We start from the raw sequence: 70,988 nt of genomic DNA, 5'->3' as shown, positions 1-70,988 counted from the left end.
AGAATTTTATTAAATATTTTGAGCAGAGTTTCCCTAGAAATTCACTGTAAGAGTGTCCCTTCCACTCACTCTCCCTACTCCCCTGGCCACTCCTCCACCTGCCAGTATCTCTCCCCTCCATCTCTAGGCTCAACCCCTTCCACTCTATCGTCACTCCCAGAGTTTGACCCCGTTCTCAGTACTGCCCCTCACACAGGCTCCCTCTGTCCCTCCCTCTCTCATACACATGCTCCCTCTCTCTAGTACACATACATACACCCTCATACAGGCTCCCTCACTCTCGCAAACACACACACACACATCCCCTCATACAGGGTCCCTCTCTCTTGCATACACACCCACACAAGCTCCCTTTCTCTCTCACACATACATCCTCACACAGGCTCCCTATGTCTCTCTCTTATGCACCCGTTCACACAGGCTCTGTCTCACACATACACAATCCCTTCACACAGGCTAGTACCCTCACATACACACGATCCCTTTTTCATACACACCAGCTCCCAATCTCTCACACACATACACACTGCTTCACAATCTCCTCATATAGGCTCCCTCTCTCTGAAACCCACACTCAAGCATCCCCCCACTCTCTCTCACACACCCCTGCTCTCTCTCACACCCTCCTGCTCACCCCCTGTTCTCTCTCTCACTTCCTCCCCTGCTCTATCTCTCACCCCCTCCCCCTCCTCTCACCCTTCCTTCCCCTCACACACCCCTATTCTTACACCCCTCCCCTCTCTTACACCCCCACCCCTTCCCCCTCCCCTCTCTCACACACACCCACCTCTCTATACACATTCACTCTCACCGGGGCCTTCTTCGCTGCGAGTGGAGTGAGTCCTGAGGCTCATGGGGGCCTTCATCTTTGCCGCAAACAGTATGCACTCCAGGGCCTACATTTTCAGTGTGAACGGCATGCCAGGGGCCTTAATCTTCTCCGCGAATGGCGCACTCCCATTTGTGGCATGCTGGGGTCTCCTCTGCCATTTTCTGTGCAGATTTTGCCACTTCTGCACGGGGGGGGGGGGGGGGGGGAATTCTGAGCAAATTCTACGCTCCGCAGTAGCGCAGCATTCCCCCAGGACTATAAACTGTATAGAAACCTGATTGTATGTATTGGATTTTAGAAACATCCACTGAGAGTTTGCTTGTTGTGAGATCTTTCTCATGTAATATTACATTAATAAATGTGATTATCTTGTACTGCAAAAGATTAGTCTATTTTTATTGAGGGGCAAATCAGAGGGAAAGATAAAAATCTCCACAAGCTCTTGCACTTATCCCATCCCAGCCTCCTCCAGGATGAAAGGAAAGAGAGCCTTAGTGGTTGCATCTCGGGGTGATTCCGATGCAGGAATAAAAGCTATGAAGCTTGGTAGTAAAGGCAAGAGACTCCGTTTCCCCTTCCAGCTGTTTCTTGAACAGAAATGCATCTTTCTTATAATCTATCTCAGCTTCTCAGTGAAGAAGGTGCCTGAGCTGGCAATGGGTCTCCGAGCAGCAGGACCCTCCTGTCAGTGGATCTCAAGTACACGTGAAGCTTCCCCAGTCTTCAGAGTCCCAGTTTCAGGTTTACTTTTATTAGTCTCCTCTCCCAACACTTCAGGGCAGTTCTGTCTTGCCCACAGGGGCAGCAATACACCTTTTTGGTTGGAGAGATGGTGGTCAAATAAACCAACCACTGCCCCTGGCCCCCCTCCCCAAGAGTGATCAGTCAAGGAGTGGTGATCACCCCCCGGATAACATCGTTGCTGGTTTTCTTTCTCGTCAGAGAACAACCTGCTAGAGTTCTGGTGTTATTCGTGGATTATGGTGGATTTGCCATTATGTAGGGAAAACAAAGAGAAAGTTGAAGATTTGCATGATTGAACGTAAAAGTTCGATAATGCGCCAAAGGCGAGACGCTCCACTGTTGGATCATTCTATAGAGAAACAGCATACTTTTTCTGATTTTAGATTTTCTGTCCTTGGGGAAACCTAAGATGAAGCTTCGCAGCGGTGATTTGGATCTGTTGTTACGCCATCATAATTAACAACACTGGATTAATTAGCTCGACACAGTAGGGCCTTATGGATTAAATAAGGAGATTGAGTGGATGGTTCTTTGAGTGTCCATTCCTGGTGAGGGGATTTAAAAGAGGTCTGGTGGTAAATTGGCTGTTTTTTATGTGGTTCATTTTTCCATGCTTTGATTGGTCAGTTTTACGAAACTTGGTTTGCGTGGGTGGGATTAGAGAGAAGATGCTTTATGATTGGATAGCTGTCTTCATGTTTGATTGTCAATGGTTCCTTTATGAACCCTAGTCTGCATTGTTAAAAGTTATGTGGAATGAATCCATGGAAGCGGGAGTTGCAAGTTAGATATATTAAAGGGGTGTGTGTGTGTGAATTTGTATATTTTGTTTTTATTCACAGAAAAGGTGTCTTTGACTCCTGATGAAGAGTGTTTCATTGTGAAACATTGGCACCGGTTGCATGCTAAGTAAAACGTATGGTAGTTTTTCACCTAGAGCAGTCATTATTTAGGGTGATAAGATTTTATAATTTGGGTTCGGCACATGACGTGTCAACTGAGTGCTGGTGTCTGATAACTGTTTGGGGGCCCAATGCAGACCAGAGGCAGTGATACCATTCCTTAAAACATGAATCAGTATTAGGAAAGTGGCATTTTTCTGTATACACCTCTCTCTTTGCATTTTTGTGCTCATTTTGATACCGCACAAAAGGGAACTGTTCTCTTATACAGGAACTCCCCTTGTCCCTCCTGCCCCGGGCTACTGTTAGAGAAACAAGTTCCCCATTTTATCCTCCCTTTCTACGGAGACCGCAGACTGCATTTCTGAGGATTACGGGGGAAAGGTCTGCAGCAGCTGGGAACTTCCTGAGTTTCAGCAGACTTTTAATTCAAACCTTACTCGGTAGCTGAAATTTACAAAGCAGTGCCGGCAAAAAAAAAAAAAAGTGCAGGGTTGTGAGGTCTCTGCCAGAACGAACAGAAGCCTCTCCCCTTAGTAGGAGGAACCGTAACTTTTATTTCCTCTGCTCCCTGGTGGAAGACCGCGGCGTCCTTTCACCGTGTGCACGGGGGCTTAGCTCAGGCCTCTCTCTGCTGTGGCCGCCCGGGTACTGCGGAGTGGAAATGGAATGATAAGATCCGGATGTGTTCTTTCTGCAGCCGGCGCCACGGTAAATCTAACGATACCGGTTAATTCTCTGAAGCTGCGCATCCTGGCCCTTGCATTCTTCAGTTCCCCGGCCATTGAGCGTGTGGCAGTAAAGAAAAGCAGGGGGAGCTGTAACTGCAGGCAGTGGATGGAGCGGTGGGAACTGAACGTGAAACCACGGAGGGACCACACCACAAGCAGCCCTGCCTGGTGCTGATGTAATAAGGGGCGCTAACCTTAGCGCAGGATTTTCATGGGCCTTCTTGCGACGGCTGAGGAAACTTTTAAAAGCAGTACTATGAACGGTTTCTTTCCTTTTAACTCACCATTTTTCACAAGGTTGGGAATCCAGAAGGATGGGCAATATTTTGATACACCTGAACAGATATCCAAGGTACACCTCAAGCTATTGCCTAAGACATAAAAGAGGAAGTTAAAAACCTTAGCAGCAGGCGACCAGAACAACAGTAGTAGCCTTGAATGAAAAATTGCAGGTCTTCAAAGAGCAAATTAAATCTCAAGTATGAACGTGAAAGCCAAGAACTCAAGACCTTTGACCTTGCCTCCCTTTCATCGCAGCCACCACTGCCGCTGCCCCATCCTGAAATAGCAGTGAGCAGCGCTGAGACAGGTATTCCCTAGGCTGGAAGTGCAGGTGTAAGGGAAAGCAGGTCAGAACCGAGAGCAGAAAGTGATTTTGCTGGTGACTGAAGAGGATTTGTAAGTTTTGCTTTGCTGGCTTAAAGCTTGAGGGAAAAGAGATTGTGGGGTACATTGATATTCTGTGCTCTTTGATTTAAAAACATAAACTAGGTTAATTTTCAGTGTGTATTTGATTTTAAAAAGAAAGCTAGTTTAATTTTCATTGCCTTTTTGAAGAAGAGATGGCTAAGAGGAGATCTGATAAAGGTCTATAAAATCATGAGTGGGTGAATACAAATTGGTTGTTTACGCTTTAAAAAAAAATAGAAAGCTTAAAGGTCACTCCATGAAGGTACTAAGTAGCACATTTAAAACAAATCTTAGAAAATATTTTTTCACTCCAATGCACAATTACATTCTGGAATTAATTGCCAGAGGATGTGATGAAAGCAGTTAGCTTATCCGGGTTTAAAAAAGGTTTGACAAGTTGCTGAAGGAAAAGTCCATGAACAGTTATTAACCAGGTAGACTAGAGGAAAGCCACCGTTTTATCCCTGAATGTAAGCAGCATGGGATCTATCTACCATTTGGGATCCTGCCAGATATTTGTGACCTGAATTGGCCGCTGTTGGAAACAGGATACTGGGCCTGATGAATCCTTGATAAGACCCAGTATAGTGGTTCTTATATTCTTATGAGAATTGGTGGCCTGCTAGAATGCATTGTAGATTATTTAAAAGGATAACCCAAAGGAAGAAAAAAAAGAGAAATTACATCTCAGACCCTAGAAATTCAATTTGATCATCATAAAAACAACATTTCTTAAAATTGGCCACCAAAGGCTTTTTTTTTTTTTTGTGGTTACCACATGATGAAGAAATCAGTTAACAGTATTTTAGGAAAAAAATTGTCAATGCAGCCACCACTCTGAGATTCCCTGGTGTAGAAACAGAGAAGGGCCTGTAGGGAGGGTGCGGATGTTCACAGCCACCGGGAGGTATTGGGAGTGTCTCCGGCGCCACTCAACAGCGACACCTACTGGCTGAATCCAGGGCCTGTGATTACAGGGTTCCAGAAGAAGCCACAGAGCGTGGCCAGCAGCCAAGGCCCGTGGCTGCAGTGACTGAGCTAACGTAAGCGGGGGCAGGGACACAAAATAAGAATCAGAACCCCCCCAGGTAGATGTGCGGGAAAGGCTCACGGAGCTGGGGCTCAGCAGAGAGTCCAGTTCTGAAATGAGCTGGAGATCCAGCGGAGCAAGAGGAAACCGCCAAAAGTGGACACAAATATAAGGAACAAAAGCGCCGCGATATGAATGAATTAGCAAACAAGAAAATGCTGAACCCCAGCTTCAACGGCTGAAGAAAAAAAAAGAAAAGGAGAGAACGTCTTTCTACTCGGAAGGGGATAAGGATTGTGCATTGTGTTTTTAATAACAGATGTAAAAATTCAGCTGCCTGCAGGCCATAGAATATCTGTTAATCTAGATATTTCTCATTTAGCTCAGATCAGATGGAGGAGGGTTCATTTTCCTGAGGGAAGCGGGGACTGAATTTTCATTATTCCAGGCCAACTGAGAATCATCTGGGGAAGGGGGCGGGGAGTGAAATGTTATCGGTGGCTAGGATGATGGAGATGATAGATCTCTACAATATAAATGGGCTCTGACCGACGGCCCGCAAATGCGCAGTAGAGCGCGGCTCTGCCCGACGTGCCAAGTACGCGCGGGCGAGAGAGAGCACGTTGGTCAGAGCGCAGCGGCGCCGGGAGGAAATGGAGCCGTGTGAGGGCTGCGGTGAGGTGCATGCATGCGCACACGAGAGAGAGAGAGACCCGCAGAGCACGTCGGGCAGAGCACGTTGGTCAGAGCAGAGCGGCGCCGGGAGGAAATGGAGCCGTGGGAGGGCTGCGGTGCACGCACGAGAGAGAGAGAGACCCGCAGAGCTCAATGTGCAGTACAGAGCAGCTCTGATGGACGTGTCGCGCACTCGCGGGCAATAGAGCACGTCGGCCTCACAGTGAACAGAAACAAACACAAACATGAACTCACCAGCAGCAGGAGGGCTATATGCCAGGCCCTACCAGCTGCACAAAGATGATGTCAGAGACCAAGGTAGGAAGGGACTAGAAGAAGGAGGAAAGGGGAGGGCCACAGTAGGTGGAGGAGGAGGAGGAGTGGCAGAATAGTGGAATGGAAGAATGAGGGGAGAGGGGGGCTGCAGGAGAGGACCTGTGGAAGAAAGGAGGAACATTGGGAGAATGAGAGATGAGGAGAAGCAGTGGGAACGTGGGAGGGGGTTGGGGAGATGGGGTAGCAGGACAGTAAGAGGGCAGGGGAGCTGGAGGAGGGAGCACTGCATGCAAGGGGAGTGCAAAGGGAGAGAGGGTGGAGGGGGAAGAGGATAGTAAGAGGGGAGGGGTGGAGGAGGAGGAGTGGGAGAATAAGGAAGAGAAGGGTGCTGGGCAGGTGAGGAGCAGTGAGGGAAAGGGGAGTGTAATGGAAGAATGAGGGGAGAGGGGGGCTGCAGGAGCAGACCAGCGGGTGATAGAATGGGAAGGGGCTGCAGGAGAGGACCCGTGGAAGAAAGGAGGAACACTGGGAGAATGAGAGATGAGGAGGAGCAGTGGGAAGGGGGGGAGATGGGGCAGCAGGACAGTAAGAGGGCAGGGGAGCTGGAGGAGGGAGCATTGGGTGCAAGGGGAGTGCAAAGGGAGAGAGGGTGGAGGGGAAAGAGCACACGTCCTGACATCGCCACACACAACACTTAGCTGGCATTTGGAACAAACATCTCGCCCGTTGTAACGGGCTTAACGGCTTGTAGATAAATAAATAACATAAGAACATGCCATACTGGGTCAGACCGAGGAACCATCAAGCCCAGCATCCTGTTTCCAACAGTGGCCAATCCAGGTCACAAGAACCTGGCAGGATCCCAAAAGATCAATAGATTTCATGCTGCTTATCCCAGGGACAAGCAGTGGATTTCTCTAAATCCACTTTAATGATGGTTTATGGACTTTTTCTCCAAGAACTGTCCAAACTTTTTTTAAACCGGCATCAAAGGCACCGCCCTAAGCTGGTTCAAGTCTTTCCTTCAAAACAGGACCTACAAGGTCAAAATCAACAATGAAGAGTCCCTACCTGTCTGCTCAACGTTGGGAGTTCCCCAAGGCTCTTCACTATCCCCAACCCTCTTCAATATCTACCTCCTCCCTCTCTGCCACCTCCTCACCAGTCTTAATCTAATTTTCTATCTGTACGCAGACGACGTACAAATTCTCTTACCAATCACCGACTCATTAAACAAAACCCTCGAGTTTTGGGACACCTGCCTCAATTCCATAAACAACCTTCTATCAAGCCTCAACTTGATCCTGAACACAAAAAAGACGGAATATCTTCTTATCTCACACGACGGCAATCTCACACAGCTTAACCCCCTTCCAGCAACCCTTCCCACATTCTCCTCCCAAGTCAGAAATTTGGGAGTCCTCATGGATAAACAACTTAACTTCAAATGCTTCATCAACAATACTACCAAGGACTGCTTTTTCAAACTCCAAGTTTTAAAACGACTTAGACCTCTCCTCCACTTCCACAACTTCTGTACAGTACTTCAGGCAATCATTTTCTCAAAAATAGACTATTGCAACTCTCTGCTGATCGGCCTCCCCGCAAATACTATCAGGCCATTACAGATGGTGCAAAATGCCGCGGCCAGGATTCTAACCAGATCCAAAAAATGGGACCACATCACCCCCATCCTGAAGATGCTCCACTGGCTCCCTATCAATTACAGAATCCTGTTCAAAGCTCTAACCATCACCCACAAAGCGATATTCAACATCACACCTTTGGAACTCAAGTTCCCTCTTAGACTGCACTTACCATCCAGGCCGGTAAGAGCAGCATATAAAGACACCCTCCAGGTTCCCTTTCTAAAAACAACTTCAGGAATGAGAGCCCTCTCAGCTTCTGGTCCAAAACACTGGAACTCTCTCCCTCCTGACCTACGGCTAGAACATTGCCCCATTACTTTTAAGAAAAGACTCAAAACCTGGTTGTTCAATCAGGCCTTTTCCTTTTCAGATAATTCGTCTCAATCAAATCCTACCCGCTCATGAGTAGTATTTTGACTCTTCCTTTCATCTTATCGACTTATTCAAAAAATCATGTCCAGCTTTAGCTCCTCTACTTAGTTCCTATTGCCTTCACAACGGTTCACATACCTAATCACTACCCTTTTAACTACATGGTACAGGGACACCCTTATATGCCCCTTATATGCCCCCTGTACCATGATATTATTTTGGTGCACTCCATAGTGGAGTCAACCACTAGTTCTTCTGTTTTGTAGTTCAAGATCTTAACCTCTGCCATCACCTGCGTATTATATTTATTCCCCCCGAGACACTGTTTGCTGTTTAAATGTTAAATGTTATCTGCTTGTTTTATTGGTTAATAATTTTATTATTCTTACTGGAATCCTTAACTCTTTGTAATTGTTCTCTTTTGAAGCTCTGTTACTTGTTCAATGTAATTGCTTTAATTTAATGAAGCACTGTTGCTGTTCTATGTAAACCGAACTGATTTGTAATCCCCTTACAAGAATTTTCGGTATATAAAACTGTTAAATAAATAAATAAATATACTTTCACCACATCCTCCAGGCTAAATGTCAGATGGGCTTGTGTAAATGCCAGTTTCTTTTCTTTTTCTTTGCAAAGTGGGAGCAAGCAAGTGTCATATGATGATAGTAATCACACAGTACTAGAGATACTGTAGCTTGTTGGACATTAGTTAGCATTTTGTGTTTGAAATTTTTGGTCGTAAAGAGAGTTATAAATGTTTTGATGTCACTCGGATTCTTCCTCTCCGCCCTCCCCAAACACCAAGAAAAACAAACAAATTCTAAATTGGTCCAAATGAAGTTACACGTAATATTTTATTTAAATTGATTTGCCAGAGTTTGCCTGTAGCAATCTCTCTCTTTCAGACCTTGGAATAGAATTAACTAAGATTAATGATAAAGAGGGAAAAAAAACACCATCAGATTTTGGCACCGCGTGGCATTCTCAGCAGAGGTGCAGCTGCCAATGACTGCAGAGACCCGAAGGTGACATTAAGTTACCCTAAGAGGGGATCCATCCAGAACAAGACTGAACCTTGCTGGCAGGAGAGTGAGGTGAAAGTGTGAGCTGTCCATGCTGGGTCCGGTCTGTGGATACACGGCGAACTTCATTCCAGAGCTTTGCAGGGGTGCTGAAGCTGAGTAGAAAGAGAAGAAAAAAAAACGTTAAAAAAAAAAAAGGATCCACCACCATAATGGAAGAGTCTAGTCCTCGGCCATTACCCAATGTCTTTTTGTAAAGATGATCCCTGCTCCAACTCGAATCAGGTCACCCTGCCGCCTGAAGGTCTGTGGCTAATTTGGGATTAAGGAGGATCAAAAAAAGCGAATGTTAGCATGGGCCAATCAACATGTAACACAGTAACATCATAAACGACGTCAGAAAAAGACCTAATGGTGCATCCAGTCTGCCCAGCAAGGCTTTCAGGCTTGTACCTGCCGCTCCGTGCAGGTTATCCCCCCCTCTGCTAAAGCCCCCCCGGTGCTTCATTTCCAGGCTCTTTCAGCGACCCCCCCAGGGATCCTCCGCGTTTATCCCGTGCCCTTTTGCATGCCGTCACCGTTCTTGTCTTCACCGCCTCCTCCGGGGGATCGTCCCGGGCGCCCATCGCCCTTCCCGCGCAAGCCCACCGAATCTTGTTGTTTGATGCGCTAGCGTGTGAGAAAAATGTTACAATTAAAAAAAATAATAATAATTCCAAGGACGTGTAAAGAAGCCTTTTCTAGGTACTGTGCTCCTCCCAGAGGACAGACTGACAGCGATGAAAGTGTAGTGCGAAATGTTGGAAGTGTGGACCCTTGGACCGATAGAGGAGTCGGGGCAGGTCCCCACCATGGGCAGGCGGAAGAGGACGAGGCAGAGCCCCCAACTGGAGCTTTGCCTATTAGCAGCCCACGGTCCCCTCGGGTTCAGCCTCTGAGTGCCAGGGCCGGCAGATCTTAGGTGGGGGCCCCTGCTGATGGTCAGAAGTCCTGTAGCGATCGCTGGGTAGTGCAGGCAGGCTAGGGTCAGCGGCAGGCGGCATTCAAGGACGTCCATGGGAATAGGAAATGGTCAGTGGCAGGCGGCATTCAAGGAGGTCCAGAAGTCAGGCGAAGGTCAATATCGGGAATCCGTCCGTAGGGAACGGTGGGACAGAGAGGCAGGACAGGTGGGCGACGAGCAACACAGGAGGCAAGGCACGCTGAAGAAAGGAAGGACCGATGAGACGGCCACCTGGGACTGATGGATTTTATGACCGTCGCTGCCCCACGTCTCCACTCCGCCCTCCTTACCTCCTTGGTGACTCCTCCCGCGGTTCTGAACTCCGTCAACCAGGATTCTTCTCCAACAGCATATATTTTTATCTATTTCCTCATGCCGCTTCATACCGCCATGGCTCAACGTCTCTTCGTACGAAGAGACGTTGAGCCATGGCGGTATGAAGCGGCATTCAATGACGGTGTTATGAGAACATGTTGAGTCGTGGTGGCATGAGGAAATAGATAAAAATATATGCTGTTGGAGAAGAATCCTGGTTGACGGAGTTCAGAACTTGGTATAACTATATTGGAGACACAGTCTAACATTTGCGTTTGATGCATATTTGAAAATTTTCTTTGTACATATAATTAATGAGAAGTTGGTTGAAGATATTTTTCATATATATGAGACGATTGGATGTTAATGAGAAGTCCGACTGTTGGTGTGGATACCATTAAAAGTATTTGGAAGATCTGGGACAATGGGATATTGAGACTGCCTCGTGAGAATTGCAAGATATATTAATAACAACGTGAAGGATAACCCCTGAAGAAGCTAGTGTGCGAAACAAGGTCCTTGTCGGGGATTATTTATTGTGCAAATTAAACATATGAGAATTTAATAAATACTTCCCATTTAAAGTGTTGGAGGATACTTTTAAGTTTAAATTAATAATAGGGTATATATATAAAAAAATATCTCAATATTCCTGTATTCTAAATTTATATTTGTAACATTAGGTTGTAAATCACGTTTTTTGGGATAAGTGCAATATCATGGGGAATTTTAGGTAAATGTGTGCATGAGTGAGTGAATGACAGTATATTTTAAGGTTGGGAAAATTGCTGTTGTTGTAGGACATGGGAAATTGGAGAGCTGAGGTATCCACATACATTAAGAGATACTGTATTTGTAATTTTTAAATTAATTATCATGTTTTGATGTTATATTTATACTTGGTCAGTGAAAGTAATACATGTTAAATAATAATAAAAAATATTTATGTATTAATAAGATATTTGCTTTTCATGTTTGTAAATGAATGATACATATGTTTTATATAAACTATACTGATTATGAACAGACACTTATGTCCTTTTGATGATATATGACTATATTAAGTTAAGGACTATTATATTGCCCGTGTATTATTTACCCTTGAGCAATAACCATGACCACCTGGGACTCTGATTTCTTCGTTCGATATTTGCCTTGATGTAACATAAGAATGGAAATGTTTACTTCCGTATAATTTACTTTCTTCCTTTCTCCTATCCTGTTGCACTTTTCAGTTAGTTCTTAGGAGGAGCTGTATTTCCTTTGTCAACCTAAACTTCTACAGATCTTGTTTTTAGATTTACTGACAGGCAGAAGTGCAAAGATGGGATTATAAGACTCGGGGGTGGAGGGGAGGAATTTGTAGAGGATGAGAAGGAGAAAGCAGAACTGCGTAACAAATATTTATGTTCAGTATTTATCAAGGAAGGGCTTGGTGTAGGAACACAGAAAGCTGCCAATCATAGGAATGGAAGACCTCAAACACTTTTCAGAAGACTGCATTCACGAGGAGCCATCATAAATAAAAATAAATAAAGCAATGGGGCCAGACGGCAATCATGCAAGTATTAAGGGAACTTAAGGAAGATCTGGAAGCTCCGCTAGCCAACCTTTAGAGTCCAGTGTTGTGGCTCCGAGCCGCGGCAGGCTACGGCCAATCCACCCTACCTCCTCCGATGCCCTCTCTGCCGGCATGGCGCCCTCCGATCCGGAGTTGGCCACCTGCATGCCTCTTACGCGGCTCTGGACGTCGCCATCCTCCTCCCTGCAGGCTTCTCCCTAGGCACGCGCGGAACGTCCCACCTCTTAAAGGGGCCGCGGCGGGAAACTTCGGCCCGACCCCGATTGATGACGCCAGGACTGAGGAGTATTTAAACCCTGCCTCAGTCCCCAGTTCTTCGCCTTGGCAACAGGTCCACCTCCTCAGAGTGCTAGTTGCTGATCCAGTTCCTGACGTCTCCACGTTCCTGCCTTCTGTTCCTGATCCTGTCCTTGGTTTCTGATTCCCTTTCTGGTGGTTCCAGTTCCTGCGTTCCTGTCCGTTCCTGTCTCCGGACCTCTCCTCGCCCTCCAGTTCCTGTGCTTCCTTCCTCGGCTTTATCTCCTGGTTCTGACTTCGTCTCACTTCCTCATCTCTGCTCATCTGCTGCTCGTCTTGACCCTTGGCCTGGTTTCTCGTCTTGCTTGTCTGCTGCCTGCCCCAGATCTTCGGATGGGACTCTCGTTTTGCACCTTCACCTCCAGCCACGACCCGGACTCCTGACCTTGCCTCTATCTGCTGCTGTTCCAGTCTTCGTCGAGGCGATTCGCACCTAAGACCTGCCGGCCCCAGTACCCAAGGGCTCAACCTGAGGGGAACAAGGGCTGGTACAGGTGAAGCTCCAGCCGGGTCATCCTCACCTGCACCACCAGCCAGCGATGAGGGCCAGTGGGGGCCGTCCCTCAGTGGTAGCACCAACACTCATCCCGGACCAAGGATCCACAATCCCAACATCCAGAGTGTTTCCAAAGGATTGGAGGCAGGCAAATGTGGTTCCTCTTCACAAAAGAGGAAGTAAGGAGGAGTCTGAGAACTACAGGCTGGTTAATCTGACCTCGGTGGTGAGGAAATTAATGGAATCTCTGCTAAAACAGAGGATAGTGCAGTTTCTGGAATCCAATGGGCTGCAGGATCTGAGGCAGCAAGGCTATAGCAAAAGTAGATCTGAGTGGAAGGCTCAGGGTTGGCAACAAATGTCAAGTAAGGTGAAATAGGCTCAATGTGCTGTGGTGGTCAAAAAAGCAGACAGAATGTTGGGAATTATTAGGAAGGGAATGGTGAACAAAACGGAAAATGTCATAATGCCTCTGTATCGCTCCATGGTGAGACCGCACCTTGAATACTGTGTACAATTCTGGTCGCTGCATCTCAAAAAAGATATAATTGCGATGGAGAAGGTACAGAGAAGGGAAACCAAAATGATAAGGGGAATGGAACAGCTTCCCTACGAGGAAAGACTAAAGAGGTTAGGACTTTTCAGCTTGGAGAAGAGAAGGCTGAGGGGGGATATGATAGAGGTGTTTAAAATCATGAGAGGTCTAGAACGGGTAGATGTGACTCGGTTATTTACTCTTTCGGATAATAGAAAGACTAGGGGGCACTCCATGAAGTTAGCAAGTAGCACATTTAAAACTAATCGGAGAAAGTTCTTTTTTACTCAACGCATAATTAAACTCTGGAATTTGTTGCCAGAGGATGTGATTAGTGCAGTTAGTGTTGTTGGGTTTAAAAAAGGTTTGGATACGGTCCTAGAGGTGAAATCCAAAAACTGCTATTAATCAAGTTGACTTAGGGAATAGCCACTGCTATTAATTGCATCAGTAGCATGGGATCTTCTTAGTGTTTGGGTAATTGCCAGGTTCTTATGGCCTGGATTGGCCTCTGTTGGAAACAGGATGCTGGGCTTGATGGACCCTTGGTCTGACCCAGTATGGCAACTTTTTATCTTCTTAAGGTGCTTTTCAGTGGCATGGCAGTGTGGCAATCCAGGCTGAAGAGCAACATGGGAGTGGAGCAAGAGATGCGCGTCACTACTGCCGCGGTGGAGAAACTACAGCCTCCTTTTTTTTTCACCCTACCACGTTATTATTAAATTAATATTATATCTGGCCTACCGACTGGAGATGTGGGGCTGATCTGCCCAACATTACCATGGAAGGCCCGACGTGGCGATGTGTCAGTCATGCACGCTAGCACTGGCACTTTTCTTCTTTGCTGTGGCCTGCAGGAAGCCAATCAGAGGTGGCAGGAGCAGGTGCAGGATGAACTTTTCCATGTACCTCCACCGCTGTGCCACCTCACGCTGGTGAGCCTCAAACCTGTCGCTGCCACCCCCGAAGCGTTAGCCGCCCAGCCCTGAACCTGCCGACACTCAGAGCTGAAAGCGTTCAAATGATTTTTTTTCAGAGGCAGGAGAATGTTGAGAAAAGGGGTGCAGGGAGGGGCGAGGTAAGAGAAGCCGGGGGGGGGGTAGGAAGAAGGGAGGGAGGAAGGAAAGAGAAGGATGGGAGGGGAAGGGAGAGACCACTGTGGACAGGAGAGGAAAACGTGGGCTACACCTACCCACCTGAGAGACTGACAGAGAAAAACTGAGAGCGGAAGCGACTGAGTCAGAAAGAATGAGATGAAGGAGGGAGGGAGAGTAACCCAGACTGGCCGCGGTCAGAGACAGATGCTGGACTGGATGGGTCATGATCGGACCCAGCAAGAGAAAATGAGATTGAGCAGGAGATGTGGAGGGAGAGAGGCTGCTGGGGGAGGTAGGCAGGGGAGGAAGAGTGGGTTTTATTTGAGGATTTGGACATTCGGCTCATTAGATTTCAGTGCTCAGACCTCTGGGCCTGATGGTTTAGGGAATCTGGGGTGCCGACCTGAGGCTACTGAGAGGGACTCCCTGTGAAATGAGGCTTCTCTGAAGAACGTTGCCTTTTCACTGCCCTCGGCATTTGGCCCTACCTAACCTCTGAGAAGAGATATTTTCAGGTATGAAATCAGTCCTTTGTCCCTCCAAAGCCGGTTAACACCCGAACACTGGGAGGCTTGAGTGCCGCTTAGAGTGCGAAACTACGAGCCTGAGACTGGAGAATTCAGCAAGGGAAAGCAGGGGCAAGGATCACACCGAACGATCCGGCATCTTAATCTATTTGTTAACGAAGCTGTTAAAATGTAACTAGGGCTATTTTTCACACTACAGTATCAACGAAATGCGGATCTGTAAATAGAAGTGAGTATGCATGAGACGTATTTGCATGCACTGCCTCCACTATCTGCAAATACATCTCATGCATACTCCATAGTGGATATTCTGGCCACTGGACTGCCTTGCAGGAACTGCCGGACCCCTGATACAAATCTCAGCAAACCGCTTCTGAAAGGCTGCCTAACCCTGCTTTCGAATGAGGGAGTCCTGGGATGAGGGTGAAAGGGGACAGACTCGGGAGTAATCTAAGGAAATATTTCTTTGCAGAGAGGGCAGTGGACTTAAGGAGCAACTTCTCTGTGAAAGTGGTAGAGACACGGACAGCATCTGAACTACAGAAAACATGGGAGAAGAACAGAGGATCGCGTGGCTGGGCTGCATGGCAGGAGCGGCGAACTCTGGAGCTCGAGAGCCACAACAGAGAATGGATGTGCACGAGATAGATTTACATACAATGAAGGCAGTGCTTGCAAACCTATCTCATGAACGTTCATTGTGGATATCCCGCAAACCAGGCCTGTTTGGGGTTCCTGAGGAGCGGAGTTGGCCACTCCTGATGTGTGGCCTTTGTCTGCCGCTGTGTTTCTATGGGTCTAGCTCCCCTTCATCAGTAACCACCCCGGGCCCTCTCACTCTCAGAATCCTCTTGGACCCCAAGAAGAGGCCCAAACCCTGGAGGCCCAAAAACTCTACCGTTGTGTCCTGGCCATCTTCCTAGGAGGGAATGGAAATGAAGACCAGCCAAACCGGGCTCATGAGTTTAACTTCCTGTAAGACACTTCCCATTGGGGAAGGTCTGGTAACCGTTGCATCTCCTACTCTCTGACCTTGTACTCTTGTGAAAGTGATGATGATGATGATGCAAGTAGTAAGGGACATTCTGGGACAGCCTCGCACACACATTTATCTCATGCATATTCATTCGGTACACCGGCCTAACTGCGGGGTCACCAGGACAGGTTTGTGAGGCCCTGAAGGTTCAGAGGTAAAGGTAACTTGGATTTGTGGGATTTCAGTTAAACATTTTTTCTTTGAAGGCTCTTGCTCCTCTCTTCTGCACATCACGGTGGGGGCCTCAGCCTAGGGCCTGAGTCCAGCGCTGGCTCCCAGTGCTGGGGCTGGGCCTGGACAGAACACAGGGTAAAAGCCGATAAAATGAAGATAAGATGAGATCCCAGAACTCTGCAAAGTTTTTGAATAATTACTGTGCAGCCTGATGATGAGCCAGGGCCACTGTATAGTCTGGGATCCGTGAATGGATCCACGTTAATGTGGTAGATGTCAGCAGATAAACATCAGTTGGCCCATCCAGTCTGCCCCAATTATCCTGGTCAGAATTAGATTATTAACGGGTACTCATTCCGATTCAAAGGAATGGTTATTGACAAGTTGTTCCTTCATTTTTTTTTTTACAAACTAGTAAGAAAAATCAGGACTCCAGCTTGCAGCAGTACAGGAGTCTGATTCTAGGAGATGCTCTGCCCCCGGTTCATTACATAAGGGTCCTGTTACGGCTGTGGCTGCTGTGCTACCGCCTCACCACCAGGGGTCCCTCTAGTGCTGACTTTCCTGACAGGCCCAGTCCATCTCCTATGTCCACTCTATGCTCTGGGTGTGCCCTCTTAACCCTGCCTGACAGTTGCCTCGGGGCTTCGGCATCGAGCTCACCTGGGCTCCCTGCTCTAGCCTGCCTTGCGCGGCCTTCGGGCCTACCCTTGCCTTGCCTTGCGCGGCCTTCGGGCCTATCCTTGCCTTGCCTTGCGCGGCCTTCGGGCCTATCCTTGCCTTACCTTGCCTTGCGCGGCCTTCGGGCCTATCCTTGCCTTGCCTTGCGCGGCCTTCGGGCCTATCCTTGCCTTGCCTTGCCTTGCGTGGCCTTCGGGCCTATCCTTGCCTTGCCTTGCCTTGCGTGGCCTTCGGGCCTATCCTTGCCTTGTCTTGCCTTGCGTGGCCTTCGGGCCTTTCCTTTCCTTGCCTTGCCTTGTGCGGCCTTTTGGCCTTCTTCCTTGATTTCCATACCTGGCCTACGGGCCTTCCGTGTGTGTGTGTGTGGCCTACGGGCCTTCTGACCTGCCTTGCCCCGCTATTGGTGTGTGGCCTACGGGCCTTCCGTGTGTGTGTGTGTGGCCTACGGGCCTTCTGACCTGCCTTGCCCCGCTATTGGTGTGTGGCCTACGGGCCTTCCGTGTGTGTGTGTGTGGCCTACGGGCCTTCTGACCTGCCTTGCCCCGCTATTGGTGTGTGGCCTACGGGCCCTCCGTGTGTGTGTGTGTGTGTGTGGCCTACGGGCCTTCTGACCTGCCCTGCCCTGCTTACTGTGCCCTGACCCAGCCTGGACCCAGACACTGCTGACTGCCGCCTGCCCTGACCCAGCCTGTACTTGACACTGCCACTTGCCGCCTGCCCTGACCCAGCCTGTACTTAGACACTGCCACTTGCCGCCTGCCCTGACCCAGCCTGAACCCAGACTCTGATTCTTGCTGCCTGCCCTGACCCAGCCTGGTACCTGACTCTGTTCGAGCTTCCTGTCTCTCTCCACCTGGAGCCACCCTGCTGGGTGGTGTGCACGACTCCTGTCCGGAGTCCAAGCGTAACAGTATGCCGAAGCCATCACATTTTCCAGGGGAAGAGATAGGTCTGTGTCCTGCCGGTGAGTCATCTTTTCACTAATTCAAGATGCCTCCTTCTTTAAAGTTTTATACCTGCCATTCCTGTCAGACTTTGAATTATCCAAGCTATCAGAACTGTCTTGCCTGTGAACTTGTTGGTCAGGAACACTGGTCATGCAATAACTGCAACAAGAAAAATGTCTCTGTCTATCAGGAGTGTTTGAACTGTCTGGCTCCTAAACCAGGGTGGTGGAAATGCTCCTGTCTCCCGTGTTTGTTACCTCCAGGCAAACCCTGCCCCTGTTGTTCTGCTCTAGGACCAGCTGTGCAATTAGAAAAAGCTATCAGCTCTCCTAACCAGTTTTCTGTTTCTGGCTCGACTAAAACAGACATTTTTGCTGGCAGTTTGTGGGTAGAAAAACCCAGGACTTACCTGGCCAAGAAGGCTTCTGTGAGACCAGTGCTAGAGCCTCGGGAACAGGTTTCTCTACAACGGAGAGAGCTGATTAACTCTAGCAGGGCTCAGCTTCCCACAGCTGCCAAGTGGACACTAACGAGCACCTTCCCTAGACGTCCTAGAACTGCCTGTGCCTTCTCTAAACTGCTCCTCCAGAAACAAAATCAGGAGCATCAGACTTTGGCTCGAGGTATCAAGCCCACGGCAGTACAATCTGTGTCTTCCATGCACACCACCTTTAACCATGCTACTCTGCCATCTGAACCTGCTGCACTACCCCGAGAAGAGCCTGAGTCTGCTGAACCGGCCCTGCTGCCGTCCTCGGAGGGGTCCGCACCAGCCCTGCTGACAGACTTTCTACCTCTGCCATCTGAGCCTGCCGAACCGGCCCTGCTGCCGTCTTCAGAGGGGTCCGAACCAGTCCTACTGACAGACTTCCTGAGTCAGCCATCGGAGTCTGCTGAACTGGCCCTGCTGCCACCCCGGGAGGGGTCCATACCGGTCCTGCTGCCACCCCTGGAGGGGTCCATACCGGTCCTGCTGACGCCCCGAGAGGGGTCCGAGCCTGCTTCATCGCCCCGAGAGGGGTCCGAGCCTGCTACAACGCCCCGAGAGGGGTCCGAGCCTGCTTCATCGCCCCGAGAGGGGTCCGAGCCTGCTACAATGCCCCGAGAGGGGTCCGAGCCTGCTACAATGCCCCGAGAGGGGTCCGAGCCTGCTTCATCGCCCCGAGAGGGGTCCGAGCCTGCTACAACGCCCCGAGAGGGGTCCGAACCTGCTACAATGCCCCGAGAGGGGTCCGAGCCTGCTTCATCGCCCCGAGAGGGGTCCGAGCCTGCTACAACGCCCCGAGAGGGGTCCGAGCCTGCTACAATGCCCCGAGAGGGGTCCGAGCCTGCTTCATCGCCCCGAGAGGGGTCCGAGCCTGCTACAACGCCCCGAGAGGGGTCCGAGCCTGCTACAATGCCCCGAGAGGGGTCCGAGCCTGCTTCATCGCCCCGAGAGGGGTCCGAGCCTGCTACAACGCCCCGAGAGGGGTCCGAGCCCGCTACAATTGCCCGAGTAGGATCCGAGCCTGCTGTACTGGCCCAGCTGCCGCCCCTGGAGGGGCCTGTACCGGTCTTAATGCCGACCTTGGAAGGGTCCGGACCGGTCCTACTATCGCCTCAAGAAGGGTTACGGACTATTTCTCTGCCCCAGGAGGGGTTTGTGTTCCCCTTGTCACCCCAGGAGGGGTTATGGAAATCTGCACCGCCTCTGCTACCCCAGGAGGGGTCTCACCCTGCCGCCTTGTCCCAGGAGGGGTTATGGACTGCCTTTTTGCCTCGGAAAGGAGTTGAACCTGCCGCATCACCCCCGGAGTGGTCTCCCGTTATTCTTGACTACCTCCTGCACAGATGGGATCCAGGAGGAGGGGGAGGCCTTGAGGGGGGGGTACTGTTACGGCTGTGGCTGCTGTGCTACCGCCTCACCACCAGGGGTCCCTCTAGTGCTGACTTTCCTGACAGGCCCAGTCCATCTCCTATGTCCACTCTATGCTCTGGGTGTGCCCTCTTAACCCTGCCTGACAGTTGCCTCGGGGCTTCGGCATCGAGCTCACCTGGGCTCCCTGCTCTAGCCTGCCTTGCGCGGCCTTCGGGCCTACCCTTGCCTTGCCTTGCGCGGCCTTCGGGCCTATCCTTGCCTTGCCTTGCCTTGCGCGGCCTTCGGGCCTATCCTTGCCTTACCTTGCCTTGCGCGGCCTTCGGGCCTATCCTTGCCTTGCCTTGCCTTGCGCGGCCTTCGGGCCTATCCTTGCCTTGCCTTGCCTTGCGTGGCCTTCGGGCCTATCCTTGCCTTGCCTTGCCTTGCGTGGCCTTCGGGCCTATCCTTGCCTTGTCTTGCCTTGCGTGGCCTTCGGGCCTTTCCTTTCCTTGCCTTGCCTTGTGCGGCCTTTTGGCCTTCTTCCTTGATTTCCATACCTGGCCTACGGGCCTTCCGTGTGTGTGTGTGTGGCCTACGGGCCTTCTGACCTGCCTTGCCCCGCTATTGGTGTGTGGCCTACGGGCCTTCCGTGTGTGTGGTGTGTGGCCTACGGGCCTTCTGACCTGCCTTGCCCCGCTATTGGTGTGTGGCCTACGGGCCTTCCGTGTGTGTGTGTGTGGCCTACGGGCCTTCTGACCTGCCTTGCCCCGCTATTGGTGTGTGGCCTACGGGCCCTCCGTGTGTGTGTGTGTGTGGCCTACGGGCCTTCTGACCTGCCCTGCCCTGCTTACTGTGCCCTGACCCAGCCTGGACCCAGACACTGCTGACTGCCGCCTGCCCTGACCCAGCCTGTACTTGACACTGCCACTTGCCGCCTGCCCTGACCCAGCCTGTACTTAGACACTGCCACTTGCCGCCTGCCCTGACCCAGCCTGAACCCAGACTCTGATTCTTGCTGCCTGCCCTGACCCAGCCTGGTACCTGACTCTGTTCGAGCTTCCTGTCTCTCTCCACCTGGAGCCACCCTGCTGGGTGGTGTGCACGACTCCTGTCCGGAGTCCAAGCGTAACAGGTCCAGCCAGCAGCTGGGTAACTTTTTGCAAGATGTTTCACATATTGCATCACACATAGGCCGTAAATTACCCAGAGGCGCATCCTGCCAGTGCCTGCCGCCTCCTAGAAATCATGAGTGCCTTGGTAATGGAAACCAGACACAGGGAAGGACTATGCGTGCGCACACACACACACACACCCTTTCCAAGCCTGCCCAGAAACACAGCAGTGGTGGGAATGCAGAGCCAGAGGGTCCTGGTGTTACAGCTTCCATCCCAGTGCATGCCTGGAATTGTAGTCTGGCTCCTTCCAAGTGGAAGTCGGCCCCACGGGTACCGACATGCCCTGGGAAGAGTCAAAAAGCCAGACCTGGCCCTAATGTTTGCTCCCGGAAACAGGGAGCTCTGAAAAAGGTGACCACATAGCAGAAAAAGAATTATGAGGTAGGAGCATGAAATAAGCCGACTTCTAAGCTCAGTGCCTTCCCTGCAACCTCATCCGTGCAACTCTTAACAGTTTAACGAGGAGTTACTACATCTGAGAGGACTTTAATTGGGCTTAATGCAGCTGTTAGCCGAGGTGCGGTCTCCTTCAGATTATCCTGCATTGCTCCCTACAAAGGCGCTTCTCTCTCTCTTTTTTTTTTTTTCCAAGCGTTTTCTATGGCTCATTTCGTTTTTCCACTTTGGTGAAATTTAATATTGATTTTAGAGAGAGGTTGAAAAATCACAAACTCCTGGCTGCTCACCCACAAGCGAGGTTTATCGGATTGCAATCAAGAATCCCCGGAGGAAGGACCCCAAGATCAAATGACAAAGACCCCCAGTATAATTTATAGACCCATCAAGGAAAGGGTGGATGTGACGAGACTTTTAAACACCTCGGCGTACAAACGATGCACAAGGTCCACTGGAAGGGGAATTCTGGAACAGGAGAGGTAGACGCAAGAATAACCCTAAGGAAATATTTCTTCACAGAAAGGGTAGAGAGAAAGCGGGAGTGTGAGAATAAAAATGGTCTTCGAATTTTTTAAGTCGGGAGACAAGCCCAGACCTGGGCAAGCCAGGGTAAAGCTGGAGGTGAAATGTGCCGGTGCTTGTCATCTCTGGTCTCTGGGTTGGTTCCCTCCTCCCACCCGATTCACCTGTCATGGTTGCCCTGAAAACCAGACCTGCCTGGGGATGATGAGAACTGAAATTGGGAGCCAGTGGAATAGGGTCTGCGGTCAGGGACGTGGTTTTATTGTGGTCATTACAAACTCCCACAAACCACGCACAGCTGATTTCTGTAAGAAAATCCAGATCGATAGCGGGGCCCCTCTCTCTCCCCTCCCCTAATCTCCGGATCTCCCTGCCTTCTCCCCAGACACCTGATTGTCCTTCTCCCCCCCATCCATGTGACTGCCTGTAGTCTCGTAGGAGGACCTGCTGGCACCACGGCACAAACTGCCAAACCGACTGGCAGAGAGGCAGATTGCTGAACTCGTCCGGCCTACTGCGAAGAAGGGATGAGGGGAGGATCAGATCAGGTGAGGAGGGAACAAGTTCCAGGGATCAGGTCAGGGGGGAAGAGCCTGTGCAGCCAAAGAGCGAGGAGAACATGAAGAGCGGATCTCTGTTGGTCAGAGAAGGGCAGAGCAAGGAAAAAAAAAATGTGAAATGCCCTCCACTTCCCCCCATGAAATCACTAGCAGTAAATCGCAATTAAATCTAATTCCTATCCATGGGGCGATGCTCTAAGCTGCAGTTTTTTGTGTACATAGGGGTAGATGTTTAAAGACAAGCCGGCTAAGTAACTTAGCCACATAGAGCTTATCCAGCTAAGTTACAATGATATTCAGCGGCAAGGCTATGCTGGCTGAGTATCTGCGTACAAATGCTACTTAGCCGCATAAGTGTTATCTGGCTAATTCTAGACTAGAACAAAAGCAGGTACAAACTTAGCCGGTTAACTTATCTTGCTAAATCTCAAAATCATTACTTAGTCAGATAAGTTATCTGATTAATTAGCGCTGCCCCAATTTGCCCACTGCTCGCCCCCAAGTTAGTCAACTAGCCAGATAACCAGATAAGTGACTTATCCGGCTACTTAACGGCTGCTGAACATAACCGGATATCCGGCGGCTGCTAGACTGTTGGATAAGTCCCACTTATCCGGCATCTGAATATTGGGCTCAAGGAGTTTTGTGAACCAAAACGGTGCGTCCTGATTAGTGGCCTCGCATGGAAATCCCATGCGTCAGCTGTTACTCCCCCAGTGCAGAGCGGTTCGCTGGTTTAACTTAAGGTTTCCTTAGCACTAGAAATTTTCCTCCTGGTCAGAGGTGGAGTAAACCTTCCAGCGCTTGTGTCGGTCCATGAGCAGGAGCTGGAGTTCCCACACCGAGACCCGCAATCGGGATTTATGCGCAGAAAACATGATTTACACAAACAAAGCGTGTTTCCCGTGCACAACCATGCTTTATGTGCACATAAAATGCCGTCTGTGGTGAAAGCATATATTTGTGTGCTTAAATCACGTTTTATGTGCAGAAATCACGCCCTGAGCCTGAGGGATTTCCCCTCCCCCGCTGCCTTGAGTTTAAAATGTGGATTCAGCCTAAGCTGGGCGCCCTCGGGTTTCTGCGCTCGTTTTCCAGTCAGCGCACCTTTTTGGCCTCCCGACGCATTAGCATATCGTTAACTTACTGCACGGGGAGTTAACAAAGACATAATTTTAAGCTGTGCCCCGTGAAACCGCGCGCCGGGTTTAGCCCGCACGTTATCACAAGAAGGAGCAGATGGACTTCCTGGACTCCGTACACCATCGTGTGCTGGGTCTCCCTGTAAAGCGGGCACTGGATTATGACGATCAGGGCTGGCTACGGAGGCTGCGATTCTGCTGCTGCCCGGCTCTCGATATTCTGTGCCTCTTCCCTGGAGTGCAGCTGAAAAATGGTTTTCCTGCTGACCCTGCAGAAACGGAAGGGATGGGACCAGCACATCCCGACCACCCTAAGTGCTGCGTGAGAACTGTAAAGTCATCGTCCGTCCCCCCCCCCCCCCCTGAATCGCTGCCTGCTGGAAAGATCCGGACCCTCATGATCAGGAGCAGGCTCCGGAGAGCAGCGTCCAGGCCACCGGCCCGTAACGTTCGCGGCAGTTCTCTGCATCATTCTAGAAAGGGTTCTGTAGGAGAAATTCACTGCTGCAGTACCAGGGGAAAAATGTCTGGGGAATATTCCAGAGTTTAGTTATAATGCTGCCCCGCCCTTATCGATCACTCAGAGGCCGGGAGGTTCCAGATGCAGCTGCAGTTTTGTGGCCCCTGGTTTAAGGCCGCCACTGCGATGGCTGAGCTAAGTGAATTACTTGCAGGCCGATGCAATACTGTGCGCTGGCCGCAGCACACAGCTCGACGCGCGATTGGACGCATGTTTTGCACAGGCGTCCATAACACACACCCCCCCTCCCCGATGCAAAACGGGGGTTAGCGCGTCCAAAACGCACGTCCAATCGCACGCAAAGGTAATAGCGCCCATCACACGTAAATGCATCCCCGCCGATGCCAAAATTAAATTGCGCCTGACGCGCACATTTTTACTCACCAAAATTAATGCCTGCACCGGAAAAAAATAATAATTAAAAAAAAAAGAGGAGTGTCATCGGTCAGATTAGGAAAAGGCACGCTCAAAATGCACGTCCAACCCAGGTTAAACAGTGCGCTCAGCTTAGTGCACTTTACAGTATCAGCCTGTTTGCTATCGGGACAGTGACTGATTCACTCGAATACATACGGAAAGTGATTATGGATCTATGTACACACACATAACACTTTTCTTGCTCTGGTGGAGCACATGTCCTGATTTCACCTCTGTTTCCCTGCTGAGTGCAGGACGCATAGCACTAATTGTAGAATCATTGTCATTTTCACTGCTCTTTTCTGTTTTGTTGATCTGCCTATGATGTTTGATTTATTCAAGGACTGAGCTGTTTGGTTTGCTTCTGCTTGTGGGTAACCCCCCTGTTTTTGTCCCACAATTTATGTATCCCAAGGAGGGGGTTACACATCCTTCTCATTGAATTGACAGATTTAAAAGAGACCTCTTCTCTCCAGTCTATCATAGTCTCCCTTCCTGCACTGTCCTAAGGTTTCCCAGAGAATTGCCTTATATAGAATATAAATTGAGGGGGAAGTGATTGTTTTCCCTTGTCACTATCACGGATGTGGTCAGACTGCTTAGTGATCTCATCCCTGAGGCAGCTGTTATTTAGCATGTGAGAAACAATTGGACTCTGCATGCACCCACATTAATACAGATGCACTCACAGATATGCATATACACACAAACACAGACATATATATACTCACACACATACTTACATACACACAGATATACATGCATAACACAATTTTTGCTGCTTAGTGAAGAGACTAGTGTAAACTAAAGCAAAAGATGCAGTCAGCATTATTTCTTGGGATCTTGTTATTTATGTTTTCATTTTTCAAAAAAAACAACAACCCGTATTTTGTTCAATACCCAATTTAAATCAAAGCACGTGGATGTATTTGTATATTTCGAAGGAACTGAGCGTTGTATTCACCTCTGCCACATTCTCCTCCTGTTAAGTCTAAGGTCCAATCGGCTGTCTCTGGTGCTTTCCCATTTTGGTTGGGCGCAGCTGCTGGGGGTCTCCGTTTCTGGGGAAAAATCCTTTTTTTTTTTTTGTTTTGTTTTATTAACTCCAGTCCTGCCTTTTGATTATTCCTCCCAGGGCTCCCATTTTCCTGCCGTTTGAAACTAGAGCAGCCAGTACCAAAAAGCGCCGGGAGAGGGCGCGCAGAAAACCCGGGACTGGCCCATGCCTTTCCTCTAGCCGCCGGCTCCCTCGCTTGGCAGCTGTGGCCGCCTCTGGAATGCAAGCTATGCGGCTATTTTCCGTTCCAGAGCCTCACCTGGCAGCTTCAGAAGGGAAGAGGGAGGAAAGGAACATGTTCAGTCCGGCTGTTGTGCTCCTTAACTTTCATTGCACAAAATCAAGAGAAGGATTTGAAGTGTGGGAGCCTCCCAAAGAAAAAAAAAAGTCCTGAAAGTATAGAGGCTTCCCGTCGCGTGAGGAGAGAAGGACCTATTTTATAAAGGCTGGCGGGATTCTGCCGCCTGCTTGCGAGCCCTGTCCGCTCAGACCCTCCGTGATAAAAATAGATCCGGCTGGAAGGAGGGCGCTGAACGGAACTCGAGGCCTCGTTCTCCGCTGCGGGCTGTGCGCCAGCTCTCAAAGGGAATGTGCGGGCGCACTTAACTTTGAAGATTGCGGAGGGCACAGAGGACGTGCAAATGCTCACAGACGTGTTTTGGTTGGGTTTTTTTTGTGCGGGTAGATGTTTGCTTGAAATGGATGCAGGAAGAATGGAAAGCGCAATTTACAATTGCTTCCCCCATCAGGTGCAGCTGGAAAACACAGAACACGAGATAAAGACCATAGAGCCCGTCCGCAGCTCCTGCTTATGTTTACAGTCCCTTCCTCTCCCTCAGAGATCCTCTGTGCTTGTCCAATGTTTTCCAGAATTTTGATACTGGCTCCAGGTTTTCAGGACAGGTCGATCCAGTCCTGGTTTTACATCCATTGCATGTTGGGATTTATTCTGATTTCCTTGGAATAAAACCTGGACTGGATCGACCTGTCCTGAAAACCTGGAGCCAGTTGGCAACCCTAGATACCGCCCTTGTCTCCACCACCTTTACTGGGAGGCTGTTCCAAGCATCCACCACCCTCTCTGTAAAGAAATATTACTGAATCTACTCCCTTCCACCCTCATGCCGTGAGCCCTGGTTCTGGACTTTGTTTCCGTTGAAAGAGGCTCCTCTCCTGTGGACGCATGTATCGACTCTCCCCTTTCCCCTCCAGGATATACATGTTTAGATCTTTGGGTCTGTCCCCATAAGCTTTAGGATGAAGGCGCTGCTCATTTTAGCACCTACCCTCTGGCCCAACGCCATTCGGCTTATATCTTTTTGAAGTCACAGTCTCATTGAGCACCGTACTCTCCAGGGACTTACATATATGGCTGTCCTTGGGGGGGGGGGGGGGGGGTGTTAGTATAGCTCCTTGGTAAGTAAGAGGGGATGCAAATAGGAGAGAGTGCCCTGGGTCCCATGCCACCAGCGGCGGACTCACGATGTCAGACCAGCCCGGGTATTCGCCGCCCAGGACACGTCACGTGGTCTGCCGAGCGCAGCTCTGTCACGGCCGCGTGTGGCAGACCACGTGACTGGGGCGATCGGCCCACCGGGGGGATGCCCGATTTCTCCCGATAGGCCAATCCGCCCCTGCGTGCCACCATGGTAACGCCATCCCCAGCACTATAGTTTCCTGTCGGCTTGGGGGCAGAGCCAGCGTTCCAGGACGCCGTTGCGCTCGATTCACCCCCAGGACCTCATCGCCTCCTTTTTTCCCTGCTGGCTGTGCCTCTCCCCGTGCATCCAAGCATTCTCCTGGATTTTGCCATCGCCTCGCCTACCTGGCTTGGCCGCCTTAAGATCGTCGGATATGATCACCCTCAGATCCTGCTCTTATTTCGTGCACAGAAGAAACTTCATTGCTGTACCGTACTGCTCCCTTGCTTTTTTTTGCAACCCAAATGCGTGACCCTGTCTTTCCCCCCCCCCCCCCCCTCCTCCCCCAGCATTAAATCTTCGCTGCCAGGCTCTAGGTCATTCTTCAAGCTTCACCATATCCCTCCACGTGTTTTCCAGCCACACTTTCCAGAGTGTCTGCTCGGTTGCAGATTTTGATGATATCCGCACAGAGGTAAAGCTTACACGATAGCCCTTCTGCAATATCGCTTACAAAAAATGTTGGACAGAACCGGACCGAGGTCCAGTCAATTCCCCCTTAACCCGTTTGTAACCCAGCTAGTCGCGTTAGGGCCTATACCTTAGTAGCATTGCTGTAACATAGCAGGAAAAGGGACACGCATGGCCCATCCAGTCTGCTCGGCGAGGTTTCTTCAGGGCTGTAGCTGTTGCACATGCAGGCTACCTCCCACGTTTTCTGTTCAGGTTTGTAACCTCTGCTCCACGCATGTTACCCCAGTGCCTTGTTTAAAAATCCATATATTAGAATCAGAATCAAAATATATTTACCAGCTTTACCAAGGCCCCAGGCGGTTTATAGTAACTCCTAGGAATCCTTTGTGTTTATCCCATGCCTTTTTGTATTCCGGTATCATTTGTCCTTCAGCACCTTCGCTGGGAGGGCATTCCAGGCGTCCGCCCAAAAAAATATTTTCTGTCGTTTGGTCCTGAGCCTACCCCCATCGGAGCATCATGCCTCCTAGCTCTACAACTTACTTTCCATTGAAAAAAAGTTTTGCCTCTTGTGCTTTACTAATACCTTTCAGATGTGTAAATGTCCCTGTTTCTCCTCTCCTCTAAACGTTTTTAGATCCCCCACGTCTCCTCTCGATTGGCTTCTGATGCAGACCCCCTCGCCATTTTGGTTGCCTTTCTCTGGACTGCCTCTAGCCTCCCTCTGTCCTTTTTAAGATGAGGTCTCCAGAACTGGACCCGGTATTCCAGGTGAGGCTTCCCCAGTGACCTGTACGGCGGCAGGATCCCTTGCTTTTTCTCTATGTGTCGCAGCATTCTTCTGGCTCTCACATTGTCTCTCCCGGCCGGTGCACATCAGCTTCCCACCCGCCATCTCATACAGCTCCTTTTGGATTTCTGTGCTTCCCAAATGCAGGACTTTGCACTTTTTTTTTTTTTTTTTGCATCGAATCTCAACTGCCAAGCGCTCAAGCACTCCCCATGTTTCCTTAGATCGTTTCTCATTTTGGCTGCTCCCTCGGGGGTGTCCACTTTACTGCAGACTGTAGTGTCATCCTCAAAATACAGACTTTTCCTTCTAAGCTTTCTGCAGTATTGCTCGCAAAAATATTGGAACGATCCACTGGGGCACGCCCGCTAATCACTGCTCCTCAGAATGAAGTCCATTTACTCTCACCCTCTGTTGTCTATCATTCAACCAAGAGCGCTCAGTTTGCTTGTATTCTCCCTAATCAGAACCATGTCAAAGGCCTTACTGAAATCCAACTACACTACACCCACTACTCCCCGAGGGCCCAGCTCTCAGAGACATTCATTATATTTGTTTGTTGAACTCCAGTGCACTATCCTGAGACCTGAACCACGGGGCTGGCTGTACTGCTGCTTTTCCAATGGAAATTAGAACCAGGCAAGTAACGGGCTGAGAGCAGGACTGAAGTGGCTAACCTTCGGGCCAATACAGTACAGTGCGCCACAACGGAGCGCACTGTTAACCTGCCATTGGACACGCGTTTTCCCTTACCTCTTATTCAGTAAGGGGCGGAAAACGCGCGTCCAACCCGCCAAACCTAATAGGGCCATCAACATGCAAATGCATGTTGATGGCCCTATTAGGTATTCCCGCACGATTCAGAAAACAAAATGTGCAGCCAAGCTGCACATTTTGCTTTCAGAAATTAGCGCCTACCCAAAGGTAGGCGCTAGTTTCTTCAGGCACCCTCTGACTTAATATCATGGCGATATTAAGTCGGAGGTCCCAAAGGGTAAAAAAAATTTTTTAAAAAATTTGAAGTCGGCTGGCGGCTTGAAAACCGGACGCTCAATTTTGCCGGCGTCCGGTTTCCAAGCCCGTGGATGTCGGCGAGCTCGAGAACCGACGCCGGCAAAATTGAGCGTCGGCTGTCAAACCCGCTGACAGCCGCCGCTCCGGGCCAAAAGGAGGCGCTAGGGACGCACTAGTGTCCCTAGTGCCTTCTTTTGCCTGTTTCTACCGCCGGGCCGAATTTAAATACTGCATCGCGCGCACAGGTGAGTGGCCTGTGCATGCACTGGGAGAGCGGGAGAACGCCCGCTCTCCCGCGGACTTTACTGAATCGGCCCGTTTATTAGGGATCTGAATTCTGGAAAAGGGGAAGAGCTGGCTTTAATGTGCTTGCACCCCTCCCCCATTCAGTTGGGTTGATCACTTGACTGCTGATACTGCCCACCTTTCTTTCAGTTAATAAGCCTTGGGAAGCTTAAATCAACTCTTTCAAGTTTTTCTTTTTTTTTTTTTTAAAGTCCCATCAAGTTGGGGGTCCAATTATTCTGTTTAGAAATGTATTTATTTATTTTTTAATATGTGTTTATTGCAGAGCCGTAGCCAGGTCATTCGGCACCTATGGCCAAGTGAAAAAGTGCACCCTCACCCTGAACACAACATACAACACCACAAACTTGGAGACGCTGCAAGAGGTTTTTATTTTTAATTTTCACCAAGCAGTTTTCCACTGCTTCTTTGGGCTTCCAGCTCAACTGGAACCAGTACAATCCTGGCACCATAGGCCTTCATTCAAAAACTGAACTGGAAACCCTGAGAAGCCAGATGTTGCATGTCCTGCCACACCAGAGAAATGTATTAATGAAATGCATTTCTATTTCTATGAAATAGAAAAAAAAACTGTATTTCCTCCTGTATTGTGCAAAATAAAATATCATGAGCCACACATTCCCAAAGTTGGCATACTGCATTCACTAAACTGAATATAAATTTTGTTTTCTACCCTTGCTGGCTGGACTTTTTATTTTTCTTATCATTTTGGTCCTATTTGGAAAACAGAACAAGCCAGATCCCTACACAGAAACCACATGCTAGCAGGATACCTCACTTTGGTCATTCGTACAGAATACAAATAGAGCCTCACCAAATCCAGAATAAAAAGCCCAGAAGCATAAACAGAACTAATGATCATTAGCATCAGTGATCATCAAACGGTATGGTTTGATATCGCACGCAGGATGCAGAGGAGTCTCATGAAGACCCGGGTTTTGAAGTTAAAAAATACGGACTTTGTCAAAATGGGGACGTACCTGGAGGAAGAACTAGAAGACGGGGAGAAAATGGGAGAGGTGGATCAACAGTGGCCAAACTAAAAGGACCAATTACAAAGGCAACTAATCCTATATGTTAGAAATATAAACAAAAGTACGAGAAATAAGAAACTGATCTGGTTCTCATAGGAGGTGGCTGAAAAGATAAAGGCAAAAAGAACAGCGTTCAAGAAATATAAAGGATCTCAAAGGGAGGATCACAGGGAAGAAAATCTGGTGAAACTGAGGGAGCCGAAGAAAGAAATCAGGTAAGGTAAAAGTAAAGCGGAAGAAAGGATTGCCAAAGAGGTAAAGCGAGGTGAGAAAACATTTTTCAGATACATCAGAAAAAGGTCCGAAGAGGTTTAATGAAATTGAAAAGTGACAATGATCACTAAAGAAGATCCTGAAGAAGGACCGTCGCTAGTTAACAGGACTGTGGATGGGGGTGGAGTAGATGAAACTCCATTTACAGAAGGGAATGTATGGGAAGAGCTGGGGAAACTGAAAGTGGACAAAGCCATGGGGCCTGACGAGGTTCATCCCAGGATACTGAGGGAGCTCAGAGATGTGCTGGCGGCTCCGCTGTGTGACCTGTTCAGTAGATCCCTAGAAACGGGAGTGGTGCCGAGTGATTGGAGAAGAGTGGTGGTGGTCCCGCTTCACAAGAGTGGGAGCAGAGAGGAGGCTGGAAACTACAGGCCGGTCAGCCTCAGCTCGGTGGTGGGAAAAGTAATGGAGACGCTGCTGAAGGAAAGGATAGTGCAGTTGGGAGGACTGCTTGATTCATGGTAACATGGATTCGCTAGGGGAAGGTCCTAACAGACAAATCTGATTGATTTATTTGATTGGGTGACTAAAGAATTGGATTAGGGAAGAGCGCTCAATGTAATTTACTTGGATTTTAGTAAAGCTTTTGATACAGTCCCACACAGGAGGCTGGTGAATAAAATGAGAAGCTTGGGAGTGAGTGCCGAGGTGGTGGCGTGGATTGCAAACTGGTTGATGGATAGAAGACAGCGAGTGATGGTAAATGGATCCTACTCTGAAGAGAGAACGGTGTTAAGTGGAGAGCCACAGGGATCGGTGTTGGGACCGGTCCTGTTCAATATCTTTGTGAGCGACATTGCAGAAGGGATAGAAGGTAAGGTTTGTCTATTTGCGGATGATACTAAGATCTGCAACAGAGTGGACACATCGGAAGGAGTGGAGAGAATGAGATGGGATTTAAGGAAGCTGGAAGACTGGTCCAAGATTTGGCAGCTGGGATTCAATGCCAAGAAGTGCAGTCATGCATATGTGGGGTGTGGTAATCTGAAAGAACTGTATAGGATGGGGGGTGAAAAGACTGATGTGCACAGAGCAGGAGAGGGACCTTGGTGTGATAGTGACTGATGATCTGAAGATGATGAAGCAATATGACAAGGCGACAGCTAAAGCCATAAGAACTCTGGGCTGCATAGAGAGAGGAATAACCAGTAAGAAAAAGGGGGTGATAATCCCTTTCTACAGGTCCTTGATGAGGCCTCACCTGGAGTACTGTGCTCAGTACTGGAGACCGTATTTCAAAAGGGATAGAGACAGGATAGAGGCGGTCCAGAGAAGGGTGACTAAAATGGTGAGGGGTCTCCATCAAATGACTTATGAGGAGAGGTTGAAAGACCTAAATATATATACCCTGGAGGAGAGGAGGTGCAGGGGAGAAGTGATACAGACCTTCAGATACCTGAGAGGTTTTAATGACGCACAATCAACAACAAACCTTTTCCATTCGAAAGAAATCAGTAGAACTAGGGGTCACGTGATGAAACTCCAGGGAGGAAGACCCAGAACCAACGTCCGGAAATATTTCTTCACGGAGAGGCTGGTGGATGCCTGGAATGCTCTTCCGGAGGAGGTGGTGAAATAAAAAATAGTGAAAGAATTCAAAGGGGCATGGGATAAACACTGTGGATCCCTAAAGGCTAAAGGATGGAACCCTTACTTTTCAATATATTTATAAATGATCTGGAAAGAAATATGACGAGTGAGATAATCAAATTTGCAGATGACACAAAATTGTTCAGAGTAGTTAAATCACAAGCAGATTGTGATAAATTGCAGGAAGACCTTGTGAGACTGGAAAATTGGGCATCCAAATGGCAGATGAAATTTAATGTGGATAAGTGCAAGGTGATGCATACAGGGAAAAATAACCCTTGCTGTAGTTACACAATGTTGGGTTCCATATTAGGTGCTACAACCCAAGAAAGAGATCTAGGCATCATAGTGGATAACACATTGAAATCGTCAGTACAGTGTGCTGCGGCAATCAAAAAAGCAAATAGAATGTTGGGAATTATTAGAAAGGGAATGATGAATAAAACGGAAAATGTCATAATGCCTCTGTATCGCTCCATGGTGAGACCGCACCTTGAATACTGTGTACAATTCTGGTCGCCGCATCTCAAAAAAGATATAATTGCGATGGAGAAGGTACAGAGAAGGGCTACCAAAATGATAAAGGGAATGGAACAGCTCCCCTATGAGGAAAGACTAAAGAGGTTAGGACTTTTCAGCTTGGAGAAGACACGACTGAGGGGGGATATGATAGAGGTGTTTAAAATCATGAGAGGTCTAGAATGGGTAGATGTGAATCGGTTATTTACTCTTTCGGATAGTAGAAAGACTAGGGGGCACTCCATGAAGTTAGCATGGGACACATTTAAAACTAATCGGAGAAAGTTCTTTTTTACTCAACACACAATTAAACTCTGGAATTTGTTGCCAGAGGATGTGGTTAGTGCAGTTAGTATAGCTGTGTTTAAAAAAGGATTGGATAAGTTCTTGGAGGAGAAGTCCAGTACCTGCTATTAAGTTCACTTAGAGAATAGCCACTGCCATTAGCAATGGTAACATGGAATAGACTTAGTTTTTGGGTACTTGCCTGGATTGGCCACTGTTGGAAGCAGGATGCTGGGCTTGATGGACCCTTGGTCTGACCCAGTATCTCATTTTCTTATGTTCTTATGTTCTTATGTTCTTAACTGAAGAAATGAGTGCATAGAGGTAGCTTGCTGCTGATGCTGCTGTTACTACCCTTAACCAAAAAGCCTGAAACTCTTGATACAATTCCAACATTGCTTTCTGCTTCAATGGCAGGAGGTAAAGGGGAATCGGACTCAAACAGTAACCAACAAGGGCCCTGACGTTGACGGTGTGGGAAACTGAAAAGTATGAGGGTGACTTGTATGGCACGGCAGAGACTACCATAAACTTGCTGGGCAGACTGGATGGACCCTTGGTCCTTTTCTGCCATCATTTCTATGTTTCTGTGTTTCAGAAACCTGAAGACAAAAACTGAACTGGAAACCGCAACAAGCCAGACTCTGTATGCAGTGCAAATATGGAAAAACAGAATCTCATAAAGCATTAAACAATAAAATCAAGAAATATAAATCATCAATCATAGTAGTTAACTATACTAATATAAATATTTCAAAACAGCTGACAAATGAAACATCCAATAATTAGAAACTCGTCTAAAAATATTCCAAATTGAAATAAAATATTACAAATCATTAGATACATCAATTAACACCCACTAAATTAAAACTGAGGATATTAAAAAATGTCCCACTTTCCATACCTGGAATTTTTTATTTCCAAATGCCCTGAGATTGTCACAGATTTATAAGGGGGTAGGGGTTGTTGCATGCAAACTTTCACTTCTGTCTCAAATGCTCACTCATATATACTATGTTTACTATGTTTACTATGCACCCATGTTCTATGTGAACCAGCATGATGTGACTGCTGTCTCGAATGCCGGTATATAAAAATCGGAAATAAATAAATAAATAAAATATACACATACTTAATCATATACATACATGCATACACATGCTGTCTCATGCTCAGTCATACATACACATGCTCTCGTGGTCAATCATACACATGCATGTGTGTGTATGCATACACAGCATACATGTGCATATATACACACCATGTGTGTGTATGCATGACAGCTGCCTTATGCTGTCATGCATACACAGACATGCTGTCTCATGATCAGTCATACACACAGACACACGCTGTCTCATGCTCAATTATATACACACATGCTGTCTCGTGTGCTCTCATACAGACAGGTGCTCTGACTCTCATGCTCTTTCACTTTTCCCCCCCTGGAAGAACAAGGGGCAGCAGGAGCAGCAGTCTCCTTCTGCAGCCCCTAGACTCTGGGCCCTGCTGCTCTTGCTCTGATTGGGGGGAGGGGCGGCGGATGTTGCTTCTTTCCGTCCCATAAACCCCGCTCGCTCGCTCCAGCCGGGAAGGGGTGGGGTGGCCGGTGCCGCGCTCCTTCTTTCTGCTGAGGTGAGAAAGGGGGTTGGGAGGCCTCAGGCCCGTGCTTCTGGTGATTGTCGGGGGGGGGGAGGCTTGAGTGCTAGCGTGGCCCCCTCGGCTGCGCTGCTTCTTACTGCTAAGGGTGCAACTCCAGGGCCTGCATCTTCTGACTGCTGGGGGGGGGGGGCACTAATGTTTCTTCTTTGCACCGGCCCGACTGCGGGAGGGGCTCCGAAACAGGCACAACAGTTCTCGCCGCAGAAGTGACACGCTGCAGGTCAGAGGGCAAAGGCCAAGAAGAGGATAGCAGTTAGTAGAAACAGTGACCCCGTGCGGCAGGCCAGCGAGTGCGCCCCAGCGCGGGAAAAGGGTTTCATTATTCTGGGGATTGAACGGGGAAGAAGGCTTCAGACCTTCCCCCTTTCTGCTCCGTCCTTCCTTTCCCTTTCTCCTCCCTTGCCTGTTCATGGTTTCAGAGTGGAGGTTATGACCCCGGTTCAGATTCCGGCAGCCCCTCCCCCCTCCGGGCCATGCAGCGGAAGCGGGCGAACCGGCCCAGTGGAGACATCTGGAATGAGACTTCTGATCAGGCCATTACAGGATTAAGGATGCCATCGAGTGAATTATTTTTCCTTCTCTCTTCTCCTGCCCTCCTCCTCCTGATTTGGGTTGATCCCGATGTCGGAAAATTTCGAGGGCAGTTCCAGGGAATCAGGCGAGTGGATGCCTTGTGTGAACGCTGCCCGGTGCAGAGCAGCTACATCTGGCCTCCTCGCCTCACTAGCTGGCTGGATTTAACAGACCTTAAAAGTAGGCATCCCTGGGGGTGTAACTTGAGAGGGGGAGAAAGCTACACTACACCTAACCCCCGCCACATAAACTCCAGGGAACTTCTGTACCCATTTATATGTTGGCAAATGTTCAAAGGGAATGTGCGCAGGTAGCTTCCCATCAACAATTCCCTAAAGGTATGGGGGACACAGAAGTACCTGTGCACTTGGAGGCCTGGCAGCCCACTGTATGCAAATATCTCTAATGCATATTCATTGTGGATACCCTGAAAACCCCCAACTGGGCTGAGAGATGGATAGGACATGTTTGGAAACCACTATAGCAGATGGATCAGCGCTTCGGCCCCAGTATCAGGAATTCAGGCCTTAAATCTCTTTTCCCCATCATTTCTAATTCTGACTCTGGGTGTAAGATTCTACCTACTTGTCCCTCATTTTTTCTAGTTACTTTGAAGACGAAGAATAATATACACCTTTCCCGTCGGAAACTTATTATGCAGTGTCTCAAATCTGAAAAATATGAATGTCCTATCGCACCTGCTGCTCTGTCTCCTGACTGTGGCTTCCTCTCAGATCTTGGCACTGTCAGTCCCTAGTGTGCAGCTTGTGTTCTTTGGCTGAAAGTGCTTTGTACGTTTCATTAAAATGTCATAAAAAAATATATATATATCCCAGTGGTGGCTACTCGCACACCTCCGACGTGACGCGACTGCAAAGTGTTGCCTTATAAATGAGAATTATCCTTAGTGCCTGCTTCCCAGGCCGCCACACGGCATTTTATGCCTCGAAAGCCGGGCGTGTTTTTTTTTTATTCTGTTCAGTAACAGCAAAGGAAGACAGATCCAGCATCCTCCCTACTGTGATTTCCCCCAGACTTTCTCTTCCAGCAAGACCCACAACAAAGGCAGTTTGGGAGGCTGGCGGGGAAGGGCCATGCAATGTTATGGAGGGGCAGATGGGGAAGAGCTGCCAGTGCGCAGGTGACATTAAGAACCACATCGAAGGGCAGTGCAGAAGAGCCCTGCGAGTCAGGCTGCTGGCACAGTTTGGAAACGGGACATGTTTCGCCCCAGGATTTTATTTTCCTGCAAGCGGAAACCTTTGTAAAACTCACTGCAGAACTTTACGCAGGAAGAGTTCGCTCGATGGATCCAGCGAAGACCCACACACACATTATTTTCTTTCAGATTTCTTTTCCTCGCGCTCAGCTTGTTTTGTGTTGCTAGCTTTCCCCCAAGGCTTTAATTTTCCGTCAACTTTTAGAGAGAATCCATTTTAAAAGTGTGGAAAAAAAATTTAATTTAATTTTACACATATTTTTTTTCTGACTCGGGCTGTTCCCGAATCTTAAATCTGTGCCAAAGACTTCGTAACAGAGTTGACGCTTTTCAGGGAATGGAAACAAATGACTGGGGTAATCTGAAAAGCCTGAAGAATAGTTAATGTGATATTTAAGATTTCATGTAAAAATAAATGCAGTCATGCTTTGGGGGTTGGATTGGTATCTACAGATTTCTGCCCGGAAGGGGTGAAACAAGGCGGGCAGTAATGAAGCACAGGAACCGGAGCAGAGTTCCACACTGAGACGAAGTCAGACCAAGCAAACGCTTAGCATTAAGAACATAAGAACATGCTATACTGGTTCAGACCGAGGGACCATCCAGCCCAGTATGCTGTCTCCAACAGTGGCCAATCCAGGTCACAAGTACCTGGCAGGATCCCAAATACATAGATCCCATGCTGCTAATGCCCAGGGATAATTAGTGGCTTTCCCCAAGTCTACCTGATTAATAAGTGTTCATGGACTTTTCCTCCAGGAACTTGTCCAAACCTTTTTTAATTATTATTTATTATTTTTAATTTTTTATATACCGGAATTCCTGTATACAATACAAATCAATCCGGTTTACAATAAACAATAAGTTACCCTGGTTGGGGCGGTCCAACCTGGGCTTATTACAAAACCCAGTTTTAAACCCAGTTATGCTAATGAATTCCAGAGCTTAATTGTGTGTTGAGTGAAAAAGAATTTTCTCCAATTTGTTTTGAATGTGCTGTTTACTAACTTCATGGAGTGTCCCCTAATCTTTGTATTTTTTGAAAGAGTAAATAACCAATTTGCATTTATCCATTCTATTCCACTCATGATTTTATACACCTCTATCATATCTCCCCTCGGCTGTCTCCTCTCCAAGCTGAACAGCCCTAACTTCTTGAGCCTCATAGGGGAGCTGTTCCATCCCCTTTATCATTTTGCTCGCCCTTTTCTGTACCTTTTCCATATCTTTTTTGAGATGTGGTGACCAGAATTGTACAGAGTACTCAAGGTGGAGTCTCACCATGGAGCGATACAGAGGCATTATGACATCCACCGTTTTATTAGCCATTCCCTTCCTAATAATTCCTTACATTGTTTGCTTTTTTGACTGCTGCAGCACACTGAACAGACGATTTCAATGTGTTATCCACTATGATGCCTAGATCTCTTTCCTGGGTGGTAGCTCCTAATATGGAACCTAACTATCAGGCTGATACAGTACAGTGTGCTCCATGTAGCGCACTGTTAGCCTGCGTTTGGCCATGCGTTTTCGACATGCTATTTTTACTCGCAACATGCAAATGCATGTTGATGGCCCTATTAGTTATTCCCGCGCCATACAGAAAGTAAAATGTGCAGCCAAGTTGCACATTTTACTTTCAGAAATTAACGCCTGCCCAAAGGCTGGCGTTAATTTCGGCCAGCACCAGGAAAGTGTACAGAAAAGCAGTAAAAACTGCTTTTCTGTACACCCTTTGACAGGTAGCTGCCGTCTCCTCCTCAGTCCGGGCGGGAGATGGCTGACTCTTCCTTTCTTGGACAGGAGGCTGCCGTCTCCTCATCAGTCTGTGCGGGAGTTGGCTGACTTCTCCTTTCTTGGTCAGGAGGCTGCCGTCTCCTCATCAGTCCGGGCGGGAGATGGCTGACTTCTCCTTTCTTGGACATGGACAGGAAGCTGCCGTCTCCTCATCAGTCTGGGCGGGAGTTGGCTGACTTCTCCTTTCTTGGTCAGAAAGCTGCCGTCTCCTCCTCAGTCCAGGCAGGAGATGGCTGACTTCACCTTTCTTGGACATGGACAGGAGGCTGCCGTCTCCTCGTCAGTCCGGGCGGGAGATGGCTGACTTCTCCTTTCTTGGACATGGACAGGAAGCTGCCGTCTCCTCATCAGTCCGGGCAGGAGATGGCTGTTTTCTCCTTTCTTGGTCAGGAGGCTGCTGTCTCCTCATCAGTCCGGGTGGGAGATGGCTGACTTCTCCTTTCTTGGACAGGAGGCTGCTGTCTCCTCATCAGTCCGGGCGGGAGGTGGCTGACTTCTCCTTTCTTGGACAGGAGGCTGCTGTCTCCTCATCAGTCCGGGCGGGAGATGGCTGACTTCTCCTTTCTTGGTCATGACAGGAGGCTGCCGTCTCCTCATCAGTCCGGGCGGGAGATGGCTGACTTCTCCTTTCTTGGTCATGACAGGAGGCTGCCGTCTCCTCCTCAGTCCAGGCGGGAGATGGCTGACTTCTCCTTTCTTGGTCATGACAGGAGGCTGCCGTCTCCTCATCAGTCCGGGCGGGAGATGGCTGACTTCTCCTTTCTTGGACAGGAGGCTGCTGTCTCCTCATCAGTCCGGGCGGGAGGTGGCTGACTTCTCCTTTCTTGGACAGGAAGCTGCCGTCTCCTCATCAGTCTGGGCGGGAGATGGCTGTCTTCTCCTTTCTTGGACAGGAAGCTGCCGTCTCCTCCTCAGTCCGGCAGGAGATGGCTGACTTCTCCTTTCTTGGACAGGAGGCTGCCGTCTCCTCCTCAGTCCGGCAGGAGATGGCTGACTTCTCCTTTCTTGGACAGGAGGCTGCCGTCTCCTCATCAGTCCGGGCGGGAGATGGCTGACTTCTCCTTTCTTGGTCATGACAGGAGGCTGCCGTCTCCTCATCAGTCCAGGCGGGAGATGACTGACTTCTCCTTTCTTGGACATGACAGGAGGCTGCTCTCGGTTCTTTCTCCTCTTCCTGGCCCAGTAGGGGGTTGTTCTCTCCTCCTTAACCCAGATTAAATCGAGACATCCCCAGTTCCTGCTCTTTCACACTGAACCGGCTCCTCACTGACAATCTCAGGTTGTCTGTCTGAACAGCAGCAGAAGCAGTAAGAGCGGTGGGTGACAGCTTTGGCAAAACGATGTCTCCGGGCCATTCTTCAGCTATTAGGACCTCACTGGTACATGCTGAAAGAAAGAAGAACGACCCAGCAAAGTCTGTACCTTTTCCTCAGCGTGTGGAGTCTACCTTTGCTCCGAATCCGTTTGTATTCCTTTCTCCTTGCTCCCTTGTTGCTTTGAAGCGTGACCTGGCTTATCTTATCCTTTGAGACTACAACATGTATTTACAGATCTGTGAAGTGTGTACTTTAGTGGTTATCTGGTTGTGTTTTTATCCCTGCAGATCCAGCTTTGTTTGTACAGCCAGCTGATCCAGTGGTTAAAGCCTTCTGCCCTTCCTGCCCCACTGGCTCTGGGTTGAATCCTGTTAATGTCTTACTCTGCCACCTGCAAGGGATATTTTAAGTGTGGAGAAGGAGCAGGCAGCAGACTTGTATTTCAGGCTGGGTAGCAGCGCTTTACCTTACTGTAACTTCTACGAAAACAAAAGGAGTTTCCTGTCGTGTAGCCAGATGGACTCAGAACAAGTGGGTATAGTGTGCTCGTGCTAGCAGTTGGAGACGGATCTGACGTCAGCACGGGTATATATACCCCCACAGGAAGCGTAGCAACTTAGTAATTTCCGTCTCCAAAGCAGTTTGGAGAGCCTGCACGCTCGCCGAGCGTGTTTTCCAAATCTACTTTCTACTTTCTGTTTTCTTACTAAATTTCTACTACAGCATCGAGCCCCGCACTCCTGCGGTGATACCCTAAGGTCCCTCCCCCAGTTGAGTTTTCCGGGGTGATTTCCGTGATCCCCCGGAGGTTTAAGTCCTCGGTCCGGTGGTCAAATCGCGGCCGGGCCGTAGCCCCCAGGCAAGGCTCGGGCGGGGTGAGCGAGGCGCCTCGGTCCCGGCGTGGACGAGGCAGCGGGTGCATATCCTCAAACGCGGCGGTGAAGGTACTTGCCCTCTCCCCCCCCCCGCAGCCGGAGACCGCCCGGGTTCCAGCCGGGAAGCGCCAAGGATCAGGTAAGGCGTACATCTCTTACTTTTGGTCTCCGAGGAATCGAGGATCGGCGGCGTGGCCTGTAGGCGGCACGCCTTGTCGCCCGCTGGATTAAAGAGGTTATCAGAGCAGCTTACATGGAGGCCTGGGAGTCTCCGCCTCTACAAGTCAAGGCTCATTCTACCAGAGCCCAAGCAGCATCTTGGGCAGAATCCGGGATGCTGTCGCCCGCAGAAATCTGTAAAGCGGCGACGTGGTCCTCCCTCCATACCTTCTCCAGGTTCTACCGTCTGGATGTCCAGGCCAGGGAGGACACAGCATTTGCGAGGGCGGTCCTACATGGTCCTCAGGCAGCCTCCCGCCCAGGCTGGGAGTAAAGCTTTTGTACATCCCATTTGTTCTGAGTCCATCTGGCTACACGACAGGAAATGTTGAGATTACTTACCTGATAATCTCCTTTTCCTTAGTGTAGACAGATGGACTCAGCATCCCGCCCAGCTGCCTGTGTACATGGGTTTCACCGATTCAAGGTAAGCCATGTCATCTGTTTCCATAAGAGCGTGCACTCTACCAGGTGTCGACGTCTTCCGGTTGGGAATGCTGGCGGTCTCCAGCTACTATCAATCGGTCAGGGGAATCCTGTTTCACTATTTCACTGAGCGTCAGTACACACATCCATAACAGCTTTTGCAAGGAAGATTACTAAGTTGCTACGCTTCCTGTGGGGGTATATATACATCCGTGCTGACGTCAGATCCGTCTCCAACTGCTAGCACGAGCACACTATACCCATTTGTTCTGAGTCCATCTGTCTACACTAAGGAAAAGGAGATTATCAGGTAAGTAATCTCAACATTATCGTTGTATTTCCCATCCGAGCGATGTTTTCTGGGCTAGCTGCGAGATCCAACAGAATTGCCGTGTTCAATGACAGAGCAGTTTGGTGTGAGCGTCTCTACCAGTCAGATTAAAGACAGGGTATGTACAGGTGGCCCTCTGTCTTACTCCTTGGAGATGATTCGTTGCTACACTGGCTAAATTTCACAGCGACGTGAAAGAAGAAAGGATGGGTTCACAACGAGACTCGGGAGTAACATTAGAAAATATTTCTTCACAGGGTGGTGGATGCATGGAACAGCCTCCCAGGGCAGGCAAAAAACCAGTAGCAGAATTAAAGAAAACCTGCGAGAAGCACAGAGGATCCCCCTTAGTTGTGATGAAGGGGAAAGCCATAGATCAGGTGAGGTCACTGGTATTATAACAGGAAGCAGTCTGGGCAGAGAAGATGAACTTTTATCTATTTATTTATTTATTTATTTATTTATTTAATGTCTTTTTTTATACCGATAACCGTTCACACATCGTATCGGTTTACAGTTAAACAGGAACCATTGGGCAGAACCCTTACATATAACATTGCAAACAGGTTAACTTTTGGGCAGGGCCCTTACATAAAATTGAGAACAGCAAAATCACCGTTCTAATCTGGGTTTCTATGAACACAAATGTGATATAGCTGGCACGGTAATCTCTGTTTTGTCCTTCGTCAATGTGTATTGTGTCATTGTGCCTGCAGAATCCAACATCTCTGGCGTCCCAGTTAAGAAGCGCCTAGGCTGTCCTGTAACTATTTTCTCTGCTCCCATCCAGGCACAGGACTGGGAAGGGATGTGGAAGAGGAGTACATCTCATTGCATTTTTTTGCATTTTCCTAAAGGAAGGGTTTGGAGAGAACTAGGGGTCAGGCCTTGATTTCCTGCTACAATGCATTAGGGCAATTTTTTTCCTTGAGGGACAGAGCATAAAAATATGGTGATTTTTTTTTTTTATGCAGAGGAAGGATTCCTTCCTCCTAGGAAAAGGACACTTTGCACTGGGGCGGTTAACGCATAGCAAACCGTTTTTTAATGTTTGCAATGCATTTGATTTGGCTTGGTACAGCTGTGGCATTTTTGTAGATCCACTGTGGCAGCTCCGGTGCTATTAAAATATTTTCTTGCCTGGCCCCAGAGGCACAGGGCACCAGGGTTAAACTTGAATTCGCCACATGCTTGAAACTCTTGAGCAGTCATTGCCAATCGTCAAACCATGATCTTCATAAAAATACCAAAAGCACAACCTTCATTCACTTAACCTCATGCTTGGATTGATAAGAGAGGCCGGCTGGCATGTGGACTCCAAAGTGTTTACAGGCTTCTATTAGGAAAGTTAAATATCAATATAAGAGTTGTTTTATTTTTTTTGAATGGTATAAAACTCTGAATTGATTTCGGCCTTTTGACAATGCTCGGGGGCTGAGAATTCCTCTCTGCAGGAAGTCCTATGCGAATATAGGAGTTAGTTAGTAATAGAACAGCCACTGTCCAGCTCCCAGATTTTTAATTCCAGGATGAGGGATCATTTTATTGAGGCAAAGAGCCAAGCTCCGTGAGAATGCAGTGGGTTCAGGGCTGGATTTACATCTCGTGCACCCCAGGCCCAGTGGCAGAAGGCCGCCTCCATGGAGAAGGCGCTCTCTGATCGCGGTGGCGCCCGTAGGCGGGTGCCTACTGTGCCGAGCGGGAAATCTGACCCTGATTTTCGGAGGCGGGAAATGAGGCTTTCACGCAGGCTCCTGCTCCACGCATTCTATAGCGGGCTGGGGGTGAGCGGGCCCGCATTTAATCACAGACTACATAAGCAACTACTTGGCTCCTGATTACCCCGGCAAGAGAGGAGCTCTCTCCCACTTACTTCAGGGCTCTGTCATTTTGAAAGAGACACCACTGCGGTACTCCCCCACTTCCCAGTATCCCGAGGTGAATCCCCCCCTGCTCTCTTTGAGTTCTGAGGGGGGGGGGTGGGGGACGACCCCTGTTCTCACCCTCTGGTCCCTGCCCTGGTGGTCAGGTCTGCAGTTGGGGCACTGTTGATTTCTTGTAAAGGTGGATCAGGGCAGCTCTCCCCTACTTGTCGGGAGCCATTCCCTGAGTGCACAAGCGTCAAAATTTGCTTCAGGGCAAAAACTGCCCTGAATTTATTTAGCAATGAAAATATCCCCCAATTTTGAAAGGAAAATTGTATTTGCCTAAACTAAAAGAGCTCCTGGCAGGAAGAGTTCAGTTTGCGCGTACTCTGCCGATAAGTTGCATCATCCTCTTATTTTATTTTTTTGGCTGGCGGCGGGCGGGGGGGAGTAGGGGGTTGCAACGCATGGCTACGTCGCGTGCACGTCTTTGGGCGGCAGAGGCGCTCCTTACAAGCCTAAAGGACACTTAAAGCAGCCCCGCCCTCCCCCTGCAGCCCAACCCACACATTTGTCTGCAGCCAGGGGGGGGGGGGAGGCCTGTGCAGCTTCTCCGACGTGGCACTGTGGGGGCTGGGGGGAGCCGAGGCTTCCAGAAGCTTCGAGGTTTCCCACCCAGCGTGTCAGGGGCTCCGCGCCGGGCAAACGCAGCTCCTGGGGGTTTGCACCAAGAGCCTCGAGCGCCTACGTAAGAGCCGCGTTAATAACCCAAGAAACGGGGGAGGGCGTCAAGCCGTGGTCTCCGGTAACCTTTGGCTCGGATACTTTCAAGTGGGAGAGGAGAGGAACCGGAAGGATCCGGGCTGCAGCTTGCACCGGGCAAGCTCTCGGAGTACTGCAGCCCCCGCCGGCCTCCTGCTCTGCTATTTAATCGGGGGAGGGGACACCCGTATCGTCTGTCCGGGTCAAGTCACGCTCAAACGTCTCTAAGCCTTTCAAAGTGCATTTCTATGGAGAGTACGAAAAGAGGAGGAAAGCGTCACCGTACCGGTGCTTATTTTAAGGGAACCCAGTTGGGCCGGGAGGATGAAATCAGATGCTGTAATTATAGCCGGAGCTCTCTGCAGACCTCCCCTTCCCCTAGTCTTACAGCCCAGCCTAAAACTTAAAGGTACAGCATCCTTATTCTCCAGAGATGGGAGCCCACTGCTGTGGTGGTATGTATGCAGGGTGTGGGGCCCAGAGCAAATCAACCGAGGCGGGACCCTGTGCCTCTGAATTTATAGTGTTGAGGATGGGGCTACCATGGCAAGAGTATCCCCCCCCCACCCCTTCTAAAGTGCAGAGCTTGGAGATATTGTCCCATTCACCCCTCTCCTAAGGACATCCATGTATCGCTGTGATATTAAGTCGGAGGGTGTACAGAAAAGCAGTTTTTTTCTGCTTTTCCGCACGCTTTCCCGGTGCTTTATATGATTAACGCCTGCCTTGGCCGCACATTTTACTTTCAGTGTTCCATGGTAATAAGTAATAAGCTCATCAACACGCATTTGCATGTGATGAGCGCTAATAGTTTTGGGGTGATTGGCCGCACGTTTTCCATGCACTATTATCCCTTGGCATAAGGGGTAATAATAGCGCATCTAAAACGCACAGCCAAATGGGGGCTAAAAGGTGTGCTCGTCTGAGCGCACCGTTCTGTATCGGCCTGTAAGTATGTTGCATGGAAGTGATGAATCAGTACAGACTTTCAATATTTTTATTTATTTATTTATTTCGTGATTTTTTATATACCGCGGCACGTTAATAACATCACTGTTTACAATAAACAATAAATCAGCAACAAGCTTTACAGTCAAAAAGAATTCAGGTGTACATAAAATATATCAATTAAGAATAAATTAAGAACAAATTAAGGACAATTAACAAATAAACTAATGATAAACATATTCCATAGTTAATGGCGAGTCTAATAGCTGGGTGGAAAGAGCCAATAGTGAACCAGGAGGCTGGGATGTCAACCCCTGATCCCTCACCACTGGTGGGATGTGGCCAGCAGTAAGATTATTTTAAACAGATAATTATGCAACCCCCCAGCAGAGAGTTACTGATAAGCATGCCAGCCTCTTTTGGGGAGGGTCCTGACTGGCTTTGGAAGGGTGCTCGGAGGATCATTTTAACTAAATCTCAGTTTGCAATCTTCCATCCCCTAGAGATGCTGAACACCGGGGATGATGGGTGGAGTTTTGGAGCACAAGCCAATATCCCAATTTTTAATTCTTTGCTCATTTTTTTTTTTTTTTAAAGACATGACAAAATAATTGGCAGTGTCCTTAGTGTCGACAGCGCACTTCCGCGCAGCCTCTTATCTGAAAAGATGGCACTTCAGCAGGGTTGTGTCTTTTCACCTATACATTGGCTCAGAGGAAAGTGTACCTTTGAACCCCCTTCTTGCTTTACCTGATGTTCCTGGCAAGGTTTCCTGCTATCTGTATACTAGGGCCATAGGGATCTTATGTTTATATTCTGCTTTTTGGGTGCAGCATGAAAACGAATCACTGGGGATTAAGTTTTGGATATAGGCATCCAAATGGCAGATGAAATTTAATGTGGACAAGTGCAAGCTGTTGCATATAGGGAAAAATAACCCTTGCTGTAGTTACACGGTTAGGTTCCATATTAGGAGCTACCACTCAGGAAAAAGATCTAGGCATCCTAGTGGATAATACTTTGAAATGGTCGGCTCAGTGTGCTGCAGCAGTCAAAAAAGCAAACAGAATGATAGGAATTATTAAGAAGGGAATTGTTAATAAAACGGAAAATGTCATAATGCCTCTGTATCGTTCCATGGTGAGACCGCACCTTGAGTACTGTGTACAATTCTGGCCTCTGCATCTCAAAAAAGATATAGTTGTGATGGAGAAGGTACAGAGAAGGGCCACCAAAATGATAAGGGGAATGGAACACCTCCCCTATGAGGAAAGGCTGAAGAGGTTAGGCCTGTTCAGCTTGGAGAAGAGACGGCTGAGTGGGGATATGATAGAGGTGTTTAAAATCATGAGAGGTCTTGAACGAGTAGATGTGAATCAGTTATTTACACTTTCAAATAATAGGACTAGAGGGCATTCCATAAAGTTAGCAAGTAGCACATTTAAAACTAATCAGAGAAAATTCTTTTTCACTCAACGCACAATAAAGCTCTGGAATTTGTTGGCAGAGGATGTGGTTAGTGCAGTTAGTGTAGCTGGGTTCAAAAAAGGTTTGGATAAGTTCTTGGAGGAGAAGTCCATTAACTGCTATTAATCAAGTTTACTTAGGGAATAGTCACTGCTATTAATTGCATCAGTAGCATGGGATCTTCTTAGTGTTTGAGTAATTGCCAGGTTCTTGTGGCCTGGTTTGGCCTCTGTTGGAAACAGGATGCTGGGCTTGATGGACCTTGGTCTGACCCAGCATAGCAATTTCTTATGTTCTTACTAATCAGAGAAAATTATTTTTCACTCAACACACAATTAAGCTCTGTAATTTATTGCCAGAGGATGTGGTTAGTGCATTTAATGTAGCTGGGTTTAAAAAAGGTTTGGATAAGTTCATGGAGTTTATTTAGTTTACTAACAGGCCAATACAGTGTCGCACCGCTCTCCAGCGGACTTTACTGAATCGGCCTGTTAGGGAATAGCCACTGCTATTGATTGCATCAGTAGCATGGGATCTTCTTATCTTGGTGTTTGGGTAATTGTCAGGTTCTTGTGGCCTGGTTTGACCTCTGTTGGAAACAGGATGCTGGGCTTGATGGACCCTTGGTCTGACCCAGCATGGCAATTTCTTATGTTCTTCATCATTAGTTTTGCCACTTTCTCTCTCTGCACCAACTTCTTAAACACTGAGCAGCAAGACAGGAAATTTACATGTCAAAAGTAGCGCCCCTCCCCCCTCCGAAAAGTAATCTTCTGTGCTCAGGCAGTAATGACCTTACTGTATGCAGAACCATTTGAGACAGAAAAAGGAGTTGAATTCGCAGAAGTGAACAATAGCGCTAATCAACAAGGTTATTGTCTATGCATGCATCTTTCCTATACATTCTTAATTCAGTACATTCTTTATTCGATTAGCTTGCAAAAATAGACAGATTTTAAGACAAATTAATTATGATTGTATAGGAAAGATGCATGAATGGACGGTAGCTAAGGTCGGCGATTGGCACTACTGCCCACAAGTCTCAAAGCAGTGCTAATTTAACTCCTTTTTGTATCTGTCACCATTTTACAGCTTGCTTGGGCAATCTAAAGGGGGGGGGGGGTTTGGTGGAGTAATGCAGTGCAAAATAAATATTTAGTCCAGGGATGCAGGGAAATCAACAAAGAATCGAGCACAGGTAATCGCTTACAGTGTCGCACCTAAACCGGAATCGTTCCCATCACTGGGTGAAACCTTGCAGGCACTAGGACCCGGGGGTTGGGGAGGGAATGGGGGGACCAGGCTGGGATGTGGTGGGAGGGCTGGAAACCAGCGGAGCTCCAAGCCTCTCATTTAAATAAAGTTTGGAAGGACTTTTCCAAGTTTCCAGAACTTTCTCTCGGAGGGTATATAGGCCCTGCTGAGGCAATCTCTCTTGCAGGAGAGCAGAGCAGGGAGGAGGGCTGGACTGGACTTGCAGACGCACAGCGCAGCGGGAGCCGAGGCGCTTTTTCCTTATCTAGGTAAGAAGCAAGAGGATCATTTTATAATGGCAGCCATCAGCAGGAGAGGTCGGGCCTTTACGGACAATAAATCGCATTTCTGAACTGCTTGCTGATCGTGAGAAGAGAGAGAGCTGGAGCTGATTGCAAGATGCGTGCCAAGTTTTGCTTTTTTTTTTTTTTTCCTTGTGACTGTCTCCAGCGCTAGCCGGCGGGCGACCTGCTCTGTTCTAGGACTACAAACCCTCTCTGGCCGCGATTAATCTGCCCCCCCCCCCCCCCCCCTGCTTTTCCCCTGCTGGGGAGGGTGGCTTCGGCTTACTTTCTGAGGTCGGTGTGCAGAGGTTTTGCAGGACTGCTATCCCGAGTCTAGACAGAAATCCGAGGGCACAAAGCACTATTCTTGGCTTTTTTTTTTTTTTTCAGTACAGTGAAGCAAGGTTTTCCTTTGTGTAAGGAGGAACGGAGACTTGCTTTCCTGCTCTGTAGCACTAAAAGTCAACGAACAAGTGATACCGTTTATATTACGCTGACTTATTGCTATTTTTGTGATTGCCTTTCCAGCTCCTCTTTCAGACTGTGACGAGAGGATTTTACTGTTCTCTTCTGCCTGGGTGGTGGTGATGAAAAGATATTTCCCTAGCTCCCAGGCAAAAAAAGAAGGGTACAGGTCGCACGGTTGTGTGTTTAATTATTGCTAACTTTAAGGCTGCAAATGAACTACAGAAATGAACGAGGGTGAGGCAGTGAAAAAAGCGAGCAAGTTTGTGGGGGAGAAGGGGTGGTAGAGATCGATGCCTCCCCCACCCTCACTTTCTCTACCACACCAGTAGTGAAAGGTCAAACAAAAAAAACCCCCTTTTATTGAACTAACTTAATACATTGCTTCAGCAGTTTTGGGGCGCTGAACAGTCCCGTCCTCAGGTCCCAACAGATAAGAGGAAGGGAGTGTTTGCAGATAGAGAGAAAGAGAGATCCCTTCTGCTAGAGGCATCCTGGGTGGAAAAGTGTGAAACAAGTGCAAGATGAGGATGCTGATGTGTTTTGCCCCTTGAGGAAAGATGCTCTCTTCCCGCCCTCTAAAGACTGTGGAAATCGTCTGATTTCCAAGGAAAATAAGTTTCATGCTGAGTGAGGGCTGTTAAACCCTAAAACGTCAGGTTAAAGGGACGCTAAAAGAATGTTCCCACGGGAGCTGCACACAAGCAACGCAAAGCACGCTTGCGTGTATTAAAAATCACAGACCAGGCTTTTCCCCTGTCGTCGTCCCCCCCCCCCGAGCAATTTCCAGGTCTTGCTTGTCCGCCGCAGTTAGTGGTCCAGAGGGAGAGGGGGAGGGGAGTCAGTTCTGCATGGCTGCCACATCAGCAGCAAGGCCGGATAACCGAGGCGCTCAGTGCTGCCTGTGTGTACGTCTTACTTATTCAGATCGGATGATGTTTGCAACCAAAAGAGATTCCCATGTTTCCCTGTAATGAGGGCGGAATGGAGGGGTAGGGGGTGGGGGAGACTCGGAAATGGCCTGGGCGGGGGAGAGACGTCCACGTCGGCAGCTGGTGGTGGGGGGAGGACAAGCAGCCCCCTCCCAGCGCAGGACCTGAGCAGCGCCTTCCTTTGGGGACCTACAAAGTACTCTGTGTCTCTTTTCTTTCAGAATGAAAAGGGCAAAGGTTGACCTCCCTATGACAAACTTTCCAGGGATCCTCAGAAGCACCAAAAGTAAAAAGTGTTCGCTGCAAAATGGCCTGAGCGTTTGTTTTTTTTTTTACATTTGATGGATTAAGGTGCCCGCTAGCTGTTTGCAATTACCCAAGGTGGCGAGTCAGAGCCAGCTTTAAAACAAAACAAAAAACAAACCCAAAACAATTTCTGTGGGAGTTTGAAACAGAAGTTAATCCTCTGCCCCAGGGTATAACTTTTAACTTCTATAGGCTGGGCTCTTGCTTTGTTCCTTTGCTGGATTAGTGTTTCCTGCCTTTTGAGAGGAGAAATAAGTGGCCGAAGATGGCTGCTGCGAGTCCAGGGCGGCTGGCCAGCATCCCTCTAGTGACTGAGAGGAGCTCCACCCTGAGGGCTGGGCAGCTGGGGTTAAGTTTTCACTGCCACGTCCTTAATGCTGCACAGTCTGCTAGAGAGGGGGGCTGGGGCCAGGGATTTTACAGACCTAAGGGGCCGATGCAATACAGTGCGCTCAGCCGAGTGCACTGTTTAATCTGCAGTCCGATGTGGGATAAATAGGCGCTAATCCACCCCCTAATGCAATAGGGGAATTAGCGCCTATTTAACGCGCGTCCGACACAGAGTGAATGAGAGAGTGCTCATCACATGCAAATGCATGTGAATGAGCCTATAACTCCTTCACTCCGAATGCAAAAAGATAAATGTGCGTCTGAGACGCCTGCCTGGAGCAGGCGTTAATAGCTGAGCGCATTGAAAAGAAGTACAGAAAAGCAGTTTTTAAAGTAAAAAAAAAATAAACTCGGCAGACCACCGAGTTACGAAGACCGACGCTGGTAAACTTGGTGTCTGCCAGTAATGAAAATGACGGCCGATAAACTCTGCTTTCAACGCACATAATTGCACCGGCCCCTAAGGTTGGTCTCTGTTCTCCTTTTTGGTCTTTTCAGCTAGGCCAGTGGGTCTGGCGTGCTTTTCTGGTTGGGGGCCTTCAGCTTTGCAAATTCCAGTCTGCTTGGTAGGCAGTAGCTGGATTGAAATCATATTTGAGTTCAGTTCAGACTTGGTATTCAATTGCCAATATTTCCATTGTAAATTTGCACAGCCCAAACCACTAGGGACATAAGAACATAAGAAATTGCCATGCTGGGACAGACCAAGGGTCCATCAAGCCCAGCATCCTGTTTCCAACAGAGGCCAAAAACCAGGCCACAAGAACCTGGCAATGTACTAAGCATTTTTACATTAGATACAGTGGGAGAATCTCTTTAGCACAACTGGCTTTTCATGTCTACTAACCATACATAATAATTTAGACATGGTTCATCATCTCTAGATCTTTGAATTTCTGTAAGCCCTATCTTTATCTTTTATTTAATTTTCTGTGATTGTAAAATTTTCTTTTGCCTCAGACTTGCAGTATTGCCAACATTCCCCACAACCATGTGGATGATCAAGCTTGTAGCCTTCAGCATGCTGATTGCAGTGGCGGCAGCAGCTGCCAAGGTATCCAGTAAAGCAGCAACAGATAAGGTGGCCAAGAGTGCTCCAGTGGAAAAGAAGCTCAGTGAGAAAGCGACCACGTTGGCCGACCGTAGTGCAAATCTGGCTTTCAACCTCTACCATACAATAGCTAAATACAAGGATACGGAGAACATCCTCATCTCTCCTGTGGTGGTGGCATCTTCCCTGGGCTTCGTGTCCTTGGCTGGCAAGTCAGCCACGGCCTCCCAAGCCAAGGCTGTCCTCAGTGCCGACAAACTGAGTGATGACCACGTGCACACTGGGCTCGCCGAGCTCCTGAACGAAGTCAGCAACTCCACTGCCCGCAATGTCACCTGGAAGATCGGGAACCGCCTGTATGGCCCCAGCTCCATCAGCTTCGCGGACGACTTCGTGAAGGACAGCAAGAGGCACTACAACTACGAGCACTCCAAGATAAATTTCAGAGACAAGAGGAGTGCCCTGAAGTCCATCAATGAATGGGCATCCCAGACCACGGATGGCAAGCTTCCGGAAGTGACCAAAGATGTGGAGAAGACGGATGGGGCCTTGATCGTCAACGCCATGTTTTTCAAACGTGAGTACCCTTTGGTCTGTATCAACCTTGAAGACCCACACGAGTTCCACACATACGCTCACACACAGCAGACTGATCACAGAAGGGTAAAAGCTTATTCTGCAAGAGTTGTGTAGTGGTATTCACAAGGTCATGGTTTTTACCTAGTGACATGACTGCAGATTTGCAAAGGGCCAACGAAGCCAATAATCTTAACTGTTGTCTCTTGTAGCTCACTGGGACGAAACTTTCCATGAGAAGATGGTGGACAACCGTGGCTTTATGGTGACGCGTTCCTTCACAGTGTCTGTTCCCATGATGCACCGCACAGGTAGTTGTTGCAGCTGATGGAAAGTGAAATCATTTTTACCAGCTCCCTACACACAAGCTATTTTTTGACTCCACCAAACCAAAAGCATTCATTAAAAGCGCCCTAGTGTAGGATCAAAGAGCAAAATGCTGTGGGGATTTCAGGTCTTAACACCAACTTTCCAAGTATTCTTTCAAGCTGTGGGGGTTTTTTTTTTAGCTTCAGTCACTGTTTGGTGCCGCTTCTTGGTGAGGGGAGCAGAGACCTACGACTAAAGAGGACTGATGGATATACTGGTTGCCTGTATGGTGGCCTGTATGCAACATAATGGTCCATTTAGAGTGACCTCTTGTGGTCTGTATCTCGGACTTAAAAAAAAAGTTGCAGAGATCTTTTCATCCCCTGAACCCCCCCTCCCTCGCCAAGAGTAGCTGCCTTCAGAGTAGCTGCCTAGTCAGCTGGCACCTGGCTTTAAAGAGCAGGTTCTTAGCATGTAGACAGATGGACTCAGGACCGGTGGGTTATGCTCCCCTGCCAGTAGATGGAGACAGAGTAAGCTGACATCACAGGATATATAGTGTATATATATATATATATATATATATATATATATATATATATACACACACTCCTGCAGTGACCCCCCAGTCTTATCAGTATTCTCAGTCTCCGATGGACGTGCATCTCCCTGTGGGGATTGCTGCGGGTTTTTTTGAAAGGAAGACATTTGAAATATGACTTAAGGAAAAGAGCCCCGTTCTCCTGCAGTGATACCAAAAGGTCCCTCCCCGAGTTGAGAATTCCTGAGATGATTTCCGTGGCCCCTCAGAGGTGTGCCTTGGTCCGGTAGCTGGGTTTCCTGGCATGGATTTAGCTGCTCGTTCAGCTGAAAGGCAGCCGGTGCAGGAGGCCGAGGGCAGCAGTGACGGCAGATGCCCTCTTCCCCCCCCAACCAGCAGCCGGAGACCGTCTCTATATTCAGCTGGTAAGTGCTGAGCTCGGGTAAGGTTTAAAAAAAAAGGTTTACCTTCAGATACGGAGCCAGAGGGGTTTTTAGGACTCCCTCTGGTCTCCGTGTTCGGCGCGCCGTCCTGACTGTCATTCCTACTCTCGTTGGGGTTGGAACTGGGCAGCCTGGCGGGTTGAGCAAGCCCAGTGGGCTAGGCCCCACAGTTAGGCTTTGCGTTTACACGCCGCGTTGTAGGCCATGGTGGCGTTTCGCGCACTCCTGTGAGTTTTGCTGCCCTCTACAGGCCGTCAGTGTGCGCAATGCATCGACTCTGCGCATGCGTTGTGCGCTCAGTTTTGGGCAGGCCTCTTGTGCGCACAAGTTCTGCACTGTTTCAAACGCTTGGCTTGGCGAACAAGTTGTGCGGTTTACCTCACCCACGGTTAATTTTTGTGTGCATACGTTTTTGAGCGCGAGCTGTTCAGACGCACGTTTACCGCCGCAATGGCGCCGGTAAACAAGAAGTCCTAAGCGCCTTTCTCGTTGTGTTGCCTGTCATATTAGAAGACAGGTCAGGCTGAGAAGCCCTAACATGGGTCAGTACTGTTGTCTTCGGACTTTGCTAAGCCTGGCTCCTCTCATTCTGTTGGGCTGGTTATGGCCTTGGCTGGAAGGACGCCAGACCTTGGTTCTCCCTTGATTAGCTCCTCCGCTGGAGAGGGTAGTTCTGTGGGCACCGCTCCAGTTCCTTCTTTTTTTCGAGGCTTACAAGCCTTTCTTCTGGCACAGTCCTCCGCTTCACCCAAACCTGTCAGGTCAGACCCTAAGCCGGTAGCTCCTCCCTCTTCCGGTCCTATTCTTAAGTGCCGGGGCTCACATCGCTCCCTGCGGGTGTTCCCGACAGGAACTTGGATGGCACTGATGAGGCACGTCCTGGTTCCCTGGAAGATGGGGAAATTCCTCCAGGGCTGGAATTGTATTTCACAGAGATGAACTGCTGGCCCTGATTTCCTAGACCTTGAAACGGCTGGGTGTCCCTGGTTTGGATGCTATGTCGGAGCTGAATAAGAATCCCATTTTGCTTTACTTGCGTAAAGACTCTTGTGTTTTCCTTGTGATGGAATTGATTGAGCATGAATGGGACACCCCAGAGGCAAATTTTAAAGGGGGTCGGAAGTTGGAAGGTCTGTACCCCCTGGATCTAGCTATGCGAGAGCTTTTGCAGTTTTCCCATAGTGGATGCACTAGTCTGTGCCGTCTCTAAGCGGACCACTATCCCCATGGAGGGAGGAGCAGCCTTGAAGGATGCACTTGATAGGACCGAGGCTATCCTTTGAGACAGTGGCAATGACTTTACAGATCACTCCCTGTTGCTCCCAAGTAGCGCAATTTTGTCTGCTTCTCTCTCAGGAGGTTAATTCTGGAGGGAATTCCAGAGCAGTTCTGGAGCCCACGCTGCCTTTCTAGAAGACGTGGGCTGTGATTTGTTCGCTACCTCGGCCAGGGGAGTGGCTTCGGTGACAGTGGCCAGGCGTCAACTCTGGCTGCGAAATTGGTCAGCTGACACAGCCTCCAAAGCTAATCTTACAAAGATGCCCTTTAAAGGCTCACTCTTATTTTGGAGAGAGTTGTATAAACTGTCCAGTAAGTGGGGTGAATCACTGCTTCTTTGGTTGCCAGAGGATAAGAAGCAATTGCAGCACCCCTTTGGTATGAGGGGTCGTCTCCGGAGTTCCCAGTGGTTTCGTCCTTACAGAGGGTTGACCTTTCAGAAGACTTGGCCTTTTGGCAGGTCTCAGTCCTTTTGTACCAGACAGCCCAAGAGAGGAGCAGGCTCAGGTGGCGACCTTCCCAATGAAGGCTTGCCGACCCACCTTCAGGGATGGGGGATGTCTCTCTCTATTATCAAAGGTGGGTTGAGATCACATCGGACCAGTGGGCCTGGAGGTGATACGTGAAGGATATACACTGGAATTTCTCAGTGTTCCTCAGGACGGGTTCATGGTGTCTCTTTGCCACTCCCCACAGAAGAAGCAGGTAGTGGCGTCTATGCTTCAAAGGCTCCTCAGGTTGAAGGCTGTGATTCTGGTGCCCACGTCTCAAAGTATAGGGCGATATTCCATTAATTTTGAGGTGCTCAAGAAGGAGGGTTCCTTTCGTCCCATCATGAATCTCAAAAGGGTCTACCGTCATTTGAAGTGACTCATTTTCGCATTGAAACCTTATGCCCTGTGATAATGGTAGTGCAGACGTCATTTCTGGCCTTCCTAGATCTGTTCGAGGCCTAGCTTCATGTTCCCATCCACCTTGGAATACCATTTGTTCTACAATTTACGGCGTTGGGGCCCCATTATCTGTTTCGGGCACTGCCCTTTGGTCTAGCCACCGCCCCCAGAATGTTTTCCAAGGTTATGGTGGTAGCAGTGGCATTGAGAAGAGAAGGGATCCTGGTGCACCCACACTTGGACAATTGGATAATTTGAGCCAAGTCTCAGCAACAGAGCCGCTTGACACAAGGTAATCTTTGTTGCAGGAGCTTGGTAGGGTGGTGAACCTGCCAAGAGCAGTCTTCAGCCATCCCAGTCGATGGAGTATCTGGGGGTTCGGTTTGACATGGGACAGGACAAGATTTTCCTGCCAGAATTTCAAATTCAGAAATTGATGTCTTTGGTGTATCAATTAGTGAACACAATACAAGGTGTGATCCTATCTACAAGTGCTCAGCTTGATGGCGGCAACCCTGGAAGTGGTGCCGTGGGCAAGGGCACATATGTGATCTCTTCAGTGCTCACTACTGTCTAGTTGGAACCCACAGCCTCAGGGCTATTCGTTTCAGGTCCACTTGCTGATGGACGTCTGCTGTCGCCTCTAGTGATGGTTGCAGGAGGCGTATCTGAGAAAAAGAGTTTCCTTATCCTCCCCAGCCTGGTTGGTACTTAAGACAAATGTGAATCTCTAGGGTTGGGGAGCTCACTGTCAGGTTCTGATGGCCCAAGGACATTGGAATGCCGAGGTGTCCCACTGGAACATGAATCGCCTGGGCAGTCTGGTTAGCATGCTTGCAGTTCAGCCACAGGCTGCAGGATCAAGCAGTCTGTGTGATGTCAGACAACAAGACGGTGGCCTATATCAATCGCCAGGGAAGAGCCAGTAAGTGTCACAGGAAATAGACCAACTTATGGAATGTGTGGAAGGCCATCTACAGATGATCTCTGTCTCTCATATTGCAGGAAAATCAATGTGAGAGCAGACTTTCTCAGCAGAGAGTCTGGACCCAGGAGAATGGGTGTTGTCCACCGAGGTGTTTCAGCTGATTGTGGATCGCTGGGACCTTCTGTTCCTAGACCTGCTGGCGACTTCTCACAATGCGAAAGTTCCTCGATTCTTCAGTTGCAGGAGAGGTCCATATAGGTCTGGCCGGAAGACAGATTGGTTTATGCCTTTCCTCCGTGGCCATTGCTTTGCAGGATGATTCACAAAATTGAAGGCCACAGGACGCTAGTGCTCCTGGTGACACCGGATTGATCCAGGCGTCTGTAAAATGCAGATTTGCAAAGACTCCTCATGGAGACCCCTCTTCAACTTCCACCATGCCAGATCTGGTAAAGAAGGGTCCGGTTCTACATGAGGATCCGACTTGGTTCTGTTTTACGGTTTGGCCCTTGAGAGGGCTCGCCTGTTGAAGCATGTGTATTCTTCCACTGTAATTTCAACCTTACTCCCCGCTTGGAAGTTCTCCACTTCCTTAGCCTGTGTGCGGGTTCGGAGAACATTTGAGGCTTGGTGTGAGGAGCGTGCGGTTCGTCCTCGTTCAGTTAAGTTCCCACTCATTCTGGATTTTTTAGCGGGATGGGTTGAATAAAAAATTGACCCTTAATTCCTTGAAGGTGCACGTTGCAGCTCTTGCCTGTGTCAGGGGTCCGGTGAATGATGATTCCTTGTCATCCCATCCTGATGTGATCTGTTTTTTGAAGGGAGTGAAGCATCTTAGGCCTCCCTTGAGGTTGCCAGTCCCCTTGTGGAGTCTTAACTTGGTGCTGGATTTCTTGGCAGGCCCTACATTCCGAACTTTGCATAGTCTTTCCTTGCAGTTGTTGACTTTGAAGACAATGTTCCTGATGGCCATATGTTCTGCGTGTTGAATTTCTGAACTGCAGGCCTTATCTTGCCAGGAGCTGTTCCTTCAGGTGACTCCAGGGGCATTACAGCTGCGTACTGTTCCCTCCTCCTTGCCCAGAGTGGTGTCGGATTTTCATTTGAATTGGCCCGTCTCCTTGCCGTCCCTGGATAAGGTCAGGGATGTGGAGTATCGCCTACTGCACGACAAGTCTCTTGACATCCAAGAAGCGCAGTATCTCTGTTTCTGAGCCTTTCCGGAAGGCGAATCGCCTATTTGTCCTCCATGGCAGAAGGAAGCAGGGTGCTTCGACTTTGTGGGCTACCATAGCTTGCTGGATTAAGGAGGTAGTCACAGCTGTGTTTGTGGATGCTGAGAAGCTGTTGCCTACTCAGGGTTGGGCTCATTCCACTAGGGCTCAGGCAGTGTCTTGGGTGGAGGTTAGTCTGTCTGCCGAGCTGAGACATGGTTCTCCTTACACTTTCCAGGTTTTATCGTCTGGATGTGCGGGCCCGGGAGGATGCAGCCTTTGCATGTGCAGTGTTGACTGGACCGCGGGCAGCCTCCCACCCTGTTGGGGAGTAGCTTTGGTACATCCCACTGGTCCTGAGTCCATCTGTCTACACGCTAGGAAATGGAGAAATTACTTACCTGATAATTTTGTTTTCCTTAGTGTAGACAGAAGGACTCAGCTTCTCACCCTCAGCTGCCGCATGAGTGTGTCAATAGTCCTCCTGTGGGGCTCTGGATCCAAAGGATTACTGGTAAGCGTTCATCCAGTCCTTACTGGGGTACCTAGAAGCTTACGCGAGTTCACAGTTTCTTGTTGGTTGAGCACAGTTATGGTTGCCTGTTTGCTAGTCTGTCCACAGTTGCTTTTGAAGAGAATACGGGCAGGATGGGGGTCACTGCAGGGTTGTAGAAACTGTGACATTAGCTTTCTCCATCTGCTGGCAGGGGAACACATCCCACTGGACCTGACTCCATCTGTCTATACTAAGGAAAACGAAATGATCAGGTAAGTATTTGTCTCCATTATCTGCAGACCTGTGCAGCTCCTAGACTGAGCAATTGACAGAGCACATCATGCATTCAGAAAGACAAGTCGTCTTGGTGTAAAAGTTTATGCCTTATGCACTTCATCACTTGAGCCAAACTCCTGTCAAAAAAATAAAATGAAGAGAAGAAAAAACATTTTCCATTTGTTCTTTTTTTTTTTTTTCCTCCAAGGTCTCTATGGTTTCTATTATGATGACGTGGAAAAACTGCAGATTGTTGAGATGCCTCTTGCCCACAAGCTGTCCAGTATGATTTTCATCATGCCGCATCAGGTTGAGCCGCTTGATCGTGTGGAGAAGCTCCTGACCAGAGAGAAGCTGAAGACTTGGCTGGGAAAGTTGAAAGTGGCTGCAGTGGCCATCTCCCTGCCCAAAGTCAGTCTGGAAGTTAGCCACGACTTACAGGTAATATCATAAGGCATAGAATAAAGGTACAGTCGGCTTGCATGGGCGGTCCATGTCGTTCTTGGACCTGCATGGTGGCTTGGACGTTGGTCTTCTGGAGTTCGATTTTTTTTATTTTTTAGTGAAACAGACGTGGGATTGCAAAGTCTTCTAAGGGATATATATAGAGTAGCAGGAGGTGAGTGGGGATATCTCCCGCCTTCCTTCCCACTTAAATTGTGCAAGCGAGGTTTTGGAGGTTGCTCTATTGATGTGTAACTATCACAGAAGTACACATGTGCCTACTGTATGAAGGGTAGGCCAAATTAGCGTAAGCCTAAACTTGTGAGCAGTGACGCCACCACCGTGGCTTGAAGCAATAGCAATTCTACCCACCAATTTTAAACATGTGCTAATTTGGACATTTTATTTTTACATGTGTCCTAGGAGGGTCATATACGTAGAAAAGTACTGCTGTAAGAGTCTTCACAGAGTCATCTTAGTCCAGTGTTTGCCAACCTTCTCCGGGAGGCACACCCAACTATTCGCGCTTTCAGGATATCCATAACGAGTATGCATGAGAGGTTTGCATACGTAGGAGACCCGGGATATGCAAATCTATCTCATGCATATTCATTATGGCAATCCTGAAAACCAGACTGTGCCTCCAGGAGAGTTGATAAACACTGTCCTAGTCTAGTCATTCTATAGTGAGGTATCTATACCCTGGTAAGGTGACATTATATTGTACAAAATTAGTTATTTAAACATCTGTTGCTGGGTGATGCAAAAGTCATGTTTCACCTCTTACTGTTGCTTCCCCCCCCTATCAATTTGTAGAAACATTTAGCTGAATTGGGTTTAACCGAAGCCGTTGACAAAAACAAAGCCGACCTGTCCAGGATCTCGGGAAAGAAAGATCTGTACCTGGCCAGCGTCTTCCACGCCGCCGCCTTGGAGTGGGATACCCCCGGAAACCCCTTCGACACGGACCTCTATTCCCGTGAGGAACTGCGGAACCCGAAGCTCTTCTACGCGGACCATCCCTTCGTCTTCCTCATCAAGGACAACAAAACGGACTCCATTCTCTTCATTGGCAGACTAGTGAGGCCTAAGGGGGAAAAAATGCGGGATGAGCTATAGTCTCACCCCTTCCCCTTTTTTGGTTTTTGGTTTCATAATATGGGGGAAGGGAAGAGGGGAAATTTTTTTTTTTTTTCTTCTCGAAGGTCAGGGTGCTAATTGGACCCTAAAGTAAAGTTTGCTATCAAGGCATTCTGTTTCCGTACCTCGCCCGAGCATTGCATCAAAGGGAAGGCTGAATGATTAGAAAGGGTTTCTCCAACCCCCTCCCCTAAAGAAAAGTTTGGATTAAAAAGATCTGCTGGCTGACTATTATGATACGGATTCAAACCGTTTAATATATTTTAGTGGTGATAAGGCCCATCGGTGCTTTAAGACAGGGCACAGCTGTCTTTCTCTTAAACCTGCACATGTGCAGGAGAGGTTTTAACACAGGTAAACGTGTTGTGCTGCAGTGTGAGAGTCTTCGGGCCAGAGGCTTAGCACAGTGCATATCGCCTCCGTTCTCTTTGCTGTGGGAGGTCTCTGAAAGGGATACACTCCAGTTTCACTGGCTGAGGAGCCACGTGCTCTTTAAAAAAGAAAAAAAAAGTGCGTAGCCCTCTTAAAATGTATTCAGGGATTCCTCTTGGGTTTTGTTTTTTTTTAAGATAATTTTAAGGGGAGAGGGTTGGGGGAGAGTCCAGCTATCAAGACACTAACACTGTGGAGAATTGCGAATTACTTTCACCATGTGGATACACATCTCTTGTGTTTGTATGCAAATGCTGGATTACAAAATGTCTTGTTTTTAGAAACTATGCAATAAACTTTTTTTAAAAAACAAGACTTGACTGCAGTTAATGGATGTAGATTATTTAGCAATTGCAAAACCATGAAGCTAAACTTTCAAAAGGGAAACTTTGATAAAATGAGAAAAATAGTTAGAAAAAAATTGAAAGGAGGAGCTACAAAGGTAAAAAGTATGCAAGAGGTGTGGTCATTGTTAAAAAAATACCATCCTAGAAGCACAGTCCTGATGTATTCCACACATTAAGAAAGGTGGAAAGAAGGCAAAACGATTACCGGCATGCTTAAAAGGGGAGGTGAAAGAAGCTATTTTAGCCAAAAGATCTTCATTCAAAAATTGGAAGAAGGATCCAACAGAAGAAAATAGGATAAAGCATAAACGTTGGCAAGTTAAATGTAAGACATTGATAAGACAGGCTAAGAGAGAATTTGAAAAGAAGTTGGCTGTAGAGGCAAAAACTCACAGTAAAAAAAAATGGCACCTTACTATATGTAGGGAGCCCGACATGTTTTGCTCTGTCTCCATCTGCTGGTGCGGAGTCACAACCCAGGTGTCTGGACTGATCCAGGTACATACAGGGAACTTTTAAAAATATATCCGAAGCAGAAAGCCTGTGAGGGAGTCAGTTGGACCGTTAGATGATTGAGGGGTTAAAGGGGCACTTAGAGAAGATAAGGCCATCGCAGAAAGATTAAATGATTTCTTTGCTTCGGTGTTTACTGAAGAGGATGTTGGGGAGGTACCCGTAATGGAGAAGGTTTTCATGGGTAATGATTCAGATGGACTGAATCAAATCATGGTGAACCTAGAAGATGTGGTAGGCCTGATTGACAAACTGAAGAGTAGCAAATCACCTGGACCGGATGGTATACACCCCAGAGTTCTGAAGGAACTAAAAAATGAAATTTCAGACCTATTAGTAAAAATTTGTAACATCATTAAAATCATCCATTGTACCTGAAGACTGGAAGATAGCAAATGTAACCCCAATATTTAAAAAGGGCTCCAGGGGCGATCCGGGAAACTACAGACCGGTTAGCCTGACTTCAGTGCCAGGAAAAATAGTGGAACGTGTTCTAAATATCAAAATCACAGAACATATAGAAAGGCATGGTTTAATGGAACAAAGTCAGCATGACTTTACCCAAGGCAAGTCTTGCCTCACAAATCTGCTTCACTTTTTTGAAGGAGTTAATAAACATGTGGATAAAGGTGAACCAGTAGATATAGTATACTTGGATTTTCAGAAGGCGTTTGACAAAGTTCCTCATGAGAGGCTTCTAGGAAAAGTAAAAAGTCATGGGATAGGTGGCGATGTCCTTTCGTGGATCACAAACTGGCTAAAAGACAGGAAACAGAGAGTAGGATTAAATGGACAATTTTCTCAGTGGAAGAGAGTGGGCAGTGGAGTGCCTCAGGGATCTGTATTGGAACCCGAACTCTTCAATATATTTATAAATGATCTGGAAAGAAAAAAGGCAAGTGAGGTAATCAAATTTGCAGATGATACAAAATTGTTCAGAGTAGTTAAATCACAAGCAGATTGTGATAAATTGCAGAAAGACCTTGTGAGACTGGAAAATTGGGCACTAACCACATCCTCTGGCAACAAATTCCAGAGCTTAAGTGTGCGTTGAGTGAAAAAGAATTTTCTCTGATTAGTCTTCAATGTGCCACTTGCTAACTTCATGGAGTGCTCCCTAGTCCTATTATCCGAAAGGGTAAATAACGAATTCATATTTACACGTTCTAGACTTCTCATGATCTTGTAGACCTCTATCATATCTCCCCTCAGCTATCTCTAAGTCGAACAGCTCTAACCTCTTCAGCCTTTCCTCATAGGGGAGCTGTTCCATCCCCTTTATCATTTTGGTTGCCCTTCTCTGTACCTTCTCCATCACAATTATATCATTTTTGAGATGCGGAGACCAGAATTGTACACAGTATTCAAGGTGCGGTCTCACCATGGAGCGATACAGAGGCATTAAGACATTTTCCGTTTTATTAACCATTCCCTTCCTAATAATTCCTAACATTGTTTGCTTTTCTGACTGCTGCAGCACACTGAGCCGACGATTTTAAAGTATTATCCACTATGATGCCTAGATCTTTTTCCTGGGTCGTAGCTCCTAATATGGAACCTAACATCGTGTAACTACAGCAAGGGTTATTTTTCCCTATATGCAACACCTTGCACTTGTCCACATTAAATTTCATCTGCCATTTGAATACCCAGTCTTCATCACCCTAAGGGGATTGCTTTGAGCTTTTTGAAAGGAGAAATGTCCATGGTCCCTCAGAGGTGTGCCTTGGTCCAGTAGCTGGGTTTCCCAGCGTGGACTTAGCTGCCAGTTCAGCTGAAAGGCAGCAGGTGCAGGAGGCCGAACACAGTGGTGACAGATGTGCTCTCCCCCTACAGCCAGACACTGTCTTTGTACTCAACCGGTAAGTGCTGAGCTCTGGTAAGGTTTGAAAAAGTTTCACCTGAATCAGACGGGTTTCAGGACTTACTCCAGTCTCTGATCTCGGCGTACCGTGCCAATGTTCGTTCATTCCCTCTCCCATTGCAGTTGAGGAATTCGGCGGCCTAGTGGGCTGAGTGGCCCTCAGTGAGCTAGGAGCCGCACTTTTTTTCTTGCACGCCATGTGGTAGGCTGTGGAGGCCATTTTTCTCACACTCTTGTGTATGTTCTGCCCTCTCTAGGCCGTCTGTGTGCACAGTGTGTCGACTCTGCGCACTCGTGCGCTCTGTTTTTGGGCGTGCTTTTTATGTGCACAAACGTATGCGCTTAACTTGGCTCACAGGTTGTGCGTGCGCCTTGCAGTGCTTTCTTCTAGGTGTTTATTTTTTGGGCACATTCATTTTTGAGCATAAGATGTTCCGCTGCATTTTATTGCAGTGATGGTGCCGGTAAGCAAGAAGCCAGAGCGTCTTCCTATTTGGGTTGCCTGTCATATTAGGGCTTCTCAACCTGACCTGACTTCTAACCTATGACAGCATTGGTCAGACGCTCAGGGAGAGATGTCCCCCCTTGGATTTTGCTAAGCCTGGCTCTTCCCATTCTGATGATGGGTTGGTCACGGCCTTGACCGGGGGGATGCCAGATCTTGGTTCTACATTGCCTGGCTCCTCAGCTAGCAAGAGTAGTTCTGTGGGACCAGCTCCAGTTCCTTCTGGGCTTGGTCTAGATTCAGCTGCTTTTTTTTTTCTTGGGTGGAAATTTTTCAAGGCTTACAAGCCTCTTTTTCAGGTACAGTCCTCCGCTTTCCCCATTCCTGTCCGGTCGACCCCCAGTGGCTCCTCCCTCTTCCAGTCCTATGCTTAAGCAGTGGGGCTTGCCCCTGCTCCCTGTTGCTGTTCCCGACAGGAATCCGGATGGCACTGATGTTGTTCCTGATTTCCTGGAAGATGGGGAAAATTCCTCCAGAGCTTGAACCATGTTGTTGTTCTTTCATAGAAATGAACTGCCTGCCTTGATTTCCCAGACCTTGAAAACAGCTGGGTGTCCCTGGTTCAGAGCCGAGGAAGAATCCCATTTTGGTTTCCTTACGTAAAGCCTCTTGTTTTGGGTTTTTTTTTTTAACTGTGTGATGGATGCCGTCCAGGAATTGATTGATCTGCGGCATGTCCCAGAGACAAATTTTAAAGAGAGTCAGACATTGGCAGGCCTGTACTTCCTGGATCCGTCTGTGAGAGGGCATTCATTTGAATTTTCCCCAAAGTGGATGCACTGATATGTTCCATGTCTAAGTGGATGACCCTCCCCACGGAGAGAGGAGCGATCTTGAAGGATTTACATTCAGGGATTGAGGCTATTCTTAAGCAAGCCTTTGAGGCAGTGGCGATGAATTTATAGATTGCCTCCTTTTTGTGCCCCAGTGGTGAGATCTTGTCTGCTTTCTCTCAGGAGGGTGTCTGGAGGGAATTCCAGAGCGTTTATGGAGCCTTTTTAGCAGATGCAGGCTGTGATTTGGTCCAGACCTCGGCCAGAGGAGTGGCTTTGGTGATAGCAGCCAGATGTCAACTTTGGTTGTGAAATTGGTCAGCTGACGCAGACCCTAAAGGCAATCTTACCAAGATGCTCTTTAAAGGCTCACTCTTGTTTGGGAGTGAGTTGGCGAAACTGGCTAGTAAGTGGGGCGAGTTTCTGGTGCCTCGGTTGCCGGGATAAGAAGCAGTTACAGCACCGCTTTCATATGAGGGGTCGTTTCTAGGGTTCCAGGCATTTTCATTCCTACAGAGGGACGATCTTTTCAGCGGACTCTGCCTTTTGGTAGGTCTCGGTCCTTTCGTCCCCAGCAGCCGAAAAGAGGAGCGGGCTCGAATGATGGACCTTCCCAAGCTTCCCACCTTCTGGAACAGGAAATAGGGGGATGTCTCTTATCAGAGGTGGGTCAAGATTATATTGGATCAGTGAGTCCTGGAGGTGATACACAAGAGAATGCACTGGAATTTTGCAGTATTCCTTGGGACATGTTCATGGTGTCCCCTTGCCACGCCCCACAGAAGAAGCAGGCAGTGGAGTTTATGCTTCAAAGGCTCCTCAGACTGAGGGCTGTGGTTCCACTGCTCATATCTCAATGTAAGGGGTGATATTCCATTTATTTTGTTGTGCCCAAGAAAGAGGGCTCTTTTCATCCCATCTTGGATCTCAAGAGGGTTAACCGTCTCTTGAAGTTAATTTGTTTTCAAATGGAAACCTTCCACTCTGTAGTAATGGTGGTGCAGTTGGGAATTTCTGACATCCTTGGATTTGTCAGAGGCTTACATTCATATTCCCATCAGATTGCAACACCAACGCTTTGTGGTGTAGGGGCACCATTATCAGTTTCAGGCAGTGCCTTTTGGTCTAGCCACCGTTCCCAAAACATTTTCCAAGATGATGGTGATGGTAGCAGTGGCCTTGCGAAAAGAAGAAATCCTGGTGCACCCGTATTTGAACAACTGGCTGATTCAAGCCAAGTCTCAGGAAGAGAGCTGCCTGGTGACACATAAGGTGATCTCCTTATTTCAGGAGCTTTGTTGGGTGGGTGAATCTGATCAAGAGCAATCTTAGACTATCACAGTCATTGGAGTATCTGGGGGTCCAGTTTGACATGGAACAGGACACTTTTCCTGCCGGAAGTTTGGATCCAGAGATTGATATCTCAAGTGTGTCAGTTGATGAAGAAGGACATTAATTCGCCCTGCTCTCCTGTGGTGATACCTTAAGGTCCCTCCCTCAGTTGAGAATTACCAATAAGTGGGGTGAGTCCCCTTTTCTCAATTACCAGAGGTTAAGAAACAAGCGCTGTGTTCCTTCAGCTTGAGAGGTCTTTCGAGGGGGCTCTGACATTTTCGGCCCTACAGAGGAGCAGCCTTTCAGAGGACTCAACCTTTGGGTAGATCTCGGTCCTTTCTTCCCAGGCAGCCCAGATGGGAGCAGGCTTGGGGAGTGGAACATCCCAAGCCTCCCAATGAAGGTGTGCTGACCCACTTCTGGAGGTTACCTTTTTTTTTTTTTTTTTTTATCAGACATGGGTCAAGATCGCTATAGACCAGTCGATTCTGGAGGTGATACAAGATGCCTATGCGCTGGAGTTTCGTAGTGTTCTTTGGGACATGTTCATGGTGCTTCCCTGCCACTTTCCACAGAAGAGACAGGCAGTGGAGTATACATTTTCCAGACTCCTCAGCCTGCAGGCTGTGGTTCCAGTTCCCACATCTCAAGAAAATATGGGCCAATATTCCATTAATTTCGTTGTGCTCAAGAAGGAGGGCTTATCTTGTCCCATCCTAGATCTCAAGGGAATCAACCATCATTTGCATGAGATTCATTTTCACATGGAAACCTTGGGCTCAGTGATAATGGCAGTACAGTCAAGAGAGTTCCTGACATCTCTGGATTTGTTCGAGGCATATCTGCACATTCCCATTTCACTAGAGCATTAATGATTTCTGCTTTTCGTGGTTATCGGTTTCAAGCGCTTCCTTTTGATTTGGCCATCGTGGAGTAAGGAAGTGGTGGTCATGGTAGAGGTGGCGGTAGAGTTGAGAAAGGATGGGATCTTGGTACATCTATACTTGGACAACTGGCTGATTTGGGCCAAGAGTCTGGAAGAGAGCCTCTGGACTCGCACAACATGATCTCCTTGTTGCAGGAGTTAGGTTGGGTCGTGAACCTGGCCAAGAGCAATCTCTGTTTCAGTTGCTAGAGTATCTCGGTGTTCAGTTCTACACAGAACAAGGAAGGGTGTTCCTGCCAGAGGGCCGTATTCAGAAGTTGATGGCACAGGTGCGTCTATTAACAAACACAATACATCCGACAGTGTGGTCCTATCTGCAGGTGCTTGGATTAATGGCGGCAACCCTGGAGATGGTTCTGTGGATGAGGGCGCATATGCGTCTTCTTCAGCACATGCTACTGTCTCTTTGGAACCCATAGTCTCAAGACTATTTGATTCAGCTTCACCTGCCAATGGAAATTTGTACTCAACTGCAGAAGTTGTTAAAAGTGGATCATCTAAGGAAGACCCCCTTCCCTAAGTTCACTGGACTGGCTAGTACTCAACAACAGATGTAAGCCTCCAAGGTTGGGAAGCTCACTGTTGGGAGCTGACAGCGCAGGGATGCTGGACTACAGAAAAGTCTCTCTGGAAGTCAGTCGGCAGAGAGGAATCAAGAGCCAGCAAGTGTTGCAGGAAATAGACCAACGAATGGAATGGGCAGAAGTGCATCTTCAGGAGATCTCAGCTTCGCACATTGCAGGAAAAGACAATGTAAGAGCAGACTTTCTCAGTAGGCAGAGTCTGGAGCCAGGAGAATGGGAATTGCCAGACAAGGCATTTCAGCTAATACTGGATTGCTGGAGTCTTCTGTTTCTGGACCTTCTGCGACTTTTTGCAATGCAAAGGTTCCTCGATTCTTCAGTCGCAGGAGGCATCCAAAGTCATTGGGCATTGATGCTCTCATACAGGATTCCCCTGTGCAGAATAGTTTGGAGGTTCGAGAGTCACAGAGGGATGGTGCTTCTGGTGGTACCAGGCTAGCCCAGGAGACCATGGCAAGCAGATCTGCGAAGGCTTATGGTAGGCTCCCCCTCCGGTTTCCTGCACATAGGGATATGTTGCAACAGAGGCCTGATCTTCACAAAGATCCAACTCTATTTTGTCTTACGGCATGGCCCTTGAGAGGGCTCGCTTGCTGAAGCATGGATATTCTACAGCGGTGATTGCCACATTACAAGGTAGAAAGTTCTCCACTTCCTTAGCCTATATGCGAGTTTGGTGAGTGTTTGAGGCTTGGGTTTGATGATCGAGGGGTTCTTCCTTATTCGGTTCAGATCCTGCTTTTTTGGAATTTTTGCAGGATGATTTGAATAAAGGATTGGCCCTTAATACATTAAAAGTACAGGAAGAGTTCTTGCCTGTTTCAGGGGTCAGGTGAATGGTGGACCCTTGTCGGCTCATCCAGATGTGGCCCGTTTCTTGAAAAGAGTGAAACATCTTCTTCCTTCCTTGCGCTTACTGGTGCCCTAGTAGAGTCTCAATCTGGTTTTGGATTTCTTAGCTGGCCCTAAGTTTCGACCAATGCGTAACATTTCTTTGCAGTTATAGACCTTGAAAACGGGTTTTCTTTTGGCGATTTGTTCTGCATGTAGAATATCTAAGCTGCAGGCCTTGTCTTGCAAGGGAGCAGATCTTTCATGTGACTCCATGGGCGATACAGCTGCGTATTGTTCCTTCTTTTTTTGCCAAAGTGGTCTTGGATTTTCACTTGAATTAGTTTCCCTGCCGTCTCTGGATGGTGAGAGAGAGATGTGGAGGGATATTGCCTGTTGTGATCCTTGGATGTTAAGAGTCATATCATGAGGTATTTGGAGTTTTCTAAACCTCTCAGGAAGACAGATCGCCTGTTTGTCCTCCACGATGCAGGTAAACAGGGCGAGCCAGCTTCGCAGGCTACAATAACTCACTAGATTAAGAACGTAGTCAGAGCCTCGTATGTGGATGCTGAGCAGCTGTTCCCTAGTCAGATTAGGGCTCATTCCACTAGGGCTCAGGCAGTGTCGTGGGTGGAGGTTAGATTATCTCCTGTCAACATTTGCCGAGCTGTGACGTGGTCCTCCTTATACACCTTTTCCAGGTATTATCGTCTGGATGTGCAAGCCCAGAAGGATGCAGCCTTTGCATGTGCGGTTTTGATTGGACTGCAGGCAGTCTCCTGCCCTATTCGGGAGTAGCTGGATTCATTTGTCTAGACTCTAAGAAATGAGAAATTACTACTTACTTGATAACTTCCTTATCTTTAGGACAGTCAGTTGAATCCAGTTTCCCGCCTGTTGCTGCTGAATAATTGTGCTATGGTCCTCCTGTGTGGCTATGTGGTCTAGGAGTTACTGGTAAGTGTTAATCCAGTCCCTAAACTAGTATTAATAAATTCTTTGTCTGAGCTCAGTGTTTCCTGTTGACCGAGTACTGGAATGGTTAGCTGGTGTTAATCAAGTTTGTCTTAGTCTGGCCACACTGACGGGCTGATGTCACTGCAGGGATATATGTACTGTGCTGTCTCCATCTGCTGGTAGAGGTGCATAACCCACTGGTTCTGGATTCCTCTGTCTGTCCTAAAGAAAAGGAAATGATCAGTTAAGTTGTAATTTCTCAATATCTCAAAACAGAATAGCTAACCAGCCATGGCAATACAGGTGTGGTTGGCTGTATGCAGATGTTAATGTGGGTGGTTATGTGCACATTTTTGTCTCCAGTTTTATTCCAGATTATAATAATAATAATAATTATTTTTTTTTTTTACAAAAAGTTATAGCCTGCCATTTTTCCAAATCTTGCTCATGGCGGATGTAACAAGGAGTTTAGCGTACCAAACTGTGCACAAGCCTCAAACCTCTCCATGCAAATCCCATGTTGATCAAGGCATGAACTATTAGTCCACAGTGCAGGCAGGTGTAGGCTAAGTGCTGGAAATTTAACTCCTGGTCCCAAAGTGGGGAGTAGCTGGCTTGTTACGGCGGTTACTACCCCAAACCAAATAAGCCTGATACTTCACTTTCAATACATATCCAGCATAGCTCTCTGCTTCAACGGCAGGGGAGAAGAAAAACTGATACTTCACGCATAGCTCTCTGCTTCAACGGCAGGGGAGAAGAAAAACTGATACTTCACGCATATCCAGCATAGCTCTCTGCTTCAACGGCAGGGGAGAAGAAAAAAGGATTCGCACTCACAAAGCGGGGAGTAGCTGGCTTGTTACGGCGGTTACTACCCCAAACCAAATAAGCCTGATACTTCACTTTCAATGCATATCCTGCTTCAACCGCAGGGGAGAAGAAAAACTAATACTTCACGCATATCCAGCATAGCTCTATACTTCAACGGCAGGGGAGAAGAAAAACTGATACTACACGCATATCCAGCATAGCTCCCTGCTTCAACGGCAGGGGAGAAGAAAAACAACCAATAAGGGCTGAATAACACAGTCTGGGTAAAACAAATAAACATGGGTGTAGCTTGCTTATTGCGGCGGTTACTACCCCTACTACCCCTAACTAATCAAGCTTGATATTTCACTTGGTTGCAGCTCCATCACTGCTCTCTACATTAATGGTGGGGGTGGAAGGGAAATAGAACCAAGAGCTAAAAGAAACAGATAAGTATGAGAAAAAAATGTGAAGCTTGCTGGGCAGACTGGATGGGCCGTTTGGTCTTCTTCTGCCGTCATTTCTATGTTTCTATGTTTCTATAAGGTGCAGGAAAGATTCTGGAGCTAGTGTTAGTCGAGGGGGGAGGGGGCGAAGCTTGTGTTTGTGGTACGAGAGGGCCTGTAGTCAGGATTTGTGGACATAAAACATGATTTATGTGCATGAAACACTCTGAACTAAGTGTTGCAAGTGTAGCGGTGGACCCTTGGGCCAGCCTAACGGAGTTAGATGGTGTGAGAAGAAATACACTCCGCTGAAGAGACATAAGCCGGGAGGCGGTGCCAAGTTGAACGTAGAACTAAAGTCTTCACCCTGGAAGTCCGAGGACCCTCCCGGGAGGAGCCCGTGAGATCCCGGACCGCTGAGACTTAGGAGATCAAGGGAACTGAAGAGATGGCTTCACCCTGGAAGTCCGAGAACCCCCCGAGAGGAGCCCCTGAGGTCCAGGACCGCTGGGACTTAGGCGATCAGAAAGAACTGAAGAGATGGCTTCACCCTGGAAGTCCGAGAACCCCCCGAGAGGAGCCCCTGAGGTCCAGGACCGCTGGGACTTAGGCGATCAGAAAGAACTGAAGAGATGGCTTCACCCTGGAAGTCCGAGGACCCACCGGGAGGAGCCCGTGAGATCCCGGACCGCTGGGACTTAGGAGATCAATGAGAGGAAGATGGATGAATGTGACTAACCTTGGTTGAGACAAGCAGCAAGTTTGAAGAAACAAAAACAGGCCAGCGTCAGAACC

General features: G+C 48.3%; 1 protein-coding gene and 1 long non-coding RNA gene across 5 annotated transcripts; one reads left to right on the top strand and one right to left on the bottom strand.

Moving 5' to 3' along the window:
* Positions 1 to 8,842: 8,842 nt before the first annotated feature.
* Positions 8,843 to 25,648, bottom strand: LOC115091486. Its single transcript, XR_003856723.1, has 3 exons — positions 25,147 to 25,648; positions 9,164 to 9,235; positions 8,843 to 9,078 (listed from the first exon to the last, which is right to left on the bottom strand). It is a non-coding gene; the product is annotated as an uncharacterized LOC115091486 (long non-coding RNA).
* Positions 25,649 to 44,078: 18,430 nt separating this feature from the next.
* On the top strand, positions 44,079 to 60,589 carry SERPINH1 (serpin family H member 1). 4 transcript variants are annotated; one of them, XM_029602139.1, is made up of 6 exons: positions 47,949 to 48,147; positions 49,781 to 49,845; positions 51,216 to 51,883; positions 52,095 to 52,193; positions 58,469 to 58,701; positions 59,521 to 60,589. In XM_029602139.1, the coding sequence occupies exons 3-6, from the start codon at positions 51,247 to 51,249 to the stop codon at positions 59,821 to 59,823; spliced, it is 1,272 nt and encodes a 423-aa protein (XP_029457999.1). In that variant the 5' UTR covers positions 47,949 to 48,147; positions 49,781 to 49,845; positions 51,216 to 51,246; the 3' UTR covers positions 59,824 to 60,589. The 4 variants fall into 4 exon arrangements, with proteins under 4 accessions (XP_029458001.1, XP_029457999.1, XP_029458000.1 ...); XM_029602141.1 differs by lacking the exons at positions 47,949 to 48,147; positions 49,781 to 49,845 and adding an exon at positions 44,079 to 44,195; XM_029602140.1 differs by lacking the exon at positions 49,781 to 49,845.
* Positions 60,590 to 70,988: the final 10,399 nt, after the last annotated feature.

The sequence above is a fragment of the Rhinatrema bivittatum genome, chromosome 5 (genome assembly GCF_901001135.1).
Source record: "Rhinatrema bivittatum chromosome 5, aRhiBiv1.1, whole genome shotgun sequence".
In the NCBI taxonomy this organism is placed as follows: Eukaryota; Metazoa; Chordata; class Amphibia; order Gymnophiona; family Rhinatrematidae; genus Rhinatrema; species Rhinatrema bivittatum.
Note: the sequence above shows the minus strand (reverse complement) of the source record. Positions and strands in the feature narration are given on the sequence as shown.

Excerpts from the sequence above, each read along its gene's own strand:
- SERPINH1 (XM_029602141.1), top strand. The coding sequence starts at position 51,247 with ATGTGGATGATCAAGCTTGTAGCCTTCAGCATGCTGATTGCAGTGGCG. Across the intron at positions 51,884-52,094 it reads CAACGCCATGTTTTTCAAAC|CTCACTGGGACGAAACTTTC; the intron begins GTGAGTACCCTT and ends TGTCTCTTGTAG. Across the intron at positions 58,702-59,520 it reads AAGTTAGCCACGACTTACAG|AAACATTTAGCTGAATTGGG; the intron begins GTAATATCATAA and ends ATCAATTTGTAG.